This window comes from Chenopodium album, chromosome 8, assembly GCF_948465745.1.
Source record: "Chenopodium album chromosome 8, dcCheAlbu1.1, whole genome shotgun sequence".
Taxonomy (NCBI): domain Eukaryota; kingdom Viridiplantae; phylum Streptophyta; class Magnoliopsida; order Caryophyllales; family Amaranthaceae; genus Chenopodium; species Chenopodium album.
In genome coordinates this window covers 16,499,740-16,571,828 of record NC_137841.1, presented here as the reverse complement: position 1 = coordinate 16,571,828, position 72,089 = coordinate 16,499,740, and the positions used below count along the sequence as shown (strand labels likewise).

Genomic DNA, 72,089 nt, shown 5'->3' with positions numbered 1-72,089 from the left:
TCTTGAAATTCTTCGGTTGTTTCTCCCTATAGACCATCTTTTCTTTACCCTTCCCTTTCACATAATTCTTCTTTCTCGGCATTATAGGAGTCTTAAACTCAATCCCTTGTGTTCTCGGACCTAGACGATCTTTAGGAGGGGCTTTCTTATTTCCAAGACGACTCTTCACATCAGTCTTGTGTGATCCGAATCGTTCCCTCCTACTTCTAGGGTTCAACCATGCCTTATATGCACTAGATAAAGGAGGAGGAGCTTGGTCACTTGCAGAAACGGTCCACAAAGGTCTTCCAATCCAATAAGTCTCGTACTTGTGAACGTTACTTTCATGCAACGATACTTCACGAGGACTATCGTTATAGCGTGGAACTACTTGTTCAAGTCCATACTGCCGCATCAGTCGAGAAGGGCAATAAAAGGTCAGTTTTGAGATACTAGGAACACGGCAATATGGAGTATCATTCGTGCCAACCATCCTAGTAAGCCTCCACCAAGGCACCACCCAACGAATGGAAAATTCCCTCTTTTCAAAGAAATATTTGCAATCTTCATACGACATGTTCGCAGAGTAATTCTTTTTCCTGCGGACTAGGTCGTTAGGGCCATATTTTTCATTATCGTTGGGGGCTTCAAATAATTCTAAACGCTCCATCAACCAAATCTGCAAAAAAGAAAAAAATCAGTCGTAAAAAAAAAATAAATAAATAAAAGGTACAGATTCCCGTGACGCGGCAGATCTCACCGTGTCACGGCAAACACCCACCGTGACACTGTGCCTGTTTTGTGTCACGGGGGCTACTCGGAGCGTATTTTTACCTGCAGAAGTACCAGGGAGCCCTTCCTGATGGCTTTCCGGTCAGCTTTTGCTTCTTTAAGGCCACGAAATGTTTCTCCAAGGCACGTCGGCATAGGAGATCTTCCAGATTCGACATGTTCAAGCACAGACGCTAGACAAGCATGTCCTACCATACCGTTTGCAAATAAAAGCTTGCTACACATGCAAAAAATATATGCCCTTCTACGATATAAATGATAAGACTCAGAGATAGGGCGATTAAAATATAAATTTGCAAGTTTTTCTAAGTCTACCTCATTAGCACACACAATTCTATTTAAATCTGGATCTGTTAGATTCAGATGGCGTTCAAAATCTTGGTAATAATATTCACGTAGGGTAGGCATGGCAATAAGATTTCTAGCAGGAAATCCAAAGATTGCACCGAATTCCTCCAGCAGGGGAAAAATTTCATCATAATCAAATTTAAAACAGTGTGTTTCTGGACTCCAATAATCTAATGCTGCCCTAAGATATCATGTTCAATAGCTACATGTCGCAGGGCTAGCAAACCCCTGACATGAAATAATTCTAACTCTCTTTTGTTAGCATTGGTCAAAGAATAAGACCAGTCGCGCAATGTATTATAAAAATTCTGAGACATGATTATTGAAATATGAAATTCTAAATTATTTTGTGTTTCGTAATTATGCATATCATGAATATACTGGTCCTATTTTATAGGAAAAGCGCTCGAAACTGCTCAGAAATTATCTTTTCATACGCGTAAAACACACCGTTGCGGAATACGCGTACCGTGACACGGGAAATACCACCATGTTACGGGAACTTTTGCCGCGACACGGACACGGTGTACAGTGCCGTGTCACGGCACCTCACGCGTTTTCTTTTTTCATCTTTTCCCGTATCTATCCGGATTTTTTTAGTATTTTATCTTCACCGTTTATTTTTCAATTTTCTGAGAGTTTTATTTCTAATAAAATTCTCAACTTTTTATTATTATTATTATTATTATTTTATTATTATCTTTATTTTATTCATCACTTTAATATTTTATTATTATTATCTTTTTTTTATTATTATTTTTTTATTATTATTTATTTATTCATCCCTTTAATATTTTTTTTCTCTTTATTATTTTACTTATTCATTTTATTTTCACTTGTCTTTTTATTTCTTTTTCTTTTGGGGAAGGTCGGTACCCTCCATTACTCCACTTACGTATTTGTTGCGTCATTAATAAATACACGATCACACACAATGAGTCTCAAGCACACACTAACATACAATAATAAAAGTAATGTACAAAAGAGTCATAATAAATAAACATGTCAAGTGTCATCATAGTATGTACAAATAAAAACCCTCGGTCAGAAGTCTCTAGAGCCAGAATCAGTATCATCTCCACCCTGTGAATATGGGAACGGTGAGCCAAAGAGTCCCTCCATCATCCGAGTACGGGGAGTAGTTTCCCTACTAGTCCCTGTGACCCCAGCAGTAGTCAAACTCAAGGCAGGACCCGTCCAGCCGAAAAATGGTGTAGACTGGCTCAAAGACGCGGGAATCGTCGATGGAGGCATCGTCTCATACATCGACACTGAGAACAAGCCCGACGCCGGTGGAGGAATCCCGGACAATGGAGCTGAAAATGAACCAGGATCCAAGGGAGTCAAAACAGACCCAAGCTCAGGCTGTGGAGGCTGTGAAAACGACTGCCGCTGCCCCTGACTCTGGCTCGGAAAGCGCTGGGAAGACTGAGGCTGCTGCCGCTGAGCCTCCTGAAACGGCTGAGTAATCTGAGGCTCTCGCTGAGAATGAGAACGTCGGTGAATCTCCGGAGATCGTCTACCACGACCAAGATCCTCCTCGTCCGAGCCTCTATGCCTCGAGCGCGAGCGAGACCTCCGTTGCTCCTGAAAGATACAAAATCAAAAGGTGTCAACAATGCAAAATAAAACAAATGGTAGAAGTAAAAAAAAATGAATAATACCTCAAGAACGTCACTAGAGCTCCGACAACTCGCACCACGCCGAAGCTTGATGATGCAATACTTCAGGGCGTCAACCATCTTCATGAGTCCCATCATCTCCGGGCGGTTAGGCTGAGGATAAAACAAAGAAAAGTCAGTAACAAGCAGTGTTAAAAGGATAAATAATGCATCAAAAAAACTTACCGGCTCAAAGATCTCGGGCAGAGACTCCTACGCCTGTCTGTAACCCTCTGGCGCGTTAGCAATGTGGTCCTCGGTGATACCAATCGACCCTAGATAGCGGACAGACTGAGGCGGAATCTCGATCCTCCCTACAGGGCGAATAGTCGTCTGAAAATATGATCGAATAATCAAGTTATTCGACTATTTAAAACAGAGACTAGTAACAAAGTTCCTCAAAAGAAATCATACCTCAGGAAGACGGGGTGGAAGAGCCAGAGAGGGAAGCAAGTCCTGCGCATAATCACCCTCCATGTGCACAAGCTCCTGCCGTGGAAAAGTATAGCGCTCTCCCCTGTTTATCAACTCCCTAATCAAGCGTGAGTCCAGCATCGACTCTGGTGGAGATGAGGGCACCACAAAGCGATCGCCGCTATGCTGACAAACGACACGCTCCCCCAAATACCAGACAAAGCGTCCAGTACCAACCAAAATGGTGCGGTGCGCTGGAAAGACGCAAGGCCTCAGGAAGATCAGTCGTCCCGGCCCAAGGACGATACTGGACATCAATGGCAACCTGAAAACCATAAAAAGTTGGCGTGAAACAACGGAGACAACGTCAGAGGGAAAATAACAGGCAACAAAACTAATTCTTACGCCAACAGAAGAGGTGCCTCGGTGTAGAAGCCCACGCAACGCAGGGATAGACTCCACCCGTGACTCTCCTCGATCACGCCAGCTGGCCCCGACAGGGAAATCATGGACCGCTCCACGACGCCGGCGAGGAGCCAGGCCTGGGAAGTACTCGTAGAACCATAGTTGCAATGAAAAGTAATCTTTAGCACATGAGTCGAACAAATTAAAGAGAAACCAAAAGAGGAAAAGATCATCACCTCTACGACTCTCCACAGACCATAGACAGTGATGGGAGACTCGTCGTTCAGCTGCCGACACCCATGACGTAGCGATAAGAGAAGGTTGGCGCATCCGAGGCTGGCCCAGCTATAGGATCCTATCTCATGGATCCTGACCAAAGAGGGGAGGTAACAAAGGAGTACGCGTGAACTCCTATCAGGAGAAAGGGTCATGGAGATCAGAATCAGGATGAAGATCCGCACTAGCTGCTCAGCCGATGTATCCTCCATGTCGAAGCCACGAGCTAAAACTAAAGCCAGCTTCGATCGCCCGCTCCTAGGACCACCTCGAGACACTGGTCGGGTCCTGATATGCTGAACGATCGGACCTAACAAATCAGCTGCCTCAGCCGATCCCCAAGACAGATCAGACATCTGAGCTACGGCCCGGTCGGTGAAGCGCAGCCCGCTAATCATACTGAAGTCCAGAGGGGTCACTGTCATCTCCCCCCAAGCAAAATGAAAAGTGTTGGTAATATCCCAGAAATACTCCAACAATGCGCGAACGACCGTCGCACCGCAACCCCGGGGGCTGCGAAACCCTACAACCGCCGTATAGAAATCTACTAAACCAGCCGATTCCCACAGGGCGTTCGTAGAAAAATCCCTCGTAATGATCTGGTGAAGTCGAGGAATCAAATCGCCGGCTCCAGAACCGTGGTGGCGAAGCGTGCCGTCGACTATGCCGGAGAGTGGGCGATGAGAAACATGGTTTTCACGGTAGAAAACCAACTGGTCTGGAGTCCACAGAGGTGGAACCCACCTACCTCTACTCGTAGAAGCCCGAGGCTCGGACTCTAAGGCATCGTCGTCCATACCCTCAGGAATAGTGGGAGTGTCCTCCCGAAAAGCCTGACGCCGGCCGTGGGTAGAAAGATCGCGATCCCGTCGCCTAGGCATGCTATTATAAAGATCTAAATGCTTAGCATTATTTCCTAAGACATTTAATTCAAGTTGCATTTTTATAAAAATAAAGATTTAAATACTTAGCATCATTTCCTAAGTTATTTAGTTATTTATCGAATTATACGCTAAATTTTTACCTCCGGGTTAAAAATTGGCAAAATTATGGTATTTAGTTTCTCCATGACAAACTAATACTACAGTTCTCCTAGCCGCATGATACTATGTTCTCCATGAAAATATAGTACATACGCAAAATATGTTCCGAAGTTGCACAAAAACAATGAGACAACACATCATGAAATATTTTACAAGGTCCACCACCATATTTTCACCATTTCAAGTGCAAAGAAGTAACATGAACATCATTTCACAAAAGTAGTACCCAAAAATGGTGATTTGCTCAATTCTCCATCAAATCATGCAATTTTTGTCTCAAATTTCTCACAAACACACATACATACATATACAAGTAAAATCATGGCAAGAATTTCAACATAAAACCTCAAAATAAAAAATCCCCAAATTGATTTTTAAGGGTTTTTCATGAAATTACTTATTTGAAGCAAATTGGAGACAAAAATCAAAGGAAACTTACATGGATCCTTGTAGAGAGTCGAAAATGAGGAAAGTAGCAAGAAATTAGAGCAAAATTGGTGAAAATTTGAGCTCCAAAAGCTCGAAAAACCTCGAAGATCAGTGCAGCCGCCGTGACACGGTCGAGATACGCCGCGGCTCGGTTCAAGGATGACGTGTCACTGGGATTAAGTCCCGTGTCACGACAATTATAAAGGTCGTCGGAGCTCCGGCAGCAGCAACGGAGTGCAGGCGATGGAAGCAGTCAGCAACAACAGTACGCAAAAGCAGGCAGGCGAAGAAAACCGCCGTGTCACGATTGCCGGTCCCGTGTCACTGTGACGCCGGACGAGCGTCGGTTGTTTTAACCGTGGCGCGGTGATTTGTGTGAGCAAGAAAATGAAAATGGAGAAGATAGAGAGAGGAGATGAATAAGGAAATGGCGAAATGGTGAAAAAAGGTGAAGCAGAATTGTGAATTTAAAGCCAAAAAGTAACCGTTACGCACCCCATTCACCGTGCCACAGTTACCGTTACCGTGTAACGGTACTTTGATTACGTGGCGTGCTGGGATTTGTTGGTAAAAAGCATAATAATCCACGCGTTGACCAATTCAAACAGCAAAAATAACAATATATATATATATATATATATATATATATATATATATATATATATATATATATATATATATATATATATATATATATATATATATATATACATATATATATATATAATACCCCCGTGACACGGGGTTTCATCCAGTCTAACGGGGGATGTTACCGTGTCACGGCAAAAAGCCACGTGGCACGGTAGCTCTGCGCATTGTCAGCGAATATTCCTGGCGTTTTTGACCAGTTTGAATGATTTTTCGAGGTTTTTTTGGGCGGTTATTTTTTCGCTGGAATTACGCGAAAAATTCTAACTGATACTTAAAGGGGACTAAAATTACCATTTTACCCCTAGCAAGCATCAAAGTCTATTTTTCGGCATTTTAAGCACCTAATATGGTTGGATAGTCGACTAAAAGGTGTGAATCATCTGCGGCCCATGTTCGGGGATAATCGAACCATCATACACCTAGTTCAGCAATCGTCGGCTTTCCTCAGGCATGGAAAGCGTTATCGGTGGATTTTTTCTTCAAGTATAGAAAACCGCCAAGTCGGCTTTCCTCAGGCATGGAAAGCGTTATCGGTGGATTTTTTCTTCAAGTATAGAAAACCGCCAAGTCGGCTTTCCTTAAGTATGGAAAGCGTTATTGGTGGATTTTTCTTCAAGTATAGAAAACCGCCAAATTCCTTTGTTGGCTTTCCTCAAGCATGGAAAGCATTATCGGTGGATTTCTTCAAGCATAGAATGACACCAAATTCATTCGTCGACTTTCCTCAGGCATGGAAAGTATTATCCGGTAGGTTTCTTCGGGCTTAGAAAGCTACCAATCTCTTCAGACGGCTTTCCTCAAGCATGGAAAGCATTTCAACAAACGTCATCCGGTGGATTCCTTTAAGCATAGGAAAATACCAAACTCATTTGTCACCGATACACTGGTGTCAGATAAGCGTTCTATCCCTTTACTCTTTTATCTGTGGAATTAACATTTTTTTGCAGGTATCGGCGTATACAGAATGATTTAGGATCGCAGAACGTCTTAAATCATTCTCTGTCCATATCGGCTACTTTGACTATCGTTTTTCAAAAATGACGTTTCTACAAACTCAGTCAAAGTGGGGGCTTCTGTAGACACCTAAAAATGTCTCCCCAAAACCGAACCCGATGATGAACAACCTTTCACCGCCACTATTGGTCAGGTTCAGTATTTAATCCCGAGAGCGCTTAAAAAATCGTATTTGATTAAATTCATATTTCTGAACGGTCCGTGGATTGGTCTTGATGTTTGGTAAAAGCATAGTTTTTATTTCAGCCCAAACTTATTATTTAATTTTTAGTCCAAACCCTTTTTTATTTTATTTTTGGCCCAAACCTTTTGTTTATTTTTTATTTAATTATTTTCTTATTTTAGCCCAAATAATAATAAGTCAGAAAAGGCCCGAAATTATCAATCGGCACTTAAAATGCCGAACGAAATTAGGGTTAAAAATGTATTTAGACGAAAAAGTGGGCTGGAAATTCCCGCGCCACGGCAGACAGCCACCGTGTCACGGGAATCCTTCCCGTCTGACGGTGTGATTTCCCATGACACGGGAAGTCCGCCGTGACACGGGACATTCCGTGTCTTTTCCGCGTAAACCCTTAACGCGTTTTCTTTCCCGTTTTCTGAAAATTTCCCGCGTCACACTAAAAATGTACCGTGTCACGGGAAAGTTTGCCGTCTGACGGTGGGACTTCCCGTGTCACGGTACAATTTGTCGTGTCACGGGATACTTTTTTAGGGTTTTTATCATTTTAGGGTTCCGTGTGCTCCCTCAGCACATTTTCCCTATAAATACCCCCTCATTTCTGATGTACGGGGCAGGAATTAACTCTCGGATTTATTTTTCTCTCTTCTATGCTTTAGCCTAAACACTAGCCTACCCTTCTCATTTCAAAATTCCTTCTTCAAGTGCTCAAAGGAGTCCATACTTTACTCGTGGTTCTATCCTTAAGCCAAGGCGTGAAAGGTAGAACTGTTTGAGGCTTTGGCCTCAAATCAACTCTACTTTATTTAATTTAATTTAATCATTGTTTTATTATTTCCTTGAAGTTACTAACTTGTTTATTATTTTGTAGTTGCAAACAAACAGAATCAAAGTAAGAATCATGTTCCTTTTATTTCTATTATTTTTCTAACGACTTTATGTTGTTAGAATTGTGATTAAATTGCTTCCAATATTAATGTTTATTCTATTATTATTATGATCACCATATTGCATGTTTAAAGGGAATATGTAATTGAAAATCACGCCTAATAAGATAATTTGGACAACCGATTTAGGATCCTTTTTAATCTTGTTATTAAATCAAGTGATCACAAATATTTTAGAATAATATGTGCATTAATATTCAACCAATTTAGTTAAATAATAGTTTGGAGCAAATTGAATATTTGTTTGTATGCCTTTGAGATCACATGAGTGCTTTTCAATATAAGAATCGAGTAGAGGCCAATACGGGCGAATGTGACTCCATGACTCACTTCGTACCATCATCCCCGATCCTCCTTTCGTGGTTCCGAACCATATGGAGTTAGTAATCTCATGGATTATGAATGGGGTGTAACCTTCACGGGTTAATCGTTGTTGCCTTCGTTGTCCCTTATTCGTGGTTGCCTTAAATGATCCGTGAACGGTTTACAAGTTCCTTAAAAACTTGTTGGCGGCTCCCTACTTTTCTTGTCCCTAATCGTATTATGTCAATTCCCACTTCCTATGAGTGCCAAGCATATTCACAACATGCTTTTAACGTAGGCGCACTTCGAGCGACGCCTACACCTATTATTAGGGCAGGTTCAATCTCGTTTAGGTTGGATTTGTACCTTCATCCCCAAACTACCAGTCATGGTTCCAGACCTATTGGAGTTGACGATCTCCTGGATCGTTAAGGGGTGTAACCTTCATCTTGTGAACGGTTTACAAGTTCCTAAAACTTGTTGGCGACTCTTTTGCTCTATCTTCTTTCCCTTTGGATGCCACCATGCTTTAGTGTATGATCACAATGGGGTTCAAGTTTGGGGTAATGCTTGAAATATTCCCTACAGCAGCAGTTACCGCTATTCGTTTAGAAAACTTGGGAAAGTCTTGAAGGTTGACCGAAAACTCAAAAACTATGACCGGAAACCTTAAACGTATGGCGGAGCTCTTGAAGATTTAGGGAAGAAACACTATCTCTCTCTAAAAAGCTCTGACTTCTCTCTGAAATTCCCAAAGTTCCAGAGTAACAAAATGAAGTCAAACATCATATATTTACAGGAAAAATTATGGGGCAAAACGGTAAATCTGTCTTTCCCACCTAAGAATTCGAACAGTTACTTTTTGAAAAAGTTAACCTAGAATTCAAATGGTTACAATTCCGCCACTTTAAATAGAAGGGAATGCAAATGGGCTGATGGCACGTTAAAATAGACAGTCGGTATACTGCGCCCGACTAACCTCAAGACTCAGAAGTGTCCAACAGAGGAATTACAGGCGAACCGGACAAAGCGTCCAGCCTAAGGGAGATATCCCTAGATAAGATGGACGGTACTGTCCGTATACCAAAGAAGCCCTCGAAACTTATGTGAATACTCGGGCATATCTAGATTAGTGGAAAATTAGAGGAGGCGACCCATAGAGTACGAGCCAACCCCCTCTGAAGGGCAAATATTTGGGGTAAAAATTATTCCAAAACGTGGACCAATGCCATAGTGACATGTGGCCTAATCAAAGGTCGTCACGTGTCACTATAGGAAGATGACACGTATGCAAGCCCTATAAAGAGCCCCTGAAAAAAGGGAAAAGGGCCTCCTTACATCAGGAGGCCAAAATCCCGAGAAAGCCGTAAAACGGCGCCCCCCTAAGGACACGTGTCCATGCCTGATTGCGCCACCAAACAGAAAATGTCATTATAGGGTAATAACCCTAAAAAGCATAGATCCCCACCCCTATAAATACCCCAATCATTTATGATGGGAGGGGGGATTGTGACATAATATTCAATAGAGCATTAATAGCTCCAACTTCTCTCTACTTTCTCTCTCTTTAGCTTTTCCGATTTCCTGTTACTAACTTAACCGTCGGAGGCGAATATTCTGGCAACGAAATATTCGTGTTTTGCAGACGTCTGGGCCGTCTATCCAAAGAACGCGACCAGTTTCCCAGAGGAGATCACAAAAATACCCGAAATAAAACATAACTTGACATGTATATATAGAATCAATGAAGATTTGTATATAATATAATGCCTAAAAATAAAGTGATGAAGTATTGGCTTGATACAAAATGAAACCTACTAACCACTAAAAGGTTACAAGGCATTTAAAATTATAATCGAAATCGTTTAACAGCTTGAAACCGACCAGCCTAAAATAGAACTGAATCGATTAACAAATGATTTTTTAATTTTGAAACCGAAAATTGATTCGGACCGTGTTTTACTAAACCAAACTAGTCCAATTTGAATAATGTTAAAATGTATAAGAACCGAACCGATTATAATCCGAACTGAAAAAGAACCGAATCGAAAAAAACTGTACCATTGTTAACCCAAACCGTTTCTAACCCAAAATCGTTTGAATCAAATTTATAGCTATTTACATAGAACCGTTTATAAACCGCAGCTTGTTTACACCGAACCGTTTACTACTCGAGTCGTTTACAAGCCGAATTGACATAAAGCTGCAAAAAAATAAACATAAAGTGTACTGAACCAATAATAATATGAAATGTTCCATGCTAAACTAAAACTGAACTGAGTGACTATTTTGATAGTGTTATGTAAAACTCACACATTTACATGTTTTGTTTGTTTTTTTTTTAAAAAAAATATGTCTAATATTTTGAAATGGAGAGTGTTAAAAAAAAAAAAAAAATAATAATAATAATAATAATATAATTGTATTTCTTTTAGCAAAAATTGTGTACCCATAGTCAACCCAAAAGCACTCACCAAATACAACCTTATTTTGGGATCCAAGGAATATACTATAAAAATTAGTACACTCACACACACTCTTTCCTTACTTTTTCATGTCAAACTCCCCCAATCTCTCTCTTACTCTTACTTTTCCCCCTCTTCCACGGTACTTTCTTGTCGGCATTCCCCAACTAAAATCTCCACTTTTTTTGCAGTTAAACTCTGTCCTCACTTTCTTTACAAAACAGAGATTCATTCTTCCTTCCTAAATATTATTGCTTCTTCTACTTCATAAATCAGAAAGATTTTGCATAAATTAGATTCTCTTAAATTCCTACCCCTTCTTTTTCTCTTTTATCCAAGATTTTATTTTCCCCTTTTATCTACCTCTTTTGAAGATCTTGAGACAGAGGTACAGTACTTTTGTCTATTTCCTTGATTTTATTGGCTAAATATCTTTGGTAGCTTTTATTGTACAGTCGGTGTACCATACAACCAAGATTCATTTTATTTTTGCTTATTTGTTCATTTGGGTAGTCCAGATGAACAAATGAGAAAAAAAAAAAAAAAAAAAAAAAAATTATGTCGTGTGTTTGATAATGAACCTATTTTAAAAAAAATCCAAATTTATTTAATTTTGTACTAATTTTTATTTTTGATTACAGGGTTTGTTAAAGGAAAAAAAAAAATCAAAGAAAGGGTAGGTTGTATACTTGGCATGTGATGATTAATGTGATGAATCCCAGCAAAGAATCCATGAAAGAGGTAGAAAGTTGTTTAGATCGTCAGTTATGGCATTCTTGTGCAGGAGGTATGGTCCAAATGCCAGAAATAAATTCCAGAGTAATTTATTTCCCACAAGGTCACATAGAACATGCTCAAGTTAATAGTATTGATCTCAAAAATTACCCAAAAATACCCCCATTAATTCCATGTAGAATTTCTGGGATCAAGTACTTAGCTAATCAAGAAAATGATGAAGTTTATGCAAAGATTAGATTAGCACCTTTAAGAGGAAATGATTTTGATGATGAAGATGGGTTTATTGGGAGTAATTATGATATGGAAGGGTCAGAAAAACCTGCATCTTTTGCAAAAACATTGACACAATCTGATGCTAATAATGGAGGGGGATTTTCGGTACCACGATACTGTGCTGAAACTATATTTCCTAGGCTGGATTATTCAGCAGAACCCCCAGTTCAGACTATCCTTGCTAAGGATGTTCATGGGGTGACCTGGAAATTTCGGCATATTTACAGGGGGACGCCTAGAAGGCATCTTTTAACAACTGGTTGGAGTAATTTTGTTAATCAGAAGAAGCTTGTTGCTGGGGATTCGATTGTATTCCTTAGGGCGGATAATGGCGATTTGTTTGTAGGGATTCGGAGGCCTAAGAGGGAGATCTTACATTGTGGTGGATCTTCCTATGGAGGAGGATTTGGTGCTTTTCTTAGGAGTGATGAGAATAGATTGGCTCGAAACTTTGAGGGTATTGGGTCTAACAGTGGTAACAATGAGAAATTGAGAGCGGAATCTGTGGTTGAAGCTGCGAATCTTGCTGCTAGTGGTAAGGCATTTGAAGTAGTTTACTATCCTAGAGCAAGTACACCTGAATTCTTTGTCAAGACTGGAGCTGTAAGGGCGGCGATGCAAGTGCAGTGGTGTGCAGGAATGAGATTTAAGATGGCATTCGAGACTGAGGATTCTTCTCGAATCAGCTGGTTTATGGGGACTATTTCTTCTGTTCAAGTTGTTGATCCTATCCATTGGCCTAATTCACCTTGGCGCCTTCTTCAGGTACTTGTTTATTTCATAATTCTCTGCACTCCCAAGTTTTTTTCATAAATTTGTCAATTATAGTATGTCTACTACTAAAATATGATACTCAAGTAAAAAATTTAGGATTTGAACAATAAGATTAAGCTGCTGAGCTGAGTTAGTTGATTGAAATGAAGATTCAATGTGATGGGGTTTACAGAAGATAAACTGAACTTGTTCATTATTGTAGAAATTAAATCAAATCACTTATTTTGGAATCTAGTTTGGTTACGCCTTTAATAATAGATGTCTGAAATCTCGAACAAGAAATTGAAACTCTGCAGTGTCAGCATAGTCTTGTTCTTTGGATGAGTCGTTGTAATGTTGAGATATTATATTTCTTGCTCATACATCTAACGTCTTGGTAAATTATGGCTTTTCAGGTTGCTTGGGACGAACCTGATCTACTCCAAAATGTCAAGCGAGTGAACCCATGGTCGGTTGAATCAGTGACAAACATGCCACAGATCCATATGTCTCCATTTTCGCCTCCTAGAAAGAAGCTAAGGCTTCATCAAGTCCCTGAAATCCCTTTCGCTGACCAACTTCACATGCCAGCATTTCCTAGCAGAGCCTATGGACCTAACGGCTCGTTATTTGATTTAGCAGAGGTCCCTGCAGGTGTACAGGGAGCCAGGCATGCCCATTTCAGACAATTTTTGTCAGATCATATAAACAAAGTAAATTACTCTAGTCTTCTTTCCAATGGACCAGAGCTGAAATATCACCACGGTGGCTTCTCAGCAAAAAAACCGATAGTCAGGGAAAACTTATCATCATTCCTTACAATGGCAACTCTCCAAGAGAGTCCTAAGGAGAACGATATGCCAACACCGAAGTTTATGCTGTTTGGAAAGCCCATTCTAACTAAGCAGCAAATCTCCGAAAGCTCTTCCAGTGATTCAGCAAGAACTGCATCAGACAGCAATGCAGACAGGATGGGAAACTCATCTGATGATTGTAACGATACATCATTGAACAAGTCCTCTGGTGAAGGATTTCCCTGCAAAGTTTTCATGGATTCTGAGGATGTTGGCAGAACTCTCAGCCTTTCGGCCCTCGGTTCTTGTGATGGCTTGTATAAGAAGATCGCGCAACATGTTTGGCAAGGAAAGGTCCTAGAAGCCTAACAATGTGCTCTCTAGACATCATAGCCTAGCTTATTGTCGCGGCTAAATCACCACTTAGCTTACTGTCAACATTTTGGAAACAAGCTCTATGATGTTCAGACAGAAGCATTTGTGGACTTGTGGTTATGAATTAATCTCGCGTTTTTTTAAATTGTCTTTGGGGATACTTATAAATTATCAGTTATGTATTTTACTTCAAGGCGTGCAAGATATCGAATCTGCAAGTCGTTTTGTAAAGGAAACGGCTCCTATCCATTTCTGGGTTAGTGACCCTGAAATGGCAAGGAGCCCATTCCGCACCTTAATTGTAAGAATTTCATTAGTGAACTCTCTTATTGAAGTTTAAATCTTTGCTAAATTAGTTCATTTTCTTTTAAATACATGAATTTATGATACCACCGGTAATTTAATTATTAGTGTTGCTAAATACATGTAATTGATTCCTTCAAAAAAAAAAAAAAAAAAACATGTAATTGATTAGCTTTTACATTATTTACACACTTTTACGCCCTGTTCCGAATTACTAAAAACAATTGAATTGAATTGATTGGGGCCGAATCAAACTGAAATGAATAGTTTATGAGATATAAAATTAGGTTCTGAACTGAACTGAAATTAACTATACAGAATAGGCCCTAATTATCTTGCTATGGTTAGCCTCGTAGTGAGATTTGATCCCACAAGATGCATATATATCCATTTGATCAAGTCTCACTGTTTAAGAAAGAGAGTAGTGTACGTAGCTTTGTCACTCTCTTCGTTTTTTTTTTTTTTTTTTCATTCATTTGAAGTCTTGAGAGATTGATTCTACGGAGTAATTGGCAATAGAATCTTGTAATTTAACATAATCTAGTAGATGCATATACTAGTATTTGCATTTGAAGTCTCACTGTTTAGTCTCTTACTATCTCATACTGTTTTTTTATTCATTTGAGTTTTTTTTCATTGTTATATTTTAAAATAAGCAAAAAAAAAATATTAAATGAGTAGATATAACGTTATGCACACCTTTTACCCTAGTGTATATAAAATTGTGTTAAACAAGATGACTAAACAAGGAAATATGGAACGAGTAGAAAATAACATTATGTGCACCAATCACCCAGGTGTATAAAATTGTCTAATGTTAAAAAGATGACTAAACAAAGAAATACGAATTAAGATTGAGATGATGGAGTAGTGACATTGCTTCCACCTCGTATCCCTGAGATATAAAGATTAAGCATCATGGGAGATGGGACACATTTGAGGGATTTCCATTATCTCCACCCCTAAATGAGCCCCCTTATCAACGAGTTAATTTGAAGCTTTTTTATTTATTCGAAATAATATATTGTATATATAAGCCTTTAAAAATACTTTCTCCGTCCCTTAATATAATTTCTCTTTCTCTTTATTATGTGAGAAAAAAATGCTCAAAAAAGGCATTATATTAGGAGACGGAGGGAGTATTTAATAGTAGCAATTAAGGTAGTATTAAAAAGAATGGAAAGATAGAGATTTAGTTAGCGCATTTCAGTGAGCGATAGTGAGATATGTTGGAAATTGACCAAAAGCGGATGATAAGGCATGAGATGCGGTAAGGTTGTGCTGTTGGTTTGCTCGAAGGTCAAATTCGCCAACCATAAAAATAATTATTAAAAGTCAGCAGCGCACCTGCAACTTCAATTACCAGACGCAAACATTTGTCAATTCTATTCAATTGTCTACTTCTCTACGGACTACGGAGTATTACAAACAACACAACAATCTACATCTTATTCCAACAATCTTCACACGTGGGGTACTTCATCCTCTTGGTCTAATACGTTACCATCACTCTCTCAACTCTCCATTTTTTAAAATTAAAATTATAAAATAAAATAAAATAAAAACATTAATTTAATGCTAAGCCTATTACTAATACTGACCTGAACTGTAATAGATCTAAATAATGCTTTGTTTGATTGCTTGAACGCCTTAATCTAATAACTGGGGTTGTCTATCTGAATCAAGATACAGATTTTTTAGAAGGTCACTCATCTGAATACTACTCTCAATCATTGTCGCTCATGTTAAGCGATGTGACAAAGGTTTATACTAGCTATCACTCGCCTACCGTAACCCTTATCTTTTTATCCAGTTTTTGGATTGAAAGCAGAAAGCCCTACTACATTTGAAGTATGAAAAATTAAAATTGTTTCGAGATAGAAGGAGTGTCATTTATAGAATACATTAGTGGTAAATTTATGTGTGGTTGAGAGGTTTTTTATTATTATTATTATTATTATTATTATTTACTAGATTAGCTCCGTGCGATGCACGAATATTATAAAAAAAAAAAAAAAAAAAAGAGAGCTATTTAAATAATACTCCCTACAAAAATCATAGGATATTAGGTAAACAGTTGTCAAAAGGGTAATTAAAAAATTGTGAAGAGTAATGTACAGTATTATGTATTAAAATATTTTGTAGTCAATATTTAATTTTTTTATCAAAAAAAAAAATGTGAAAGAGAAAAAAAAGTTAAGGCAGGAAAATTTTGAAGGAGAAGTTGACATGTGTACAATTTGGATAAATGAATGATGTAAGCGGTTGTTCTTTTAGTATTAGTTATAGAATATTATTATTATTATTTTACTATTATTATGTTTTATTATAATAAAATTCGTAAACTGATACATTTTATTTTGACACACATATTTTGCTATTTATAATAAAATGAGTATGATATTGTTCTTTTCAATTATATTTATTTTTTTATTATTTATTTATATATATTTTATATTACTCCATTGTCAATACATTTGATTTTGACACAAATATTAAAAAGGTGTGATAAAGGCCTAGAGAACTATTCACATTTACAAAAATGAACTGAACTAAACTGGTTGAACATGAACTAAACTGAATAGAGCTAAAATGAATATTTTAAAAGAGTAGGAAATTAGGAGCTGAAATGAACTGAACTGAACTGAATTAAATTTATTGAAGGTGAACTGAACTGAATTGAAATGATTGGAGCTAAACTAAACTGAACTGAAATTAAGCTGAAGTGAACAAGCTCCTAAAGGGAAGGGAAGGGAAATAATCATAGCACAATTACCTTCAATCTTTTGCTAAATGGATAACTTTACCTTAAAAGTACATTGTCAATTTAAAAAAAAAAATTAAAAAAAAATCTCAAATAGAAACACACTTCGTCAAAAAAATAGGGAACCTATAAAATTATGAGTAGTAAAATTATCATATTAAACTAGGTTAGTTCCCGTGCCTTGCACGTAAATTTTCAATAATCATTTTTAAACTATCGTTATAATTTATAATCAAACAAAATAAAATCTAAAAATATAGTTGACAAATTTTGATCAAAATAAGGGATTACAGGTATAAAATGTGTAAAAAGTTATCAAACTTATGTTAAGAATGTCTTTTTTTATAGCTATAAAAATATTTTGTGTTAAAGATATGTCAATTTTTTTTTTTTTTTATTTTAAGTAATTCAATCAATCAATCAATCAATCAAAGCCTTAATCCCAAAAGTGGGGTCGGCTAACATGAACCAAATTTGATTATTCCGTGTAGTCATCAACATAAATCTTTCTCCTCCATCCCTTACGATCCAAAACTTCATCCTCACGTAAATCCATGCACTTCATATCCTTCCTCACTCCTTCCAACCAAGTCATCTTTGGTCTCCCTCTTCCTCGTTTAATCCCTCCATGGTCCCACTCTTCCACTCTTCGCACCGGTGCACCCTCGGGTCTCCGTCTTACATGTCCAAACCAACGCAGACGATTTTCCCTTAATTTATCTACAATGCCCGCCACACCTACTTTCTTGCGAATAACCTCATTTCTGATTCTATCTCTTAAAGTGTTTCCACACATCCACCTTAACATGCGCATTTCCGTAACCTCCATCTTTTTAATATGCTCTTTCTTAGAAGCCCAACATTCTGTACCATAGAGCAACACTGGTCTTATGGCAGTCCTGTAGAATTTTCCCTTCAACTTTAAGGGAATGCTGCGGTCGCATAGCACTCCCGTGGCCGCTCTCCATTTAAGCCACCCTGACTTAATCCTGTGGGTCACGTCTTGATCAATGTCACCATTCTTCTGGATGATCGACCCTAGGTACTTAAAACATTCACTCATGGTCAAATCCTTTCCATCCAAACTCACCACTTCATTGCTTGTCCCCCTCTGAGTGCCAAAACGACATACCAAATATTCAGTCTTACTCCGACTTAGCTTAAACCCTCTAGATTCCAACCTTTGCCTCCATTGCTCCAACTTGACATTAACCCCATCCTTAGTCTCATCCACCAAAACGATATCATCTGCGAACAGCATACACCATGGAACCTCATCTTGAATTGGTCTAGTTAATTCGTCTAGAACCGTTGCAAAAAGAAAAGGGCTTAATGCAGACCCTTGATGCAATCCGATTGTAATAGGGAAATCTTTTGTCAACCCTCCGCATGTCCTCACATTTGTTGACACATCCCGATACATATCCTTAACTAGGTCTACATACCTTCGTGGGATACCTTTCTTCAACATTGCCCACCAAAGTATCTCTCTTGGCACCTTGTCATATGCCTTCTCTAAATCAATAAAGACCATATGAAGATCTTTCTTCTTTACCCTATAAAACTCCATCATTTGTCTTATCAAATGGATTGCCTCCATAGTAGATCTCCCAGGCATAAAACCAAATTGGTTATCTGAAATGCTTGTGCATGCCCTCAACCTTTGTTCAATCACCCTTTCCCACAACTTCATAGTATGGCTCATAAGCTTAATTCCTCGATAGTTAGAACAATCTTGAGCGTCTCCTTTGTTTTTATAAACCGGGACCAAGGTGCTCTTCCTCCAATCTTGTGGGATCCTTGTAGCCGTCCATATCTTGTTGAAAAGGTTTGTTAACCAATCAATACCAATCTTACCCAAACACCTCCACACCTCTATCGGTACCCCATCAGGGCCAACCGCCTTCTTAGGTTTCATCTTCCTCAGTGCAATCTCCACCTCTACTCTCCCAATCCTTCGCACATACTCCATGTTGATTTCTTCATCACTCATAGAGGTATCTCCTATCACAACTCCATTACTTCCATTAAATAATTCATCGAAGTACCCCTTCCACCTGTCCTTGATGCCCTCCTCTTGCACTAGGACCATTTGGTTCTTATCTTTGACACACTTCACCATGCCAATATCCTTCCTTGCCTCTTGTCTTCTCTTTGCCATCTTATAAATGATCCTTTCTCCCTCCTTGGAATCAAGCTTTTCATAAACCTCCTGATATGCCTTTTCTTTTGCTTGGCGAACAGCTGCCTTTGCCTTACTCTTAGCCTCCTTATACGCTGCAAAGGTTTCATCACTCCTACATTTTCCTAAGGCTTGATAGCATTCCCTTTTTTGCTTAATTACTGCTTTCACCTCTTCATTCCACCACGAAGTATCTCTCTGTACCGAAGTTCTTCCCCTTACTTCCCCTAAGACCTCTTTGGCCACTCTTAGGAAACAGTTCTTCATTCGTAACCAGGTCATGTCCGGATCCACCTCTCCATCCCAATCCGCTTCTTCAATTACCTTTTCTGTAAAAACCTTAGCTTTTGCATCCCTTAGGGTCCACCATCTTATCCTTGGTTCTTCTTGTCTAACTTTTTTCTTCGCCTTCTCTTTCAGACGAATAGTCATTACCAATAGCCGGTGTTGGGTGACCACACTCTCCCCTGGGATAACCTTACAGTTTATGCAACTTTGTCTATCTATGCTCCTTGTGAGCAGGAAGTCTATTTGAGTTGCATTTGCTCCATTCCGAAAAGTTATCAAGTGTGAATCCCTCTTCTTAAACCAAGTATTAGCCAAAATTAAATCATATGATTGGGCAAAATCCATAATAGCTTCACCACCGGCGTCCCTCTGCCCATACCCAAAGCCTCCATGGACACTCTCATAGCCATCTCGGCTCGCCCCAACGTGCCCATTTAGATCCCCTCCAATATATAACTTCTCTGAGTGGTGGACACCCTGCACCACCTCGTCTAGGTCCTCCCAAAATTGTCGTTTCTCTTCTGCATCTAAACCCACTTGGGGAGCATAAGCACTGATAACATTCACAATCTCCTTGCCACATAGCAACTTCAGCCTTATCAACCTATCGTTCTTCCGATAGACCTCGATCACCTCTTTTGCCAACCTCTCATCGAGAACCACACCAACTCCGTTCCTAGCTCCACCATTCCTTGTTCTGTGGCTCGTTTCTTGCCCAACATACCATACCTTATACCCCAAAACCAAGCCTCGAGCTCCTTCTCCTGTCCATCTTGTCTCTTGGAGGCACATGATGTTCACGCGTCGTCTTTTCATTACTTCTACCAATTCTGCTGATTTTCCCGTAAGAGACCCCACATTCCAAGAACCAATCCGCAAACTAAATTCTTTTCTCCCACGCTCCCTCCTGATCCCAACTCCAAGTCCTTGATTATTTGACACCACAATTGGGCAATATGGCGCGTCGCTTCTGGGCGACGACCTAGCAACCCTTACATACTTATCACTGCACCCGGGTCTGGGAAGTGCAGCGCGTCGCTCAGTAGGGAACGCCCCAATGGCACGCCCTTGCTCATTTGACACCACACTCGGGCAATGTGGCGCGTCGCTTCTGGGCGACGACCTAGCAACCCTTGCATACTTATCACTACACCCGGGTCTAGGAAGTGCAGCGCGTCGCTGAGTAGGGAACGCCCCCACGAAAATATCTGTTTGGCTCATGTCATGGGATGTGACGAAGTTTTATACTGGCTGTCACTGGCCTACCGTAACCCTCCTCCTTTATCCAGGCTTGGGACTGGCAGCGGGAAACCCACTGGCGGAGTTTTATTTTAAGTAATTATATTGTATAAATTTAGAGAGCTATATTTGTATAAGATTTGTTTCTTAAAAAATAAAAAATAAATAAAAAACTAAGGACACAACAGGAGATGACACGTGTCATTGCTGGTGTGTCTTTTAGTATATAGTTATTGAATATAGTTATTGACACTTTTGGAACCAAAAAAGTGTTTTTTATCTCAAAATTTTAGGGGTCGTTTGGTTAATATAGGAAGTGAAAATTCCCATGAACTTCTAATATATGGGAAATAAATTCCATAATCAAATTCATGGGAATTTCTCAAAGTTGTTTGGTTAGTAATGAGGGAAGTTAATTCCCATAGGAATTTCAACTTACATAGGGGGGACTAGGTAAGTAAATTCCTACATTTTGATGGAATTGGAAATTCCTAGGAAGTTTTACTTCTCCCATTTCACCAAATTTTATTCAACCAAACAACTTACTCATTTTGCAATTTTTAGGAATTTTCAATTCCCATAATTTTATATGTAAACCAAGTTATGAAAATAATCTTTGAAAAACATAAAGAGTACGGAGTATTCTAAAAATCAAAATTATGTCAACAAAAGGATAAAGAAGAAGTTTGACTTTGAAGTTTAAACTCAAGAGGCAAGCATGGAAATTAGGAATAGCTGATCCTATGCCGCAATAGCTGGCGACAATGAATCACTGCCTAAAATTGTTTCAAATAAAAAAAATAGTTAGAAAATAGAAAACGGAGAAAAGAAATTAACGCGACATTAACACAACATTGGGATTAGCGTACAGCTTTGTATGGTGATTACCACAGGAATAATGATGAATTAAGTGTAGTCTTTAAGAGTTTGTCGGTCTTTGCCTCACTCCTCTTGTTTTTAAAGTGAAAAATAAGGGGATTCTGTATAAAATGATAAAATCAACGAAAATAATTCATATGGAACTTAGTGCTGTCAAATTTCAAACCGAAACCGTTTAACTGTCCGAAACCGACCGACCCAAATGAGAACCGAACCGATTAAAAACCGAATGTTTTGGAACCGAAAACCGACCCGAACCGTATTTTAGTAAACCCGAAACCGAATCGACCCGAGTAATGGTAAACTGTTTAAGAACCGAACCCGTTAACAAACCGATCCGAATATAAACCGAACTGAATGAAAACCGAACCGAAAGAGAACCGAACCGTATCTAAACCGAAACCGTTTCCAACCCGAAACCGTTTAAACTGGCATAAAAACCGTTTACACCGAACCGTTAGCAAACTGCTACCCGTTTGCACCGAACCATTTAAAAACCGAACTGATTGTAAACCGAACTGGTTATAAACCGAACCGTCTATGAACCAAACCGCTTATAAATCGAACCGTTTACAAACTTATTTATTTTTTTTATTTTGAATAGTACAAACTTTTTTATAAAATTAAATGGATTGAATATTAGAAATCTTAAAATATATTTAGCATATATTCCAAATTTATCAATTTTTCTAAAGAGCCACACACAATATTTAGCATATATTCTAAATTCATCAAGTTTTCATCTACATGAAACACAGTAACAATGTACTCAAATTTACCCCAAGCAAATAATACAATCACAAAGTGCATTGACCAACAATGCCACTCATCACCATCATCATCATCACTATCAACAGAAATAACCAAAAGCAGCCAAACTGCCAGTTTACATAATAAAGTTTTTGAATGCATTTAGAAAAAAAGTTTCTTGAAATTACTCAACAAAAGCCACAGCATTTACCTACACCCTTAAAGGCTTAAAACCCGCGGATGTCAAGTAACAAAAACAGTCAGCAGAGACAGCAGCAACAGCAGAACAGCAGCAGCAGAACAGCAGAGGCAGCAGGAACAGCAGAGGCAGCAGGAACAGCAGAACAGCAGCAGAACAGCAGCAGCAGCAGAACAGCAGCAGCAGAACAGCAGAGACAAGCAGCAACAGCAGAACAGCAGCAGCAGAACATCAGAACAGCAGCAGCAGATTAGCAGAACAGCAGAACAGCAGACAAGCAGAACAGCAGCAGCATAACAGAATAACAGCAGACATGGCAGAATTCACCGCAAAGCATCTCCTAGGCTTGAGGAAAAAGAAAAGCTATATGTCAGCAGAATTCAGGAGGGAGGCAGGAGGAAAATAAGCTACTTAAAAAAAAAAAAAAAGATTAAAGAACGTCAATACCTTCCGAATTAGATGCAAAACTTTCATCTATCACTTCTTTACCAATTTCAAGGACGTCTTCTTCAATATCACAATCATAACCACGTAACCAATTTTGTGTGGTAACCAACGCCTCAACATTCTTAGGCAAAAGCGCACTCCTATACTTGTTTAAAATACGACCACCCATGCTAAAAGAAGACTCAGAGGCTACCGATGTTATAGGAATGGCCAAAACATCCCTAGCCATAGCAGCTAATATAGGGTACACCCTAACTTGAGATTCCCAATACTTGAGAACATCATAATTCTCCCCTTCAATATATGGGACACGAGTAGTAGTCAAATAATTATCAATCTCCATCGATGGTCGGTTTAATGGGCCATCATCATAATCATCATCAATATTCTAGAAAAGTTCAAACAAAATGCTTTTATTAAATAATAAAATTAAAACATACAATTATTATTATGTAATTTTTTTAAAAAAGAAATTAATTACCTTGAATATGTCATCATCGTCACCATTTGATTTATTGGTCACAATTGGGATGGAGGGGGGAACAAATGTACTTGAGTTAAAACCGGAAGCCATAGATGAATAAAAGTTATACAACTCCAAAAGAGCATCTTTAATCACCTTTGCCTTTTCATCACATGCCTCCTCAACATAAAGCACTTTCAACATCTTTCTCACTCTAATAAGCTTACAGCGAGGATCAAGAACGACAGCAATTGAAAGGATCAAACTATAATCATCCCAATAGCTCTCAAACTTTTCAAGCATCAGTTTTGCCATGGGTGCAAGTTTAGGATCTATATGAGCTTTAGTTATCGTGTGCTCAATTTTCAAGACACTAGCAAAATACAAATTTGCAGTAGGATATTCTGAACCAGAAAATAACACAGTGATTTCATAAAATGGCTTTAGGAAATTACATATTTTTGCAATTGTATCCCATTCATCATCCGAAAGTTTGAATTCATAACCCATAAACTTATCGATAACCACTTTCAAGGCTTCCTTTGCTTCTAAAGCTTTTCGGAGCATCGTATAGGTGGCATTCCAACGAGTCACAACATCAAGACGTAACTTACCATTAAACACACAATTAACCTCAGAAAGAGCATGCTCAAATTGAGTAAGCCTAGAGTCCGAAGAATCAATATATTTACAAACTTCACGCAATTTTTGAACACTACTATCGACTTCTTTCAAACCTCTTTGAACAATAATGTTCAACACATGAGCTGAACATCGAATATGAAAAAATTTACCATTACAAGGAAGAGGAGAAGTCAACATTAAATCTTTCTTCAAAAGATCAACCATAAGATCCATGGATCGAGCATTATCAACAGTAATTGCAAAAGCTTTACCCTGAAGCTTCCACTCCCCAATAAGTTTAAACACAAATTTTTCTATCTCAACACCAGTATGAGGAGGACCACAATACCTAAAATTCAGAATTTTAGACCTTAGACACCAATTTTTGTCAACATAATGTGCAGTTAAAGTGAGATAACCTCGATTAGTGCATGCTGTCCACAAGTCACAAGTGAAGCTAACTCTACCTTCAATTCCAGAAAAATTTTGCAACAACAAGGACTTAAACTTATCATGCTCAACAATACAATATTTCAAAATAGTGTTTCTACACACATGCTTCACATTAGGGTTCAAATTCGTAAAAACTTCCCTAAGGCCATGATGCTCCACAATACTTAAAGGATAGGAATGCAAAATTATAGCTTTAGCAAGCAATTGTAAATGACGAGTTTGATTAAACAAAGGCTGAACACCACTTTCTTTATGTCCAGGATGATGTGGGTGTTTTTTCATGCATGAGGTAGTATGAGCTTTACAAGTGGAGGTACCAGCCGTACCTGGTGCTTTATATTCATTACCGCAAACATTGCATCGGGCATATCTTATCAGAGCAACACCAACCAACTTATCAAAAAAGGTGTAATGCCTCCACACATCTGATGTTCGTTGACGCTTACTACCACTAGTGTTAGTGACTTGTTGTTGAGAAGAATCTTGATTCTGAACAGTGTCTTGAGAATCTATAGTGAACTCATCATAATTTCCAAACTCTTGCTCCATTACTAAAAAAATAGAAACAAAACCATATTTGAAACAAAATCAATACTAGGCCACATATTCAGTAATCTTAACAAGAATTACAAATGTACAACATATTTAGCAATCTATCTTGATGAAAATGAAGCACATGTTAGAGTTAAAATGCAGCACTAACATATTAAAAAAAACACAACCAATTCTAAACACAACCATCATCTTAAAACCTTGAACACAGACTGTGCTATGCCCTCTATAAACAGCATGAGCCTTTGGGTTAGGATTTAGACTGGAAGTCGTGGACCGGGATGGAAAATAAGTCTAGGCTATGCTAAAACTTGCTGTAATAGTGTTTCGGAACCAGGACACATGCACCCTACAGTATGGCCTCGAATCTTTGTACCATCCGCTGCTGGTCCAAATTACTCTACTTAAACCAGCCCAAATCAGAACAAGTAGCAGTGTAGCACATATCCGATTTCTTGCAGTGCATTTAACAAATGTATCAAATCTACAACTAATCAACAGTTCTTGAAGTAAATTCAACAAAAAAAAAAAATATCATTTATACAACTAATTAGAGGTGAGATATGGTAAAATGCATTAAAAATTTAAAATTGCATCCAATTCAGTTTCTTATTTGGAATATTCCCATTAACAATTTCATTTCTAGCAGTGTTGCAATCTGAAAGTAATTCATTAAACGATGTTACATAACTAAAATCGACCAGCTAAATACATCTAAATCAATGAAATAACACAACCATCAACAACAAATATCATTAAAATATCATTATAACCCTAAAAACTAATTCTTTAAACTACATACAGTAACAATTAAAAAAAAACAACACCACCGTGAATTTGGAGCAATTAGGGCAGCAAACACCACCGTGAATTTGGAGCAATTAGGGCAGCAAACACCACCGTGAGAGAGAGAGGCGCCGTGAGTGAGAGTGAGAGTGAGAGTGAGAGTGAGTGGTAAGGTGAGGATGAGTGGCGCTTAGCCGTGAGAAGAAGAGGCGCCGTGAGCATGAGTGGTAAGGTGAGAGTGGTAAGGTGAGAGTGAGAGTGAAAGGGTTTCAAAAGGGTGAAAGTGGTTTCATGGAAATCTAACCGTTGATTTTTTTAATCTATGGTTCAGATTGGTGATCCATGTGTGTTGTGGGAGAAAGAATCTAACCATTGATTTTTTTTAATCTATGGTTGAGAATGGTGATCCATGTGTGTTATAGGAGAAAGAATCTAACCATTGATTTTTTTAATCTATGGTTGAGAGTGGCGATCCGTGTGTGTTTGTGTGTTGTACATTCATCTACTAGTATATCTGTATTTTCATACACGCATTTGATCGGGATCAGTGCCCAAGACACGTATTAAAACATCTACTAGTATATCTTTATTTTCATACACGTAAAAATTATAAAAACGTTATATTAATAAAATGTATAAATAGATTAATTTAAAAAGATCACTAATGAGCTACTTCGTATAACTTTGTAGTTTGTACTAATACATACGAATAACGATGATACGAATATTTATCTATGAGATATTGACATGGTTAGATACCACGTGTTAATAATGTGTAGTACATATGATCGATTGAACTGATCAATATGACCTTGTTAATTAGTCATTACTCATTAGTGTTTTCTTTCATTATACAAATAAAAGCACTTTGTAATATCTTCATAATTTCATGAAAATATATAATGATAAACGATTCATAATTATCAGTCTTGTTGACTAATCAAGTATCGAATTACCAAATTACAAATTTCCATTTCACAAGAAGTCAAGAACTCATCAAGTCATGATTATGATTGTATGCGTAATATATAAATGATTAAATAAGAAGCATATAATAACCTAATTGTATAACAATAATACATTAATACACTAATTCTTATAATCTACTTCGTAATAAACTAGTAAGATCAGTATGACTAAACTTGAAACAGAACATAATATGTATTTATAAAATAAATGAGAATTTGTTTATAATATGTTGCCTAAATATGAAATGATTCGCGACTTGCCGACTTTATTTAAAACTTGTGAACGCAAAAGGTTAGCAAGTACTATCAAATTTCAAACCAAAGCCATTTAAGTGCCCGAATCCAAACAACTCGATAAACAATTTATTTTTTCAAACCGAAAACCGACCCGAACCGTAATTTAGTAAACTTGAAATGGAACCGATATGAATTACGTTAAAGTGGTTTAACCATCGAAGAACCGAACCAATTATAAATTGAACCGAAAAAGAACCGAACCAGTAAAAAACCGAACCGAAAAAGATCCGAACCAGTTACAAACCGAACCAAAAAAGAACCGAACTGTTTCTAACCCGAAACCGTTTCCAACACGAAACTGTTTGAACCGGGATAAAAACCGCTTACACCGCACCGTTAACAAACCGCAACCCGCCTGCACCGAACCGTTTACTACCCGAACTGTTTACAACCCGAACCGAATTAAAACCGCTTAAGAATAAACCGAAACCGAATCGAACCGATAACTATTTAAACCGAACCAAAACCGACCCGCGAGACAATTAAACCGATTCCAAACCGACCCGATTAACTACCGAACCGATTTCAAACCGAACCGAAACCGAACTGTCAAACCGTTTTGACAGTGCTAGGAACTCCGTATTTGTTTTACTGCTAGTAACGTTCTCCTTCGTAACGACTATTGAGCTTTTGTGAGGCCGTTCAATGGACTACCGGAGAGTAAGGGCCTGTTCCGATTGACTGAACTCAGCTGAACTGAACTCAGCTGAACTGAGCTGAACTGAACTGAACTTACTAATTAGTGATTTTTAACTACGGATTAGTGATCTTTGATTATTTATTACTATACATATGTGTATATACAAATGTACATATTAATAATAATAATAATAATAATAATAATAATATTACTCCCTCCGTTTCATAATGTTAGTCCCATATACTATTTTGGGCGTTTCAAAAAGTTCTACCCATATTGAATATATTTCATTTATGACTTGATTTTTTTTTTAATTAATTGATTGTGGATTGATGACATGAGTCTAAGTAAGGAAATTTTTACCTTAAATTATGCAATTATGACTTGTGCTTTCCTAATGAAAAATAAAAAAAATTTAAATAAGGTAAACTAATTATGAAATCTGTTGTACTTTAATGTTAGATTCCAAATATATTTGTTTTCTTATTTTATGTGATTGATTCCATATGGGACTAATATTATGAAACGGAGGGAGTATTATTATTATTATTATTATTATTATTATTATTATTATTATTATTATTATTATTATTATTATTATTATTATTATTATTATTATTGATTATTATTATTATTATTATTATTTATTGATTATTATTAGTATTATTATTATTATTATTATTATTGTTATTATTATTATTATTATTATTATTATTTATTAATTATTATTATTATTTATTGATGATTATTATTATTATTTATTGATTATTATTATTAGTATTATTATTTCAATTATTATTGTTATTATTATTATTATTATTATTATTATTATTATTATTATTATTATTATTATTATTATTATTATTATTATTTATTGATGATTATTATTATTATTATTATTATTATTATTATTTATTACTTATTGATTATTATTATTAATATTATTATTATTGTTAATATTATTATTATTATTATTATTGTTGTTGTTGTTGTTGTTGTTGTTGTTGTTGTTGTTGTTGTTGTTGTTGTTGTTGTTGTTGTTGTTGTTGTTGTTGTTGTTGTTGTTGTTGTTGTTGTTGTTGTTGTTGTTGTTGTCGTCGTCGTCGTCGTCGTCGTTGTCGTTGTAATAAGAGCTTAAAAGAATGAAATTTGGCTTTATATCATTAGCAATATCATTAGACGTAAATTAAGAGTTGAACTGAACTGAACTGAACTGAACTGAGCTGAACTGAACTGAACTAAACTGAACTGAATTTCAACGGAAGAGAACAGGCCCTAATTAGCAAATTTCTACCGTCACATTTTTGAAAATTTTGGAAAATGTAGGTCTTAATCTTTTGAGCTACTCTATTTGTTAAGCCCTATTCTGCTCTGTTGAAATTTGCTTTCGCTCAACTTAAATTTATTATGCTTTGCTCTCTTATAAATAATAATAATTAATATTTCAATTAGGCTTATTTTTTTTGTTTGTTCGTGTGCTAAACATTGAATATTTAAGGTTTCATCGTTTTCGAAATTATCTAGAAGGCCATATGAGTTTTTTTAAACAACTATTCATCAGTGGATCTCAAGCCGAATTAGTGCTAACTAACATATTGTATTGCTTCGATGAAGTTTTTTTATTAACGCGATCGTTGTTCGAATCTGCGATGTAACTAGTTATAGGGTGATTTGTACTTTTGTTGGAATTTTTGATTTCCTAGGAATTGTTTGTAAGTGTCATTTGACTATATTTCATTAATGAGATTCTTTTGTTCTCGTAAAAAAAAATATTTATATTTAATAATAATGATAATTAATATTTAATAATAATAACTAATATTTACAATAATATTAAATAATAATTAATATTTGATAATATTAAACAATAATAATAATAGAAAAAATAATAATAACTTTATTTGTTTTTGAGATATAATAATAATAATAATAATAATAATAATAATAATAATAATAATAGTAATAGCAATAATAATAATAATAATAATAATAATAATAATAATAATAATAATCATCATAATAATAATAATAATAATAATAATAATAATAATAATAATAAGGCAAATTTGTCAAAAAAAACCTTTTAGATACACCATTTTGCGAAAAAAAACCTTTTAAAAGCTTTTTAGCTAAAGAAAACCCGAATTTTAACATTTTGGCAAAAGAAAACCCGAATGTGAATTTTTTTTGTTGATGACAACCAAGTGTCTCTAATCCACGTAATTAATTTCTATTTTATTCGAATTATCCTTTTAGTACCCACTTAACAATTTTATAACTAAATTAATTTATAAAAATAAAAAAAGAACAAAAACCACCACCCTCCTCCCTTTCCTCCTCCCACTGCAGCAGCCCTCCTCCCCCACGCCACCTACAACCTCTCATCCCCGGCGACCCATCTCAACCTTCGGTCGACCCCCCTTACCACCGGCCTGCTACAACCCTCCACCTCCCCGACCCCTCCCTTCGAACATGTACCTTTCATTTCTCCCTCAAACACACAACCCAAATTTGCTAGGATCTTTTTGGAAGCTTCAAATCAAGTTTTCGCACATAATCAATTCATTTTTGCTTCGATTTTATCTTATAATGTGCTTAAACTTTGCAATTTTTAATTTGTCCATAAACCCTAGAAAAATCGATTTGGGGGTTTTTAAATTTGTGCATCTTGCTTACAATTGATGTTTATTTTGGCTTTGATTATATATGTATATGATGGTAGGATAATTTGGAAGCAAATTTCAATTGATTTGGACTTGATTTGAGCAATTTAGAGCCAAAAATTGAAAATTGCTTACTTGTGGTGGTCGCCGCCAGGGATAAGGAAGAAAGGGATGGTCGGCCGGTGGTGGAGGTAGATCGCTGGTGGTGGGGGATCTGGGTGGCGGGTCCAATAGGGGTGGGGATGGTTGGCTAGTGGTTGGGAGGTGGTGGTTGGCTAGTGGTTGGGAGGTGGTAGGTTTTTTTTTAATTTAATTTAATTATTACTCAAAAATAGGTGGGTTAGAGAGTGATTACAAGAAAGAAAACAAAATAAGAGACTAATTAAGTGAATTAGAGGACAATTAGTGAAACAGGTTTCTCCTTGCAAAAAAATTGAGGTTGTGGTTTTTTTTAACTAAAAAACTTGTAAAAGGTTTTTTTTGACAAAAGGGTGCTTTTAAAAGGTTTTTGTTGACAAATTTGCTAATAATAATAATAATAATAATAATAATAATAATTCGCTTTTTCTTTATCTCCTCGACAATTAGCATTGTGGAAATCGCAGCAAGGAGATCACACCCCTTCTTGGCTTCAGACGGTTCCTATTTCAAGGTTAGGTCAGACGATGAACACAAAGATTTACCGATGTGTGTTGTGCTACCGGTTGGGTGTTCCATTGTTTAATGTCTCGACGCCGTGGTCTGCTTGTTCAAGGGTTTTTATAGGGGATATTTTTGGTGATCACGCGGTGTCATGTACTGGTATTGTGGGTATCAAACATCGGCATAATGTTGTTCGGGATACGCTTGTTGATGTTTGTTATAGGTTTGGGATTTCAGCGAGAAAGGAGGTTGACATTAGGTTGTCTAGAGGGAATCACGGTGCCCTTAGACCGCAGATGTATTACTTTATTCCTGAGATTGTGGTCGTGATGTCTGTGTTGATTCGACAGGGTCTTCTCGTTTGACACAATCTGGGCTATCTGACTTTGTTCTTGGAGGAGATGTGGTTGATGTAGCTAATTCAAAGCGGGTCGAATATGATTCTAGTTATCGCACAATTGGATATGGATTCATTCCCTTCTCCTTTTCTTCACTTGGAGAATTAGACAAGGAGGATGTTGTGTTGTAGAAGCGGGTTCAGAAGTTCAAGACAACTCAGGACATTGGGGTTTGTTAAGCTCATATTTTTACTAGGATAAGCTATTCTATAGCTAAAGGAGAGGGGGCCTAGATTGTATCTCGGCTTCCCACTAATTTTCTATAGGTTGTATAACTTTATATATTTTTAAGATATAATAATAAATGGAAATCCTAGCAAGGGGATCACTCTTGTGCCTGGTTGCGGGCGGTTCCAATATGGGGGTTAGGTCAGACAATGAATAGTAAGGCTTACCGTTTTAATCTTTATACAGATTGGGGGTTCCATTTTTCTCGATTTCAACGCCGTGTTCCTCTTGCTCTAAGGTTTTTGATGGGGATATATTGGGAGATCATGCACTGTCCTATGCTAGGATGGTGGGCATTAAACATCGGCATAATGTTGTTCGCGACACCCTTGTTGATATTTGTTTTTGGTCAAGGATTTCTGCGAAAAAGGAGGTTAACGTTGGGTTGATTGGAGGCAACGATGAGGCTCTACGACCTGCAGATATGTTGCTTTAATCTTGGGATAGGGGCCTTGATGTGTGTGTTGACTTGACGGGATCTTCTCCTTTGACATAATCAGGGTTGTCTGAATTTTTTCCTAGTCGTGTTGTGTCATTTGTTACACAACGGAAATAGGACAAGTATAGGGTGCGTTGTAGGGCTATTGATTATTGTTTTCTTCCTTTCTCCTTTTCTTCTTTGGGGGAATTAGAAAAGGATGTTGTTTCGTTGCTGAAGCGGGTTCAGGTGTTTGCAAGGACTTAGGATATATGTGCTCGTGCAGCTGCTCACATCTTTAGTAGGATCGGGTTCACTATAGCTAGAGGAGTGGGAGCCCAGATTGTATCTCAGCTCCCCACTGATTTCTTGTAAATTTATTGGCTTTGTAGGATCGGGTTATTATTATTTTTATTATTGCTGTTGTTGTTATCATTGTTATTATTTATATTATTGTTGTTATTGTTATCATTATTATGAATTAGGAGTTCCGTACTTGTGTGCAACGATCAAGGTAATATTCATAAAAATAATAACAATAATAATAAGGAAAAATTGACGGGAATAATCCCAACTTTGGCCGATTCGCTTAAAATAATCCCAACTTTCGATTATTTTTTTATAATCTGAACTTTAATATCACTTTGCTTCTAATGGTCCCAACCGGTCACTTAACTTGTTATAACAAGTTTAATGACACGTGTCGGCACCTAATTGGTAAAAAAAATAAAAATTAAAAATAAATTTAATTTCTTTTAGAAAAAATTAAAAAAAAATGAGTATTAAATATGATAAAAAAATATATTAAATAATTTTAAAAAACCACCCAGCAGCCCCAACCACCATCTCCGCCAATCACAGCTAGCCCGACCCCCTGCCTCCAACTCCGGCGACGCCCAGAACCTCTCCTCCCACGACGACGCACCATCCCACCCTCTGAACCACCAACCCTCACATAATCCTTTAAAACCAACGACCCACTATCGAGTCAGCCGCCGCTGCCCTTCTCCACTCCCTCACTTCCCTCCAAGCGGCGCCCAACGTCAATTTCTTCCATGGCAGCTTGTTCTCTGCCTTCCGACCGCGCCGTTGATTATGCTTTAGCCACTGTTCTTGGATGCCTCTTGGGTTACGGTGGTTGTGGTAGGATTGGGTATTGGGTTGGGGAGGTAGGGTGGTGGTGGAGGAGGTGGACGGGTAGGTGTTGGTGACCGAGGGGAGGTAGGGTGGAGGTGGCTGGGTCGCTGACTAGTTGGTGTTGGTGGAATGGTGGCTGGCGTGGTTTCTGGTTTGTACTTTACAACATCAAACTTTTGTATTTTTTAATTATTTAATTTTAAATTAAGTGATTAAGTGTTAATTTTTTTAAAGAGAGTTAATTAAGTGTAGTACAAAATTTTTTTAAAAGATATAATTAAGTGTTAATTTTATTGAATAAATAATTAAGGGTTGATTAGTGAAAAATAATCATGTTTCTTTACAAACATTAAAATAATTATATAAAAAAATTTGACCAATCACGTGGTGACGTGTGTAAATTAAATCTATAAAAAAACAAAATTACCTACTCAACAGGTTACCGGTCATCTGGGACTATTAAAAGCAAATTCATATCAAAGTTCGGATTATTAAAAAATAATCGAAAGGTTGGATTATTTTAAGCGAATCGAACAAAGTTGGGATTATTTCCGTCAATTTTTCCTAATAAAAATAACAATAATTATTATGATTGTTATTGTTTTATTGTTATTGTTATTGTTATTGTTATTGTTATTATTGTTATTGTTATTATTATTATTTTTATTGTTATTGTTATTGTTGTTGTTGTTATTCTTCTTCTTCTTCTTCTTCTTCTTCTTCTTCTTCTTCTTCTTCTTCTTCTTCTTCTTCTTCTTCTTCTTATTATTATTATTATTATTATTATTATTATTATTATTATTATTATTATTATTATTATTATTATTATTATTATTATTATTATTATTGTTATTATTATTGTTATTATTGTTATTATTATTATTGTTATTATTATTATTATGATTTTTATAATGATGATGATTATTATTATTATGATTATTATTATGGATGTTTTGTGAAAAACTACCTTTTATACTTTGAATTTTGCGAAAAACTACCTGGCGCCGTTGCCGGGGACTAACGGTTTTATACTAGTTATTTGTGATTCGTTTTTACTAAGCTTTTATCTGTTGCTTCGGCTATTGTCTCTTGTGCTCTTGATTTCTTTGCTTTTAGTTCTTTGTTGCATGCAAACTCGACGTTTAGGGTCAGACGATTTAATTCCACTTGATTCTGAAATTGAAGCAACTGCAAGGAGACGAAGAGGTAGAAGAAGAAGGAGAAATCAAAACCTTAGAAACATGGTCGATCCAGGAACAAAGTCTCTTTTGGAATATGGCATTCTCGATACCACAACGGGACTCCTCTCCAGCATTGTCAGACCACCCGTTACTGCTCAGAACTTTGAATTGAAGCCACAGTTCATTCAATTCATCTCTAATGATTCATTTGCAGGCACACGTCACGAATGCCCTGTTAGTCACATTGATAGTTTCTTGGAGAAGTGCGATACTATGAAACTAAATGGTGTTACAGATGATGCTATTAGACTTCGCCTTTTCCCTTTCTCATTACGGGATAGAGCGAAGGAATGGTTGAAAGATGAATGTACTGACTCTTTTGACACATGGGACAAACTGGTGAAAGATTTTCTAGTCAAGTTCTTGGGACAGGAAAAGACTACAAGGTTGAGAAATGAGCTATCTACTTTCGGGCAGTCAGATGATGAGTCCTTATATGAAGCATGGAGGAGGTTCAAGCGATTACAGAGACAATGCCCTCACCATGGTATTCCTGAATGGATGTTGATCCAATCCTTTTACAATGGTTTGACTCATGAGTTCCGAATCTATATTGATGCTGCATCTGGGGGTTCTCTTCTGACTAAGAACCCAACTGAGGCAAATGAGCTAATTAAGAAGATGGCGGCAAATGATAATTACCATCCAGGAGGACGACGTAATGTTAAAAAGGGAGGTAGGCATGATGTTGATGCTCTAACCCTTTTAACTAGCTCTATGGAGGCATTGACAAGCAAGCTTGACAAGTTCCAAGAAACATCTTCTGGCTCATCTGTTGAAACTTTTCAAATGTGTAATGTACAAGGTCACATTGCCCCTGATTGTCCACAAAATTCACATGAGATGACGATTGAGGAAGCCAATGCATTCTACACTTTAAATCCCAAAAGGCCATATGATCCTCATTCAAACACATATAATGAAGGTTGGAAACATCATCCAAATTTCTCTTACAAGAATACCCAAGCTCAACAAAATCCACCTCCACCACCACCTCAAAACAACAATTATAATGCACCACCTGGCTTCCAAGCAAGACCACCTCTAGTCCAACAACCTATGCAACCACCTCCACAAAAATCCAACCTTGAGTTAATGCTTGAGAACTTCGTTACCACAACGAACAAAAACATCTAACAACTACAAGCTCAGAACAAGCTCATGGAAAACCAAATAAGTCAACTTGCTCATCAAGTTGGCCAATCTTTGAAGACTCTGGGCGCTTTTCTGGGTCAAACAGAGCAACCACCAAAGGGGCATATGAATGCTGTGATTTTGAGGAGTGGAAAGTAGTTGGAAGATCCTCCTACGAGGGAGCCATCAAGGGAGGTTGTTGATGAGGTAGTCCCAAAAGAGAAGGTGGTCGATGGTACTGCGATTGAGGATGAGCCAAAGGCATCAACTCCACCACCACTTATTCCATATGTGCCGCAAGTTCCTTTCCCGCAAAGGTAGGCTAGCTCAAGCTAAGTTAGAGAAGAAGTATGCAAAATTTCTTGATATTTTAAAGAAGCTTCACATCAACATTCCATTCTTAGATGCAATATCCGAGATGCCATCTTATGCAAAATTTTTGAAGGATATGCTCTCTAACAAGAAAAAGCTAGAGGAGAATGTTACTGTTGCGTTGAATGCAGAGTGTAGTGCTATTTTGCAAAATACACTTCCTAAGAAATTAGGTGATCCGGGTAGCTACTCAATTCCAGTGAAGCTTGGGGATATTGAGATCAACAAGGCATTATGTGATCTTGGTGCAAGTGTGAGTCTCATGCCGCTCTCTATTTTCAAGAAACTTCAAATGGGTGAATTAAAGCCTACGCGCATGTCTCTACAACTTGCGGATAGGTCGGTGAAGTTTCCCTTGGGTATACTTGAAAATGTTCCTCTTCGCGTAGGAAAATTCTTTATCCGATGCGATTTTGTTGTGATGGAAATGGAGGAGGATGCACATGTCCCTATTATATTTGGTAGACCATTCTTAGCCACTGCTGGTGCAATCATTGATATGAAGAATGGAAGAATCACTTTCGAGGTGGGAGACGAGAAAATGGAGTATTCACTCTTGAATGCTATGGGAACTCCTTCCATGGGAGAAACTATCTGCCAAGTGGATGTCCTTGATGACTTAGAACGTGAGCAACTTCCCTTGATCAAGATAGATGATGCACTGGAAACGGTGTTGGTGGGAAGCATCAATGAGGAAGATTGGGAAACAAGGGAGTACACGCGGCTACTTGAGGAAGGAAAAGCAAATCCAACCACCGCTCTACTGAAAGAAGTCCTTAGTGTATCAAGTGTCGGGGAGAGTACTACGCCTCCCGAGGCAGAGTTGAAACCCCTTCCCTCTACTCTTAAATATGCATATCTTGGTCCTAATAATACATATCCTGTTATTGTTAATGCTGAGCTTAATGACACAAATTTAGAGCAACTGCTCATTGTTTTGAGAAAATATAAAAGTGTTATTGGGTACACCATTGATGATATTTAGGGTATTAATCCTTCATTTTGTATGCATAAGATAATTCTTGAGGACGATCATACCTCCTCCATAGAATCTCAAAGACAACTTAACCCAAATATGATGGAGGTAGTTAAAAAAGAGGTTCTTAAATTGCTTACTGCAGGAATAATCTACCCTATGTCATATAGTAAATGGGTTAGCCCTGTACAAGTAGTTCCAAAAAAAGGGGGTATGACCGTTGTCAAGAATGACAAGGGTGAGCCAATCGCTACCAGAACTGTTACAGGTTGGCGAATGTGTATTGATTATAGGAGGTTGAATAAGGCTACCCGTAAGGAACATTTTCCCCTCCCCTTTATTGATCAGATGCTTGAACTTTTGGCTAAGCATTCCTTTTTCTACTACTTGGACGAATATTCTGGTTTCTTTCAAATTCCCATTCGTCCATGTGATCAGGAAAAGACCACTTTCACATGTCTCTATGGCACCATCGCCTATCGAAGAATGCCATTTGTCTTATGTAATGCTCCAGCCACGTTCCAACGTTATATGATGACAATTTTCTCAGGTCTTATTGAAAATTCAATGGAAGTATTTATGGATGACTTTTCTATCTATGGAACATCTTTTGATGTATGTCTTGAAAATTTGGAAAAGGTGCTCCATAGATGTAAGGAAGTCAATTTAATTTTAAAATGGGAAAAATGTCATTTTATGGTACAACAAGGAGTTGTTCTAGGCCATGTTGTATCACATAAGGGTATTGAGGTCGATAAAGCAAAGATAGAGGTCATTGAGCGCCTACCCCCTCCGAATTCTGTAAAAGGAGTTCGGAGTTTTCTTGGTCATGCAGGATTTTATAGGCGATTTATTAAAGATTTTTCGAAAATCGCTAGACCTCTAACTAAGCTTTTGGCCAAGGATGCCACATTTGTATTTACTGATGCTTGTCTTGAGACTTTTAACAGGTTGAAGGAAGCATTGATCTCCGCTCCCATTATGCAACCCTCGGATTGGACCCTACCATTTGAGATTATGTGTGATGCTAGTGACTATGCGATAGGGGCCGTCTTGGGGCAACGGAAGGATAGAAAACTTCACGCTATTTATTACTCTAGTAAAACTCTTGATTCTGCTCAAATGAATTATGCCACAATTGAAAAAGAGATGCTAGCAGTAATTTATGCAATAGAGAAGTTTCACTCATACCTTGTTGGTTCGAAGGTGATAATTCACACAAATCACGCTGCATTGAAATATTTGATGACTAAGAGTCATGCCAAGCCGCGGTTGATTCGATGGGTCCTTTTGTTGCAAGATTATGACATCGAGATAAGGGAAAAAAAAGGGACTGAGAATGTCGTAGCAGACCACCTTTCTCGCCTCCTTCTCGATAAGGGGGATGGAGATGACCTCCCCATTGATGATTCTTTCCCTGATGAACATTTATTAGCACTTTATCAAATTGAATCACCTTGGTATGCTGACTTAGCTAATTATTTGTCCGCAGGTACATTGCCCCATGGTTACTCATCTCAACAAAAGAAGAAATTCTTTTATAAGGCAAGGCGACATTTTTGGGACGATCCATTCCTCTATGAGCTATGTGCGGATGCAATGATAAGAAGATGTGTTCCGGAAGGTGAGGTAAACAAAATTATTTCTCATTGCCATGACTTACCTTGTGGTGGACATGCAGGTCCTACAAAAACGGCCGCGAAGATTTTACAATGTGGTTTCTACTGGCCCATTTTGTTCAAGGACGTGTACTCATATGTAAGGGTTTGTGATCGTTGTCAACGGACTGGTAATATTTCAAGGAAGCAAGAGATGCCACTCAATAACATACTCGAGGTCGAGCTGTTTGACGTGTGGGGGATGGAATTTGATAACACATTTATATACTCATTGTTATATGTTATATTTGAGTGTTTCTATCATATTTTCTCTATATATTTAATCTTGGGAAATTCTCTTTGGTAGACCTCTAATAATAAACATTCTCAGTGGTCAAATACAAAAAAAGTTATTATCCTTGGTGAACCATGTTTTAAAAAGTTTTATCAATGGTAACATTAAGCAAGGTAATTAGGCATTTTAAGCGTAACTATGGTTAACTAATGATGTAATGACTAATTTGACCCTATGGTTAACCCTTTCTTAGATTTTTTTTAAAGGAAAAAAAAACCCCAAACCCCTCACCTAGCCACCAGCACCACTGCCGGCGGCTAACCCCCAGTCGGCTTGCCTTCCGACCTCCGGTCGGCGACGCCTGACCTCTACCATCTCCGGCCGGCGACGCCCCACCTCGGCCCCGTTCCTCCTCCCTTTCCCATTTCCCCCATCAATCACCACCTGCCCCACCTCCTCTCTTTCCCAGTTCCCCCACCACCGTTCGTGGGCCCTTATCGCACCCAAAACCACCACGAAAACCAACACCTCTCCCCGACAAACCCCCTCCCCGACAAAACCACCACAAACCCTTGAAATCTACCTAAAACAACCAGAAAACCGAAACCCATTTCCTGGGTTTGGTTTCGAAACCCTAAACGGGTTTGGGTATTTTCTGGTGTTTTGGGGTTATTTAGGGTTTTTGGCCGGCGAACAAGGGAGGGGGGTCGTCGGGGAAGGGCGCTGGTTTTGTGGTGGTTAGAGTGATCGGCGGTGGGCATTGGGTGGGGAAAACAGGAAGGGTCGAAAAGGAGGGAGAGAGAGAGGAGGTGGGGGCGGGGGAGGCGGAGCGTCACCGGGGGAGGCGGGGCGTCACCAGGGGAGGCCGGCGCACCAGCGAAAGTAGAGCTGGGCGCCGGTGGGGGTGTAGGAGGGGGAGGGGGAGAGGGAATGGTGGCGAATGGTGGGGAAGGTGGTGGCAGGGTGGTGTTTTTATTTTTTATTTTTTTAATTAATTTTAAAATGGGGGTATTTTAGGCATCACAACTTTTTTTTACTTAGAATGATTAACCATGGTTAAGAAATGCCTAATTACCTTGCTTAATGCTACCATTGATTAAACTTTTTAAAACATGGTTCACCAAGGATAATAACTTTTTTTGTATTTGACCACTGAGAATGTTTATTATTAGAGGTCTACCAAAGAGAATTTCCCTTTAATCTTTTAGATCTATATTTCTTTATATTTCAACGTTGCTCTCCTCGTGCTCTCTTTCTTTATTTTGTAGGATTTATGCGTAAAAAAGCACCTTTGCAAGCTAAGTGAGCTAGGAGCGTGTAGGAGATTACGAGCCCAACATCATATGGTCACATTCCAAGCTTGAAGTTGCTTTTGAAGGAGTATTGTGTAGAAAGTGCCTAGCCTTGGCCTGGTCGTGGCTTGTTGCATTAAGCTTTGGCCTGGTCGTGGCTCCTCCTTTTATGCCCAAGAGAAGCCTACCAAGATCAGTAGACACCACGGGTTGGCCATGGCAAAGTCCCAGCAGCTTTGGGTAACCCGTGGCTATCACCTGATGAAGCATCAAAGCCAAGTTTGAGGCGTTTTGGAAGACCTATTTTAGGAAACTTCTTTACTTATTCCTAGGGATATAAATAGGCTTTGGCTAGGCATATTAGAGACTTTTTTTTGGATTCGTTAAATTGAGTTGAAGAATTCTACAATTCCCTTCAATTTTACATTTACTTTGTTCAAGATTTCATCTTCAATTCCATTAATTTTTCATCTTCAATTCCATTAATTCAAGTATTTCTTCTTTCCTATATTAGTATGTCTTTTGATTATTTTGTTAATTTAATCACGAGTGAGTAGATTTATATTCTAGGGTTAGGTTGAACCCTAGTTATGAGTAATGCATGATTTCCCCGAATTCCTTATTTAATTAGATTAATTGCTTTGCTTATTGAATTGTGCTAATTTATCACTGTTAGGTTAGACGTAATTTGATATTGATTGAACCAAGTATCTTATTTATCAATGGAAGTTGAGATTATATGGTTTGATTAAATTCAAAAAGGGCATGAAATTCTCCATGGAAATAGGTAGGATGGATTGCTAGGATTGTATGGATGTTGAGTTTAATGTCTCTAAATTGCATGATACCATGGAAATAGGTTTGATTGGATTTTAGAGAAGCCATAAATACTCAGAAGAGGTTTATTGGTATTTTCAAGGGCACGTCCTTCCTTTGAGTATTATTATTCTGATTAATTGGGGTAGGGATTTATCTTTGCATTATTCATACTAGTGATGATACTTAACTCTGGATGTTTTTTATTAATTGATTTATTTCATCTTGATTATTCTAGTTTATTTTGTTTAGAATTAGATTAGTTGAATATCACTATTGATTGGTTACTTGCTTAGTAGTTACTTGAGTTTAATTAATTAGTTGAACCATAGTCTCTTGGGATCCGACCCTTGCTTGCCCGTCTACATAGTAGTGGTATAGTTAGGTTTATTTTTGTTAGGTACGCGACATGCCTATCACTACCCTAAAAACAAAATGTTGTAATTAACTACCTTATAAAGTATAAAGTGTTGTAATTAACTACCTTATAAAGTATAAAATGTTGTAATCGACTACCTCTCACCAGAATAACACATTTGATTTTTATTTTCCGGTGTTGACCATGTCATGTGAGGGTCATATGACTCTTTAATGACTTAATTCCCCCCTTTCTCCCAAATTTTCCCGCTTTATACCAACTCTTTTCCTTAATAATACAATTACTTATATTTTCTATTGTTTATTTGCAACCCCTTTGATAATTATATGAGCTAAATTGGTGTAAAGTAGGAAAATTTGGGGAAAAGAGGGGAATTTAGTCATTAAAGGGTCACGTGACCCTCATATGACATGGTCAACTTTGGGAAATAAAAGTCAAATGTGTCATTCCGGTAGAAGGTAGTCAATTACAACGTTTTATATTTTATAAGGTAGTTAATTACAACATTTTGTTTTTAGGGTAGATTTTCGCAAAATCTGGAGTTTAAGTAGTTTTTTTTTTACAAAAAATCCTATTATTATTATTATTAATTATTATTATTATTATTATTATTATTATTATTATTATTATTATTATTATTATTATTATTATTATTATTATTATTATTATCTCAAAAACAAAAAGTCATACAACCTACAATAAATTAGTGGGAAGCCGAGATACAATCTGGACCCCCACTCCTCTAGCTATAACAAAGCTTACCCCAGTAAAAATATGAGCTGCAGCACGTGCTCCAATGTCTTGCGTCGTCGAGAACCTCTGAATTCGCTTAAGCAGCGCAACAACCTCCTTCTCTAATTCACCAAACGAAGAAAAGGAGAAGGGAATGAACCCATATCCAATATTATTATTATTATTATTATTATTGTTATTGTTATTATTATTGTAATTATTATTGTTGTTGTTGTTGTTGTTGTTGCTGTTATATTATCAATTAGGAGTGCCGTATTTGTGTGAAACGATCAAGGCACGGATTCGTGGCAAGATCTTTAACTATGTGATTTTATATGCAAATGAGTTTATGATTTCAATGATGAAATATGTTTGAATTATGTTTGAAGGTTAAACAATGAATGTTGTTTAACTATGTTTATAAAAATAAATTCTATAAGCATGTTTCAATAAAAATGATTGTTTGAGCTTAAATATTTAAACCCGCTTTATAAGCGTGTTTGTAAACTTACATTTTTATCAAACTGTTTAAAAAGGAAATGTTATCATTTTAATCGTCCCACACATGGGAATCGGAAGGTTGATTTATCAAAGATGTTTATCAGTTTTTTTTACTCCCACTATGCAGAGATGAATGCTAAGACTATGAACTTTATATGATCTAGTCTTTCTTCAAGTATAGACTATGTAAAGGAGTTACTAGCTTTGGGGGTGTGCACGCTTAGGTTAAAAATATCTTTTTAAATTAAAGTTGATTTCGGAAAGTTGATTCTTGAACATATTTTCGAAAGTGGGAATTTCTACTAATAAGTGATCGAATAAATTTTGGTTCATGGAAGTTGAATTATTTGAAAGCATGTTTGAATAACTCAATTGATTTTACATGTCTAACATTTGTGTGTACTTAGCATCTTGGCTAAAACGTATTTATTTTGTTTTAGCTTGGCCCTACTTATCATTAATTAATGATAAATAGTTAGGTGATGGTGATTGAACGATGTGAACTAAATACTGCATTGGGGACAATGGACAATAATCCCCTAGTTTAATTTAATAATTGGAACTTAGTATAAGTAGTTTGTTATTCAGAAAATGTTTTGAGATACTATTATTATTAATAATAATGATAAGTACTTTATTCTGCTGCAAATCTCTGTTAAGCGTTACGTAATCACGTGGCAGTATTACCCTCAAGTTACTCCCTAAAGTTTTATTATTATTGTTAATAGTAGAGAGTAATTTGGGGGTGTTACGGTTATCAAGGAGATTTTGTTTGATATTAAGCATGCGGAGAATTGATTTTGTCATGCGTGCTAAAACTAGTAAGCGAAATGTAGATTGGTTCAAGAAATTGATGTATGAATAGTACAAGTGTTGCATAGTTTGTTTTAGCTCAGTTTTTTGTTGCTACTTGTTTTGGAAGCTTGTTGATGTATGGTGTATTATTAATATATTTTTTTAATATTTTTTTTAAAAAAAACAATAACAAAGCCTTATGAATCGTCATAAAGAACTGTTCAATATAAAGAAAGAGACATAATAAGATAATCCTTTGAAAGAGTATGAAAAAGGTGAGTAAATGAGCAAATGAAAGAGCATCCAAAATAAATAAAGAGAGTTTTAAATTAGAAAAAAAAAATAAAATTAAAGAAAGTTTTAAAGGAGTGGTTAAACCTTTATTTTAAGTAAAAAAACATAAAGGTTTGAGAAAGCTTTAGTAAAAGAAAACATTAAGGGGATAAAAGAATAAAACGAAATGCGTTAGTCTCTTGTAGGCATATTATCTCAGTTCTCCTCCTCTCCATAACCTTTACAAATTTAACCAACTCCCAATCATAGATCCAACATTATATTCCAAGCCCCAAATCACATCTTACTATACCTTTACCATTTCCATGGACTAACTTCTGTACCCACATTCGTCCGTCATGTAGGAACCTTCGCATACTTGACACAATCCAGGGCGCCAGGATGGCGTGTCACTTCTAGGCAACGCCATAGCAACTCTTGAATATTTATTACTACACCCAGGCCTGTGACATGTAGCACGTCACTGAGTAGAGAACGCCCCCACGATATCCAAATTTTGATTCATGCCCATAAGACGTGACTAAGTTTTAAGATGGGCACCATAAACCTACCACAACTCTCGTCCTTTATCCAGGCTTGTGACTGATAGTGAATACCAAAAAGTAATACTCACTGGCAGTGAATACCATAAAGTGTCACTCACAAAGTTACTAAAAGGAACTAATTTTCTAAATATTAATAAAGTTAACAATTATATCATATTCTGTAACATAATACTAAAACACAGGTCGAAATAAAACGCATCACTTCTTGGTATAGTTTTCCACCAAAATTTAATTTTAAACAATATTTTTAGTAACAATAAAAGGATATTATTGAAGGAAATGAGTCTTTGGAAAGTGTAATTACTATGTATATAAGATTGAATTATGGAGATGATTAAGTTTGTTATTTTGGGTCGTCGTTATATCAAAAATAGAGGTACATATTAACGATCTTTGGGCTAGAAAAATAGTTCAAAACCCATGAGAATAGATTCTATAAGGTCACACTATAAGGTCGAAATTGATCATAAGGAGAAAGGCCCATGATGAACCCTCCCTTTAGCTCGCCGGCCGACAAAAAGGAGTGGTTTAGGGGCATTCGGGCTTGCTTCCTAATCTAATTATCACATGATTATAGATATATTAGGTGTCTAGGGTTTACATTGAGGTTAATCATTTAACAAACCCTAATTAGTAAACACAAAGTCTAGCCTTCTTTCTCTCTCTACTTCCCTCGACCTCCGTACATGCGTGTGTGGTGGTTGATGTGGTGGGTGGCGAGATGTGGAAGGTGGTGATCATGGTGATTTTTAATCTATTCTTGGCGGACATTCAATTGAAACTCATGTGCCGAGTAGAGGAGCAACTCTTGGGGCTCTAATTTCTTCATGATTCATAGCTAATCGCATCGTGGAATTCATGCTTCAAAGGTATTATTATGTGATTCTTTAATGTTATGCATCTTGATCTTGGTTAGGTGCGAACGAATATATTAGATTCGTGAAATTACTTAATATAGTACTTAATTCCCTGCAATTATTTTATTCATTATATATTAATTTTTGTTGACAACATATATATTTAAAGATGTCTAGGCAAATTAAGGGTTGGTTTCGAGTTCGACGATGTCTAGGTAGAGATATGGTGGTGGGATTGCAGTGGTGGAGCCTGGAGGAAAGGGGATACGTTCATGTCGAAGGACATGAAAGGGATGCGGGAAAGGCGTTGCTACTGAGGGGTAGACGACTAAGGGGTAAGGAGGGTGGCTAGCTGGCGGGGAGGTTGAGAGCCTAGAAATGGTGAATAATTTCTGATAAAATTATTTTAAAAATAAATTTAGTTATTTTTTATACAAAAAAACTTAAACATGGTTAAGATTTAATCAAATTATTTAAACAAATAATACAATATAACCAAAGATAATAACTTTTTTTTCATTTTACTAAAGAGAAATAGGAAAAGATAAATGTTACCAAATAGAATTTTCCTTAATTTTTTTCAAGAAAAAGTACAGATTATCTTTGTTACTTAAAAATTTGATAAGAGTGCGCATACATTTATCGTATTAAACATAGAATGTTTATTTTCCAAAAAAATAAAAATTAATTAACTATAAAAATTTAATAACTCTGTATTTAGTAAAAATTGATATAACAAATGTATACATTTTTTCTACATATATATATATATATATATATATATATATATATATATATACATATATATTTTACATTAATCATATATAAAGGTGCATTAATATGTGTAGGACTTTATAAGTATCTAATAACCAAAATATATATGCACAATACATAAAGAACATATAATTGCACCTTTAAAGCGTGATTCCACGTGTGATCGAAGAACAATAGGAGAACTAGAACCCCAAACGTGATTCCTCTACTTGGTTCACGGGCACAATTTGAATCTCCACTAATGCTAGCTAGTTGTGGTTGAGATCTACAATCAACCTTCTACGGAGAGTGAGGAATGAGTGAGCCACGAACCATAAAATCACCACCGGCCACCGGCCTCCGTATTGTACGAACAGGGAGGAGGAGACAATAGAGGGCGAGCGTGAAAGAGAGAGAGATTAGGGTTAGGGAGTTTGGTTGCCTTGCTTCACAATTCAGTGTATGATTAGTTGTGACTTTTCCTTGATACTCGGGCAAGGACTTTGTTTATATCTACCATACATAATTAGAGTCCATGTTAAACTCAAACTCCTAATCCAATCAATCTATTCTAGCCTTCCTACTCTCATGGATTGTCATTACCTCATCATGGGGCCCATTAATAGGCTTCATACTTGTTCAATCCAATACTCTTGTGTGTGACCTCTTAGGATCCATTCTATTGAGCTTTGGACTGTTTGACTAACCCAAAGATCATTTATCATATCTAGCAATAGACAATGACAAACCAAAAAAATGAACTAATTATCTCCATAATAATGATCCTTAATATATTTAGTATTTGCACTTGACAAAGACATAAATCCTTCAATCTCCCACTTCTCTGAGACAAGTGTGCAATATTTAAATTCCTTAATTCAATGGGTGTCAATTTTGATAATATGATTGCATCTCATTTCATGATTATAATAGTCTACCATTCTTTTCTTGAAAACCGAGTTAGAATTACAAAACAAAATATTACTATGTAATCCATTTGAGCATGGCCATGCATTTTCTAATTCTCCCTCTTCAAAGGGCCAAGACACATCCCTAATTAAATAGGTAGGCTCAATCTAATCTTGTGGCAACCAAAGCTCCCATTCAACTTTTAAAGTAACTAGGAAACACCTTTTATAGTCCTCTTTTACGGAATGACGTTTGGGTGTACCACTTTTAATCAATCATAGAATGAAATCAATGTTCCACTCATGTCAAAAGAATCCACTAATATATACATAAGCTCTATACTTGAACTTCAAAGTAGGTCAATAGTTCGATCATACATCACTCATGCATAACCATGTGATTGACCGAGCATCTCTATGCCCCTATAGCCCATGAAACAATGCTAACCAATAAATCTTACATGCTACTCCATTTATTAAAAAAATTTATGTCCAATTTAACGATTTCGAACTAGGAACTAAATAATGTATGAATTTAGTTCACCTGTGGGGTTTCATTCACCTAGTCATCAACTTGATGATGACATCAATTAATAATTAGTTTGGACATTTTATTTAACATGAAAAAACATAAATAAATAGGAGAAATAAATTTCTGATTAAACATAATTTTGCAAGCAAATGTATTATATATGTAATAATTTTTCTCAAAACAAATACAACTTAAATTACATCACTTGCTTCAATCTAGTTCCCCTAGTATGAGATCCATGCTTGGGATGTGGAAGGGGTTTAGCAAGCGGATCAACGGTATTCTCATCTGTATGAACTTTTCACATCTTGACATCTCGCCTACCAAAGACCTCTCGAATGAGGTGATACTTCCTCTCAACATATTTGATTTGAAATATGACCTTAGCTCCTTTAATTGAGAAATGGTGCCATTATTGTCACAAAACAACTCAATTCCTTCTTAAGCACTAGGTATAATGTCCAACTCAGTAAGGAACTTCTTAATCCAAACTGCTTCCTTAGCTGCTTCTATCGCTGCCAAATGTATACTCAGATTCTATCATTTCTTTGCTTTGAACTCTTCCAATTCATTGCTCTTCTATTCAGACAAAAAATTTAACCTGAATGGGATCGAAAATTATTTCTGTCTTTTTGGAAGCTTGCATCCGTATATCCCTTTACAACCAACTCATTTTTGCCACCATAAACTAGAATATTCCTTTAGCTCTTCTCAAGTACTTAAGGATGTTCTTGGCAACTATCCAAGGTGCTTCCCTTGGATTTTCCTGAAACCTTGTATTCATTCTTAGAGTATATGCAGCGTCTAGCCTTGTACATATCATGTTATACATAATAGACCTTATTACAGATGCATAAGGACATACGCCTCAACTCATCTAGCTTTTGAGGGAACTGAGTTTTACTGAGCGTAATATCATGACACATGGGAAGAAATCCTCTTTGGATTCTTTCATTTCAAACATATCAAGATCCTTATCAATATAAGTCTCTTGATTTAGTCCAATCATCCTTCGAGACCTGTCTCGATGGATCTTGATTCCCATAATGTACACGACATCACCCAAGTCTTTCATGGATAAACTACCCTTCAACCATTCCTTGATTGACTCTAGCATTGGTATGTCTTCCCCTTGAGCAGTATGTCATCTACATATAAGACTAAGAAAACTGGGATGCTCCCACTAGACTTCTTGTATACAAAAGGTTCTTCTTCGCTCTTGAGGAAACCAAACTGTTTAATAGCCTCATTAAAATGAATGTTCCAACTCCTTGATGCTTGCTTCATCCATAAATGGATTTCTCAAGTTTTCATACCTTTCCAGGATTATCTGGATCTTCAAAACCCTCAGGTTGTGACATATACACATCCTCCGTCAAGAACCCAATCAAGAAGGCGGTTTTTGACATCCATCTGCCAAATTTCGTAATAAAAAATGTAGTAATCACTAGAATAATCCAAACGGACTAAAGCATTGTTATTGGGGAAAAGGTTTCATCATAGTCAATACCATGAATTTTTCTAAACCATGTTGCAAGTTTGCAACCAGCCTTGCTTTATAGATGTAGGCATTTTGTAGAGCCTATAAATGTCTCCCCAAAACCAAACCCGATGATGAACAATCTTTCACCGCCATTATTGGCCGGGTTGAGTATTTAATCACGGGAGCGCTTAAAATCCATATTCGATCAAACTCAGTTTACAAAATAGTCAAAAAATCATTCCTAATGTTTAGTCAAAGCATAATCCAATTTATATTTTGGCCCGAACCTTTTTTAATCCAATTTTATTAATTTAGCCCAATTAATGAATAATAATCATAAATAGCTCGAAATTACGAAACGACACTTAAAAATGTTTAGCGTAATTAGGGTTAAAATGAATCTGATTAAAATGAAAAAAAAGTCCACCGTGTCACGGCATCATGTTCCGCGCCATGGTAGAATTTGCCGCGTCGCAACATAGTTTGCCGTGTCACGGTGCACATGCCGTGACACGGGGATCTTCCATGCTTTCTCTATGTAAAACATGAACAAGTTTTAACCTTTTAGGGCAGATATTTCCCGCGACGCGGTATAATGTCCCGTGTGACAACATATTTTGCCGTGTCGCGGCAACCGAATTTAGGGTTTTATCTTTTTAAGGTTAGTTCCTTGTGTTCCCTCTACTCATTTTCCCTATAAATACCCCCACATTTTTGAAGTTCGGGGCATCAATAAATTCTCTCTTCACTCTTCTATGCTCTAGCCTAAACACTTGCTTATCCTATTCTTCAAATATACTTCCTTTAAGCACTCTAAGGAGTCAGTATTTTACACGAGGTTCCATCCTTAAACAATGGCGTGAAAGGTAGAACTGTTTGAGGGTTTGGCCCCAAATCAAATCTATTTAATTTAATTTTAATTATTGTTTTATTTATTTCCTTGAAGTTACTAACTTGTTTATTGTTTTATAGTTGCAAGCAAGCAAAGTCAAAGTAAGGAATCATGTTCCTTTTAATTCTATTATTTTTCTAACGATTTTATATTGTTGGATTATTGTTAAATTGCTTCCAATATTAATGTTAATTCTATTGTTATTATGATCACCATATTGCATGTTAAAGGGAATATGTAATTGAAAATCATGCCTTATAAGATAATTTGGACAACCGGTTTAGGTTCCTTTTTAATCTTGTTATTAAATCAAGTGATCACAATATTTTAATAATATATGTTGCATTAATATTCAACCAATTTATCATAATAATAGTTTGGAGCGAATTGAATATTTTGTTTGTATGCCTTTGAGGAATTACTTTTCACTATAAGAATCGAGTATAGGCCAATACGGGCAAATGTGACTCCATGACTCACTTTGTACCATCATCCTTGATCCTCCTTTCGTTGTTCTTAACCATATGGAGTTAGAAATCTCATGGATTATGAATGGGGTGTAACCTTCACAGGTCAATCGTTGTTGCCTATCATTGTCTCTTTATTTGTGGTTGCCTTTTATGATCCGTGAACGGTTTACAAGTTCCTAACAAACTTGTTGGTGCCTCCCTAATTTATTTGTCCCTAATCGTATTATGTCAATTCCTACTTCCTATGAGTGCCAAGCATATTCACACATGCTTAATGTAGGCGCACTTCAAAAAATGACTACATATTTCCATCTTTGTCTATCTTGATCTTGTAGTCCCATTTGCAACAAACAAGTTTAACCCCATTAGGTAAATCTAGTAAGGCCTAAACATCATTTTCAAGCGTGGATTCCATTTTGAATTTCATAGCCTCAAGCCATTTTTTTGAGTCGGGGCTTGCCAAGGCTTGCTTGTAGGTTATGGATTCCATTTTGAATTTCATAGCCTCAAGCCATTTTTTTGAGTCGGGGCTTGCCAAGGCTTGCTTGTAGGTTGTGGATTCCTCATTCTCCAATAAGAAGATTTCAGAATCCTCAGTTAGCAAACATCAACAAATTGTTTGTTTCTGATTCTCCTAGACTTACTTGGGGTAGAAACAACAATAGAAATATTCTCTTCAACTCTTTGAAGATTTTTGCAAAGATTCAAGTAACTAGTTGAATTAGCTTGCTCTGACGCATGATTTGTCAATTTAGCTGACTCATGCTCCCTCGCCTTTGATGTGGTGTTATCCACATACATTTGTTGCTCGTCTCAAATCCCTTCGAGAACCACTTTACTCCCACTTGGCTTTGTAGAAAGAAATTCCCTTACTAAAAAGACACCATCGCGAGCAACAAACATTTTGTTATCTACGCGATTGTAGATGTAATATCCTTTTGTCTCCTTGGGATAAGCCAGGAAGCAACATTTGTCTGACTTAGGGCCTAGTTTAAGGCCTTGTAAACTTTTTACATAGGCTTCACATCCCCAAATATTGAGATAAGACAATTTTAAAACCTTTCCAGCCATTACTCATATGGTGTCTTCTTAACTGCTTTAGACGGGCTTCTATTTGGTATGTTCGCAGCTGTTTTTAATGCATATCCCTAGAACGTTATTTGCATATCAGTAAAGCTCGTCATAGATTGAACCATGTCAAGCAAAGTTCGATTCCTCCGTTCTGACACACCATTTAACTGTGGTGTTCCTGGAGGAGTTAATTGTGAAAGTATTCCACAATCCCTCAAATGATCATCAAACTCTTAAGTCAAATATTCACCACCACGATAAGATCATAGTGATTTAATTGTCTTCCCAAGCTTGTTTTGTACTTCATTATGGAATTCCTTGAACTTTTCAAAGGATTCTGACTTGTGCTTCATTAAGTAGATATAGCCATACTTAAATCATTAGTAAAAGTAATGAAGTAATTAAATCCACCTCTAGCTTTTGAACTCATTGGCCCACATACATCTGTATGTATGAGGCCTTAAAGGTCACTAGTTTTTTCACCCTATCTTGTAAAAAGTGATTTGGTTATCTTACCTAACAAGCATGACTCACAATTTTCAAATGATTCATAATTAAATGAGGTTAGGAGTCCATCCTTTTGTAATTTCTGGATGTGCGATTGGTTTATATGACCTAACCTACAATGCCATAAGTAGGTTTGGTTTGATGAATCTGTTTTCACTTTTTCTAATCGATGTTTTAAACATTGGTTGTATAGTCTATAACATACAAACCATTAATCAATTTTTCATTAACATATAACATATTATCTTTAGAAATAAAACTACTCTTGTCTCTTATTTCTAAAGAAAAATTTCCAGTATCTAACATTGGAAATTAAATAATGTACTTGGTAATTGTTGGGATATAATAACAACAATTAAGCACCAAAATAAGACCATATGGGAGCTTCAAGTGATAGCTTCCAAAAGCAAGTGCAGCAACTTTTGCTCCATTTTCTACTCAAAACGTTATCTCCCCTTTTGCTAACTTCCTACTCTCTCTTAAACCCTGCATATTATTAACAATGTGAGCACCACAATCAGTATTGAATACCCAAGTGGAAGGAGTAAGGTTGATTTCAACAACAAATATACTAGGTAACTCCCTAACTTTTGTTTTCAAGAGGCATGTTGTGAGGACATTTTGGTTAGTAGTAAGACCACCTACCACAATAGAAACATTGGCTACCTTATTTCTTTAAGTATTCCTCTGTGTGGTTGATCAATAAATTAACAAGCGTGACTACAGAGCCTTCATCATCATTAATTATATTGACGAGATCAAATCTAACATGGAGTGAAAACAGAATTGTGTCATGAGCAGAGTCATCATCAATCGGTCTTCCTTAGATATCCATCCAATTAAGTAACTCAATCAGTTCCTTGACATGGGTCTTAATTGACTGATTAGGTATGAGTTTCTTAGCCATTATCTTACAAAGAATACTGTAAGTCTCATACCTTACAATGTCAATCCAGTAGTAATATACTTCGGGAATTGATTCAACGATTTCCTTGACATTCTTGTCAGTGACTCCTTCACTTCCTAATGCACCAATGCCACTTCTATGGATAGCATGTAGACATTCGCGCAATATGGTTGGTTCATAATTGTAGACATCCATATGTGTCTCCCCAAAACCAAACCAAGTGATGAATACCTTTCATGTCATTTGATTATCGAACAAAGCGAAAGTGTGAAAAGTCTAGTGATGAGGATGTTTTTATTAAAATATCTCTTCTTTCTGTTTTTGAAAATATTTCTTTTCTTACCTTATTTATGAAAACGTGCACTCCAGTTTATTTTGGTCCATGATAAGGGTCCAATAATAGTTTAGTTGGATGGGGTTTGAAAAGACCTTTCCAACGATATATTATAAGCCCAATTCCGATGAATAATGAGGAAGTTATGGCCAAAATACTAAACTGGGCCCAGTTTGGTTTTTACCTACGGCCCAATGATCTAGAGGAGGGCCTATTATTAATTATCATTCCTAAAACTATTAGGATTAATTATAGTCTTCTAGAATATTCTAGAAGGTTCTTTTAAATCCTAATGGAGTTAGGATTGATAATTATGTTTCAAAGAGTTTGAAATTGAATAAAACTACTCCTTTTTAGAATCCTTGTTTTGTACGAAGTGGAATATATTCACATTTTATTTTTGTGCCTTATAATCTTTATCCAAATTTTAAATGGTTGGATAGATCTTGAAATTATCTTTCCAATGATATACTATAATATTAAATCCGAGCTATAACGAAAAAGATATGAATGAGATAGGAAACTCTATCCAAAACTGACACCCTTCCACTATTTAGGCCATATCTTTTTTATCTATAAAAGATTTTAATCTGATTCTAATTGGGTTGGAAATTAGACGTCAAGAGCTTTCCAAGTACATATCATATGACTTATTTGGACTTTCGGATCAAAAGATATGATAAAAAAAACGCGTGAAACTGATTATTAGCGCCTAACGACAAGCATTAGCGCCTAGCGCTAAGGGTTGGCGCCTGGCGCTAACCTTCAGCGCGCCTGGCGCTAATGTCCAGCGTCTGGCGCTAATCATGTTTTATTCTCATTGAAACTCTTATTCATTTTTTTATCCATCCGACTGATTTTCTCTATAAATAGCCTCTTAAAATTCTGTTTTCAATCATCAACTCTCTAGTTTTCTAATTCTCTCCTCTCTCTAAGCTAAGGCTTATTCTCTCTCTTTTCTAAACCAACCCTTTTGCATACAAAATTCCGCATTCACAAGATCTAGAAACACCTTGCCAAGTTCGAAGTTGCCTTCGCCCTGGACGTGAAAGGTTTTAATTTCTGAGGGTTTGGTCCTAAATCTCTCTTTCGTTTATTTCGATTATTTAATTTAATTGATTTGTTTATTATTTACCTTGAATTTAATAACGCGTGTATTTTGTTATTAGAAAGAGGTACGAGGCATCCAAGTAAGTGCTTTAATTGATTTATTGATACTATGATATAGAAATCATGTCTAGGTTGTTATTATAATTCCTAATGTCATGTTAGGGCGTTTAGATCTTCCTAATATCATGTTTAGGGTAATAACTATAATTTCTAATATCAAATATGACAATTATAATTCTTGCGATGCTTCCTATATTCTTTCCTAATATGCATGTTAGTATCATGTAAGGGCTATATATTTGATCTTTGATGTTTAGTGATATGATAGGGTTTGTTATTAAACTTGTTAGTATTATGCATAGGATCTTGCTATTATTATGCTTTAACATGATTACTTTTATTATAATTATTGGTGTGTTGAATTATATAATTTAACGTAATTTGTTAATTAGCGAATTGTTTCACGTAATTAGTTAATTAGCGAATTGTTTCACGTAATTAGTTAATTAGCGAATTGTTTCACGTAATTTGTTAATTTACGAATTGTTTTATGTTAATTGTTAATTTACGAATTATTTCATGTTATTTGTTAATTGACGCATAACTTATATAATTTGTTAATATTATGCTGCTTGATATTTATTGTTATTGCTTGATCACACCTTTTATGCGTGTTTAAACGGAATTGGTACTTGTAATCACGCTTAATAAGATAATTAATAATCTTGTTTAAGGTTAATTTGATTATAATTCAAGTGATCGCCAATAATAGATTTATTTGTTCATTAAATTCAACCAACATAGATAAACAGGTTTAGGGTAAACCTAATGATTGCATGTTAGTCAGAAAGAGCACATGAATATGATTAGAATAAAGTATAGGCATATTATTAGGGTAGGTTCAATCTCTTTTAGTTTGGATTTGTACCTTCACCCCCGAACTACCAGTCATGGTTCCAGATCTATTAAAGTTGACGATCTTCTAGATCGTTAAGGGGTGTAACCTTCACCTCGTGAACGGTTTACAAGTTCCTAAAACTTGTTGGCGACTCTTTTGCTCTATCTTCTTTCCCTTTGGACGCCACCATGCTTAAGTGTATGATCACAGTGGGGTTCGAGCTAGGGATAATGCTTGAAATATTCCCAACAATAATCCTTAAGCCTTCTCTTCCAACAATTTGGAATAAAGTCTAACATGAGGAACCTAAATTTCTCTGCATTTGAAACAACTTTTGCATACCTTTCAGGAGTTAAACCCACTATGAATCTGCTTTCAATAGGAATGTACAATCAAGCTTCAATCTTGTGGCTCTTCAGAACATTTCTTAGCTCATTTTCCAATCCTTGATATATTTCTGAGATTTAGCCTTATTTTTAATTTGGTTAGCAAGTTAGTGTTGTCGTTAAAATTATTCATCTACAACAAAAAAAAAAAAAAGGCAAAGTTTAATAATTATTTTAATAAAAATAAATCACCATAAGTGAATTAATTAGGTAACTTTAAAACACTTTATTCAATCTTAAATGATCCTAATTTGAATTTAGTGATTCCAAAACCCTTTATTTTAATAACAATTGACCAGACATTGGCCCTACCATCAACCATTTTATTTTCAAGGTGAGTAAACTCTTTATTGATTACAACCCTTGTAACTCTTGATTGAATAATTAACCATCGCATGTTTAATTATTATCCTTTTGCTTTAAGATTATAAACTCTTTAGGTAACCTTGTTGAGTATCACCAATTAAAATTGTAAAACTTGATTTACCGCAAGTAACCTAAGATATAAAAATGACACCCAGCTTTGGCATGACCTATCATTGATTATCGAAGGATTGTTGCGTTTTTAATTGGAAAAGCAACCTCAATATTACCGGGTCCTAGATTCATTATGTTTTGATTAATTTAGTGAACTTTAGCGCATCATCACAAGCATAAATAAAATATAACATGCATAATCTACTAATGCATAAATAAAACATGATATAGTATGGCCCCTTAATCCTGAGAAAACTAATAAAGCAAAATGCTCCCACTTGAACCTTCATGGATCTCATCCATCTTTCTCCTTGGCCTTTACTCAATTAACTTATTGGATTAACTACAACTTGTAATACTATTCTATTCTATTCTATTTACTACTTGAATAAAATAAAATAAAATTACAAAAATACTTAACGGTACGCAGGCCGTATTTAGATTACAAAAATACATCACAATGTGCAGATCGTATTTAGAATCTCTTAGTCATACTAGACTATATATATAGAAAAAAAATAATATTATACATTATGAAATTGCCATATAATACATCACTTAACATGTTTTTTTTTTCACAAGAAAAAAGGATTTCATTAATGAAAGATAGCCAAACGGTACTTACGAACAATTCCTAGGAAAACTAAAATTCCAACACAATTACAATTCACCTTAGAACTAGTTACATCGCAGATTCGATCAACGATCGCCTTTATAAAAATCTTCATCCGAAGCAATAAAACAGTGAGTTAGCACTAATTCGGCTTGAAATAAAAGAATGAATAGTGTTTGGGTGAAAAACTCATATGACCTTCTAGATACTTTTAGAGATTGTGAAACTCTAAATCTTCAATCTTTTGCAGACGAAGAAACAAATAAATTAAAGCTAATAGAATAAACACCACCATATAGATATGATCCTTTATTCAAAGCAATTAACAAGTTTTTTGAGGCTTACCACCGGTAAAAACACCGGTGGAAGCCCCTACAAATTTCCAATTGAGACCAGAAAAAAAGAGATGGAAGAGAAAGAGAGAGAAGGAGAAGATTAAAGGAAAACCTTCAAAAAAAGTAGAGAAAATCTAGCAATAGAGGCTAGAAAAACCCTTCCAAGGGAGAAACTCTATAGGAAATAAACCCCCCCCCCCCCAAGGAGAAAACCTAGAGGGAACTCCACTTAACATGATTTCCTAAACTAAACATCGAATGTTCAAAATTAAGGAAACATTGTACCTAAATAACTCATATTTTAAAAACTGTAATTAGATAATATCATATATTATTTATAACCAATTTTAAAATATCATATATTTTAATTTAGGTATGAGATAGAATCAAATCTTATTTTAATCTTGGAAGATAAATCATATTTATTCTCCATGATTATCCTAAGTAATTTATGAGCTTCTAACCTAATTACTTAGCCAATTATATAATTTTAATCAATTATATCCTAAAATAATTATGGGATAATATGATTATTTAATCGATTATTATCCATGTAGAATCTTTTGATCAAATATTCTCAAATCTTATCAAAATTAACAACTTTAATTTTGACAATTATCTTTCAAAAATAAAATCTATTTTAAAAAAAAATCTTAATTTTAGATAAAATAATTTTTTTTTTGAAAAAATGCGCTAGCCATCGTGGTGTGGCTAGCCGAAGCATGGTGGTCGTACATTGTGAGGTGTACGCTATTGTGCAACGACGCACAACAACAGCAGTAGTGCTGCGCAATTGTTGCACGGTGCTGCTATATATTGCTGCCTTTGCTGATCGAACTTGCTACCCTCCCCACCCCCCCCCCCCCTCTTCGACCACCACCGGCGGAAGCCACCCAAAACAACCCTAAAAACATTTTTTTAACTTTTAATTTAATCAAACAACACTTGTTATAATTAAATTAAATTGGTCCAATTAATTTTAAAATTAAATCAATTCAATCTCAAAATCAGGGTTCTTCATGAAATTAATTCCCTATATAATTTAACATTTAAATTAAAGAATTGATCATGCAAAATTCATAATTTATACATGAAATCAATAAAATTTAATTCATGAAACATAAAACAATCAAAATAATTCAAAAACCAGAACACAAAATCAAAATATTAGGGTTAGGGTTTCAAAACTTTTGAAATTATGGTTTAGGGGGTTAAAATTTTTGACCCTAAAGGGGAAAATTTGGTCCTTGTTAGGCTAAATTTAAGCAAAATTAAGCACTTTTAAGGATTACATATGTTAAATCACCATTTAAAATAATAATTGACCCATAATTAAATTATTCTCCCTTTTAATTGAATTAAAATTTATGGATAGCAAAGAATTAAGATCAATATGTGTACATGCATTTGGCTAACTAATAAAATTGTAGGAATTTATATACTCTAAGTGTAATTACATGAATCACATTCATAAGCATCTAATAACCAAGATCTATGCACAACACATAAAGAACATTTAATTGTACCTTTGAAGCATGATTCCACGTGTGATTAAACAAGATCAATAGGAGAACTAGAACCCCAAACGTAATTCCTCTACTTGGTTTACAGGGACAAATTTATCAAACGTCCACTAATGCTAGTTAGTTGTGATTGAGATCTACATTCTACCTTTTACGAAGAGTGAGGGATGAGTGAGCCACAAACCACCACATCACCACCGGCACCACCTTGCCGGCGTCCGTATCGTACGAATATGGAGGACGAAAGAGAGGAGAGAGAGAAATTAGGGTTAGGGAGTTTGGTTGTCTTACTTCACAATCCACAATATGATTATTTGTGACTTCTTCTTGAAACCTAGCTAGACAAGGACTCTATTTATATAGGAAAACTTGCCCTGAATAATCCCACCTTTGGATTATTGTTTAATAATCTCACCTTTACCTCCAATCTACTCCCATTGGATCCAAGTGCCTAGTTACCTGTTCCAAAGGTAATTTTTTTTGGGTTTAAAGTACACGTGTTACCCTAAAATTTGTCTAAACTATTAAATTTATAAAATAAAATGTTTTTTTTTTCAAAAAAAAAGTCCAGCCACCCCTTACCCTCTCCCACCAGCCCGACCTCCCAAGCCCCCGGGGGCGGCGCCGGCACGCCTACAACCTCCCTCTACGGGCCTAGAGAAACCAAGTCCTAGCCCATAATTGAACACAATAGAGCCATAACAAAAAATTGAATATCCCCATCTTAGATTCTATGTACATCTCTCCAATTTCCAAGCAATCAGTTTAGAGCTCACACACTTAGCTTCAATGACGACTGTTTTTCTATCTCCAATCTTTACTCATTGAAATGGGTATCCTCTCAAATGGCCTTTCTTAATCCTCTTTTCTTCTGGGTACTAAAACCTTTTCTTCTTCAACCCTTTTCTCCTCTCTAATTCAATTAAAACCCAGTCTTAATCGGAGTTTTTATTATTCGGGGAAAAGGGGTTGTGTGATTCAGGGGGAAGGAGGAACAATAGGGGATGTTCGGCACGGCGCCGGTGCCGGCTTTGGGGATGGAGTTCTTGGCGCGCCGATGATGGGGAGGGAGGCAGGCAGGGCAGGAGGGGTGTGGAGGGGCAGGGCAGGAGGGGATTGGAGGAGCAGGGGAGATGGGGAGGGGTTCGAGGGTGGTTTAGGGGAAGGGGTAGGGAGGCAGGTGGTTCAGGGGAAGGAGTAGGGTGAGAGGTGGTTCAAGGGAGGGGATTCGAGCGCGCCTCCAACGCCGGCACTGGTATTGGGGTCTGGGCGACCAGAGCCACGGTATAGGGGTGTCAGGGGCGGCAGGGAAGGCTTGGGTTGGTGGTGGTTTTTATATAATTATTGATTTTATTTATTTTTCTTTTATAAAAAATTAACTTATTTTAAAATTTATTTTATTTTATTTTTATTTTTTGACAAATCACAGGCCGACACGTGTCAAGCAACTTATTCTAACAAGTAATTTGACCGGTTGGGACAACTTTTAGCGGATTAATATCAAAGGTGGGATTATTTTTAACAGACGCGCCAAAGGTGGGATTATTCCAAGCAATTTTTCCATTTATATATCCCATACATAACTAGAGTCCATGTGAAGCCCAGACTACTAATTTAATCCAATCTACTATATCCTTTCTGTTCACACGACTTCTTAGTACCTCATGAGGCCCATTAATGGACTTCATACTTGTTCAATCTAATACCCTTGTATGTGACCTCATAGGATCTATTCTATTGGATTTTGGGATGTTTGACCAACCCAATGATCATTTATCATATCTAGTAACAAACAATGGTGACCCAAAAGAATGAACTAATTATCTCTATAATATTGATTTATTATATGTCTAGTAATTGCTCAAACATAATTCCTTTAATATGTAACTATGTTTTATTTATTTATATTTTAAATGGTAATATGATTAGATCAAAACTACACTTTCATGAGTAAGCACATATTTAGTTCAACTAAGCCCCCATTCACTTCACCTTATTCTTACTGAAATGAAATTATTGTTACTAAACTAAAAGTAATTTTGCTGAATTGAAATTATTTTTACTAAACTGAAATTATTTTTACTATACTTAAATAATTTTTGCTAAACTGAAAATATTTTTACTAATATTTTATTATTTTTCTTTTTGTAGTTACTGAATGTTACTGAACTATTTTTGCTAAGTTGAAATTATTTTTACTAAACTGAAATTATTTTTCTTTAATATTATTTTTATAAGGTGAAGTGAATAGGCTGATAATCTAATAAGAATCTTAACAGTGTACTATAAATATGTCATATAATTTTTTTTGAGGATATGAGTCATAATTTAGTGAATTTTAGTGAAAATTTTCATAAGCCTTTTGGAATATAACTAATCATTATTCAAAAGCCTTATAAATTTTATTTATTTTCTGTAAAACCTATATGTGTAAAATTTATTTTAATAAGGCATTTTTTACATTAAGGTGTTTAATCCGACGATTCTCCTTCTAAATTAACTACACCTACATAATATATATCAACCGAAAATCATGCATTTGTTAATGTAATGGAGTCCACTAATACTTATTAACTGTATTTATATTAAATTATTCACAAAAAAATATTATGTCCGCTTTATATTATTTACAATGATTAGATAATTTAGTTATATGGTTCTACCCCTAATGTTCTAATGTGTATTTTAGTTTACAATTAATTTAGGATTTTGCTATTGTCGAAAAAAAATGATTAGATAATTTGTACTGTACTCACATTATATGTCAATTTGTTGCAAATAATCTGAAACAAATGTAGTATTCTTTTTCTAACTCTACTCACCTTTTTATCAAACTCATTCAACTAATTATCTTTTCATGTCTTTTTTTTTAATCAAACGTTTCCTTATTATGATTCATGTTAATCAACCCAAATGAATTTGGGAGCAAGGTTTTGTTATTGTTGTTGTTTCACTGGGATCTTGTTGAGTAACACTGGTAATTTTTCAAGTACTATTGCAACTTTCTAGTGTAATTGGTACTGTATATTTTTCATTAATATATCCAGTGATATTATTTTACTATTAAATAATACTACTAAGGTCTTATTCTTTTGAGATTCTAGGCAGAGCAGAGTATAGTTATTATTATTATTATTATTATTATTATTATTATTATTATTATTATTATTATTATTATTATTATAGCTACTATTAATAATAATAATAATAATAATAATATTAATAATAACTAATTAATAGTAGTATAATATTAATTTTACTACTAAGGTCTTGTTCTTTTGAGATTCAGATTTCAGTAGAGTAGATTTCAACAAAGCAGAGCAGATTTCATCATCATCATTATTATTATTATTATTATTATTATTATTATTATTATTATTATTATTATTATTATTATTATTATTATTATTATTATTATTATTATTATTATTATTATTATTATTATTATTATCATCATCATTATTATTATAATAATAATAATAATAATAATAATATTATTATTATTATTATTATTATTATTATTATTATTATTATTATTATTATTATTATTATTATTATTATTATTATTATTATTATTATTATTATATCTCAATATCAAAAGTCAATCAACCTACATTAAATTAGTGGGAAGCCGAGATACAATATGGGCTCCCACTCCTCAAGCTATAGCAAAGCCTACCGTAGTGAAGATATGAGCAGCCGCATGAGCCCCAATGTCTTGCGTCATCGATAACATCCGAACTCGCTTCAACAACGTAATAGTCTTCTTTTCTAATTCCCCAAGAAGAAGAAAAGGAGAAGGTGAAACCATATCCATTCGCCCGACAACGAGTTTCGTACTTAACCCACTTTCGATGAGCCGCATGCATCAACCACAACTCGTCCAGGAACAAAGTCAACTAGCCCTATTTGTGTCAAAAGAAAAGACCCTGTGAAGTCAACACAAACATCACGAGATAAAATTTAGGCCCCCAATAATAATAATAATAATAATAATAATAATAATAATAATAATAATAATAATAATAATAATAATAATAATAATAATAATAATAATAATAATAATAATAATAATAATAATAATAATAATAATAATAATAATAATAATATTATTATTATTATTATTATTATTATTATTATTATTATTATTATTATTATTATTATTATTATTATTATTATTATTATTATTATTAAAGGAGAAGGGAAGGAATCCATATCCAATTACTCGACAACTAAATTCATACTTGACTTGCTTCAGATGAGCTGCATCAACCACAGCCCGCCTAGGCTCAAAGCCAGGCAGCCTCGACTATTTTAAAGGAGAAGACCTTGTCAAATCAAAACATACATTACGACCACGATCCCAGGAATAATGTAACGCATCTGCAGGTTTAAGGGTCCCGTCGTTCCCTCCAAACAACCCTATGTCAACTTTCTTTCTAGCTGAAATCCCTGATCAATAACAAACATCAACAAAAGTATCCTGAACAACATTATATCGATGTTTAATACCAACCATACCAGCACACGACACTGTGTGATCACCAAAAATATCCCTAGTGAAAACCCTTGAACATGTAATGCACGACATCAAAACAGCGAATAAAGGAACACCCAAGCGGTAAAACAACACACATCGGAAAGTCTTTGCATTCATCGTCTGAACCAACCCTGAAATAGGAACTTTTCGAAGCCAAGCAGAGGTGTGATCTCCTGGCTGCGATTTCCACAATGCTCAGACGTGATAACCTTTGTGAAATATATATCTGCCAATTTCTTCATGAGTTTAGGGGCATCGACCTCTCTAGGATTACTCAAAATGTCAGACTTAACCGTTCCATTAAACAGAAGCAACGCATCCACGAAGGCTCGACCAAGGATATCAACGACAGCATGCCGTAAAAGCTTTGTCTACAACCCAGCAGACTATGGGGACTTAGATACTCTAAGCGGAATTTCATGAATCATATTCATAAGCATCTAATAACCAAGATCAATGCATAACACATAAAGAATAAGTATTAATACCTTTGAAACGTTATTACACGTGAGATCGAGCAAGAACAAGGGAGACAAAGAACCTCAAGTGTGATTCCTCTACTTGGTCCATGAGCACGAATTAAACCTCCACTAATGCTAGTTAGTTGCAATTGAACCCTTCAATTGACCTTCTACGGAGAACAGAGAGCAACAAACCAACCACAAACCACAACAAGGGGGCGGTCGTACGGACAGGGGAGGAGAGAGAGAGAGGGCCGTGAGTAAGAGAGAGAGGATTAGGGTTTTTAGGACTTGGTTGCTTGAATTACAATTAACTTACTGCTAATTGTTATGTCAATCTAAGTCATGGATCTTATTTATAGATCACATCTCTAAATAAGAGTCCATGTCAAGCCTAAACTCCTAATCCTAATCAAACTACTCTTGCCCAACACTCTAAATGGTTTGTCATAATCTCATAAGGCCCATTAATGGGCCTGTAACTTGTTTAACCCAATACTCTTGCTGTGTGACTTTATAGGATCCATTTTAAAGGGATTTAGACTATTTGAATAGCCCAAAGATCACTTATCATAATCTAGAAATAGACAATGACGACCCAAAAGAACGAACTTATTATCTCCATAATTAGTGATCCTTGATATATCTAGTAATTGCACTTATTGAGGACATAATTCCTTCAATATCCCACTTGTCCGAGACAACTGCGCAATATTCAAATTCCTTAAGTCAATGTGTGTTGATTTGATAATATGATTGCATCTCATGTCATGATCATATTAATCTACAAATCTTTTCTTGAAATCTGAGTTAGAATTACAAAACAAATGATTACTATGTAATCCATTTTAGCACGGCCATGCATTTTCTGAATTCTCCCTCTTTAAGGGGCCAAGATACGTTCCTAATTAAATAGGTAGACTCAATCTAATCTTGTGGCAACCAAATCTCCCACTCAACTTTTGAATTAACTAGGAAACATCCTTTATTATCTCCAATTACGGGAAGACGTTTGAATGTACCACAGTCAAATCAATTATTGAATAGAATTAGTGTTCCACTCATGTCAAAGGAATCCACTAATATATTCTAAAGCTCTATACTTGAACTTCAAAGTAGGTTTATAGTTCGATCATGCATCATTCAGGCATATCCATGTGATTGACCGAGCTTTACTACGCTCCTATTGCCCATGAAACTACGGTATCCAATCAATCTTACATGCTAGTCCTTGTATTTAAATCATTTATGTCCATTTTAGTGATTTTGAACTAGGAACTTGAATAATATATGGATTTTGTTCACCTGTGGGGTTTCATTCACGGGGTCATCAACCTGATGAGCCCATCAATTCATAATTATTTTGGACATTTTATTTAATATCAAAACCATAATTAAATAAGAGAAATAATGAATTTCTAATTAAACATAATTCTGCAAATAACTCTATTACATATGTAGTAAGTTTTTCTCAAAAACTAATACAACTTAAATTACATCATTAGCCTCAATCAAGTTGCACTAGCATGTATCTCATGCTTAGGCAATGGAAGGGGTTTAGTAAGAGGATCAGCAATATTCTCATCCGCATGAACTTTTCACATCTTGACATCTCCTTTGCCAATGATCTCTCAAATGAGGTGACATTTCCTCTTAACATGTTTGGATTTGAAGTGTCACCTTGGCTTATATGATTGAGCAATGATGCCATTGTTGTCACAATACAACTCAATTCATTTCTGAGCACTTGGTACAATGTCCATCTCAGTTTGGAATTTCTTTATCCAAACTGCCTCCTTTATTGCTTCAACTGCAGCCAAATACTCTGATTCTATTGTAGAGTCTGCGACATTGCTTTGCTTCGAACTCTTACAGTTAACTGCTCCTCTATTCAGACAGAAATGTAACCAGATTGGGATCGTAACTCATCTCTGTCTGTTTGTAAACTCGCGTCCGTATAGCCTTTGAAAACCAATTCATATTCGCCACCATATACTAGAAACATTCCTTTAGTCCTTCTCAAGTACTTAAGGATGTTCTTGGCAGCTGTCCAGTGTGCTTCACCTGAATTTTCCTGAAATCTGCTACACATGCTTAAAGCATATGCAACATCCGGCCTTGTACAAATCATGACATACATTATCGACCCTACTGCCGAAGCATAAGGTACGATAGCCATATGTCTCATCTCGTCTGGCATAACAGGACACTAAGATTTACCTAGCGTAATGCCATGGGACATGGGGAGAAATCCTCTCTTTGTGTTTGTCATCTCAAACCTGTCAAGAAACTTATCAATATAAGTCTCTTGACTCAGTCCCATCATCCTTCGAGACCTGTCTTGATGGATTTTGATTCCCAAAATGTACTCGGCGTCACCCAAGTCCTTCATAAAGAAACAACTCTTCTACCATTCCTTGACTGATTCAAGCATTGGTATGTCATTCCCCATGAGTAGTATGTCATCTACATACAAGACTAAGAAAACCACGCTGCTCCCATTAGACTTCTTGTATACACAAGGTTCCTCTTCACTTTTGAGAAAACCAAATTAACAGTTTGATCGCCTCATCAAAACGAAGATTCCAACTCCTTGATGCTTGCTTCAATCCATAAATGGATTTCTGAAGTTTGCATACCTTTCTAGGATTTTCTGGATCTTCAAAACCATCAGGTTGTGTCATATACACTTCCTTCGTCAACAACCCATTCAAGAAGGCATTTTTCACATCCATCTACCAGATTTCATAGTTGAAAATTGCAGCACTCGCTAGAAGAATATGAATGGACTTAGCATAGCTACTGGGGAAAAGGTTTCAGCATAGTCAATACCATGAATTTGTCTGTATCCTTTTGCAAACAGTCTTGCTTTGTGGATGTAGGCATTTCCATCCTTTTATGTTTTAATCTTGTAGACCCACTTGAATCCAATGGGTTTTACCCCATCAAGAAAGTCTACAAGGGTCGGCACAGCATTTTTTGACATTGATTCCATTTCGGACTTCATGGCCTCAAGCCATTTATCTGAGTTGGGGATATCCAAAGCTTGCTTGTAGATTGTGGGTTCTTCATTCTCCAATAAGAAGATTTCAGAATCCCCAGTTATCAGAACCTCAACAAACTGTTTGTTCCTGATTCCGACAGATCTACATGGGGTAGGAGTAAAAATAGAAATATTTTCTTCAACTCTTTGAAGATTTTTGCAAGAATTAGATTCAAGTGGGACGATATGAGTCTCGCTAGTTGAATTAGCTTGCTTTGACACATGATTTGTCGTATTAGTTGACTCATGCGCCCTCGCCTCTGATGTGGTGTTATCCACATCCATTTGTTGCTCGTCTCGAATTTCTTTGAGAACCACTTTACTCCCACTTGACTTTGTACAAAGAAATTATCTTTCTAGAAAGACACCATCGCGAGTAAAAAACACTTTGTCATCTTCGCGATTGTAGAAGTAATACCCTTTTGTTTCTTTGGGATAACCCACAAAGGAACATTTGTCTGATTTAGGACCTAGTTTATCGCCTTGTAAACATTTTACATAGGCTCCACATCCCCAAATCTTTAGATAAGATAACTTTGGAACATTTCCAGTGCATAACTCATATGGAGTCTTCTCAACTACTTTGGAAGGGCTTCTGTTCAGTATGTTCGCAGCTGTTTCTAATGCATACCCCCAGAACAATATGTGTAAATCAGTAAAGCTCATAATGGATTGAACCATATCAAGTAAAGTTCGATTCCTTCTTTTGGAAACACAATTCAACTGTGGCGTTCCTGAAGAAGTTAACTGTGAAATTATACAACAATTAATCAGGTATTCAACAAATTCTTGGATCAAATATTCACCACCATGATTGGATCGCAATGCTTTAATTGTCTTCCCAAGTTAGTTTTGTACCTCATTATGGAATTTCTTGAACTTTTCAAAGGATTCCGAGTTATGCTTCATTAAATAGATATATCCATACCTACTTAAATCATCAGTAAAAGTAATGAAGCAGTTAAAACCACCTCTATCTTTAAAACTCATTGGTCCATATACATCCGTATGTATGAGGCCCAAAAGGTCATAGCTCTTTCACCCTTTCCAGTAAAAGGTAACTTGGTCATTTTACCTAACAAGCATGACTCACAGTTCTCAAATGATTTTAGCAGTCCATCCTTTTGTAATTTCTGGATGCGCGATTGGTTTATATGACGTAACCTACAATGCCATAAATAAGTTTGGTTTGATTCATCTGTTTTGCACTTTTTATGATCTATGTTGTAAACATGAGTTGTATAATCTAAGACATACAAACCATTAATCAATTTTGCGTTAGCATATAACATATTTTCTTTGGAAATAAAACAACTCTTGTCTCTTATTTCAAAAGAAAAACCTTTAGTATCTAAAACAAGAACTAAAATAATGTTCTAGCTAATAGTAGGGACATAATAACAGTTATTAAGCCCCAAAATAAGACCAGATGGAAGTCTCAAATGATAGTTTCCAATATCAAGTGCAACAACATTTTATCTATTTCCTACTCGAAGTGTGACTTCCCCTTTAGCTAACTTCCTACACTCTGTCAAGCCCTGCATGTCATTAAGAATGTGAGCACCACAACCGGTATCGAATACTCAATTGTTAGAATAGGTAAGATTGATTTCAACAACAAAAACAATAGGTAACTCCTTACCTTCCGTTTTCACTGGTGTGTAGTGGGGACACCCTAGTGTGTGGCAAGACCACTTACCTGTAGGGAATATTTCAAGAATCCCACACTTGAGCCCCATTGTGATCATACACTTAAGTGTGGTGGCGTCTAAAGGGAAGGAAGCTAGAGCAAAATAGTCGCCAACAAGTTTTAGGAACTTGTAAACCGTTCACAGGGTGAAGGTTACACCCCTTCACGATCCATGAGATCGCAAACTCCATAGTGGTCTGGAACCATGACTGGATATTCAGGGATGAAGGTACAAATCCAACCTAAAAGATATTGAACCTACCCTAATAATAGGCCTTTACTTTATTCTTCTCGTATTCATATGCGCTTTCTGACTAACATGCAATCAATAGATTAACCCTAAACCTATTTAATCTATGTTGGTTGAACATTAATGCACAAACAAATATTAATGGCGATCACTTGAAGTATAATCATATTAGCCTAAAAAAGATTATTAATTATCATATTAAGTGTGATTACAAGTACAAATTCCCTTTAAACATGTATAAAAGGCGTGATCAAGCAATAACAATAATAAATATCAAGCAACATAATAACAATCATCATCATCATGATAATATTCTCAAAGAATTTAGCAAGATCCTAGGCATGATACTAACAAGATTAATAACAAATCCTAGCATGTAATTAAACATTAAAGATCAAAGCTTTATCCCTAACATGATACTAACATGATAGAAGAAAAGAATAAGAAGCATCATAGAAACATACATGATATTAGAAATTTTAATATTATCCTAAACATGATACTAAGAATCATAAAGAGATCCTAACATGATATTAGGAATTAATAAAATAATCTAAGCATGCTTTCTATATCAAAAGAATTAAATCAACTACTTAGTTGGATGCCTCGTATCTCATCCTAATAACAAAATACACACGTTAGTAACTCAAGGAAAATATTAAATCAAATAATTAAATTAAATAATTGAAATAGATATTTGGGACCAAACCCTCCGAAATTATCAACCTTTCACGTCTAGGGCGAAGGCAATTTCGAATTTGGCTAGGTGCGACTAGAACTTGTGAACGCGGTATGATGCATTTTGAAAAGGGCTAGACTTAGAAAAAGAATAGACATAGAAGATAGATGATTGGTGATTGTTGATGATTGAAAAAAGGGGAGATATAACCTCTATTTATAGGAAAAAAGAGAGTCAAAGAATAAGAAAATAATCCGAATTCGAATCGAAATAAAACTTGATGGACAACAGTTTTTGCAGATTTTGTTTTTATCATAACCATTAATCTAGAAGTCCAAATAAGTCATATAATATGTCTTTGGAAAGCTCATTAAGTCTACTTTCAAACCCAATAGAATCAGATTAAAATACTTTGTAGAATAAAAGATAAGGCCGAAATAGTAAGAAGGTGTCAGTTTTGGATAGAGTTTCGTATTCCTTTATATCTTTTTCGTTACAGCTCGGAATTAATATTATAATATATCATTGGAAAGATAATTTAAGATCTATCCAAAAATCTAAGATTTGGATATAAATTATGAGGCACAAAAATAATATATGACTATCTTTGAAAATCTTTAAATTCGAATAGTATTAGGACTTAAAAAACACTAGTAGAAAAAACATTATGGGAAGCGGTTCAAACCTCGAAATGGGAAGCGGTTCTGAACCGCATGGGTTTAGGGGGCTTGCCAATTGCCAAGCAAATGACAAGCGGTTCAGAACCGCTTCCCATTTGGGGAGAATGGCAAGCGGTTTGGCGCCAAAACCGCTTGCCATTTGCACTTCACATAACATTATGTGCAATGCAAATGGCAAGCGGTTTTGGCGCCAAACCGCTTCCCATTTGTAATTTTTTTTAATATATATAATAATTAATAATAATAATATTATTAGTGACCTGTTTTGATAAGCACATTAATCCAGTTTTTTAAAAATTATTATTATTATTAATATTATTATTAATTAATATTATTATATTAATTAATATTAATAATTAATAATTAATTAAAAATATTATAAATTTTGGAATAATAATAATTCAATAACAATAAAATGCATAATAATAATAACATATATAAAACTCATAAATAATGTATAGTACTAATTACAAATAAGTAATATAATGTACATATGGATTTACGTACTATATATAAAAATAAAAAAGATACGGTAACTAAATATTAATTGTTCATAAAAAAAAAAAAAAAAAAAAAACTCAATCCAAGTCATTATCTAACTAACACATATATATTATATATTCTACCTAGATGCCATCAAATGTCACAAAAAAAGCCCACATGTCGCGAATTTCATCAACCTCTTCCTTTGTCAAAGGGCCTTCCCTTTTACAAACCTTTGAAAACAAAAAAATACAAAACATTAAACATCATTCATATATTACATAAAATTCAAACTAATAATTAAAAAATAATAACGTATATATGTTAAATATTTCAAACATCATTCTAACTTGCCCGATTTAGCATTCAACTAAGTTTTAGGACGGCTTTTACCCAAAATCGCCTATTTCACTACTACTTTGCCCGGTTTCTACATTTCTTATCTAATGACCTATTTCTTTATCATAACATGTCAATTATAACTAGTCTTAGGTGTCTAATGTTTGAAATCATAGCAAGTTAGCATTCTACTAAGTTTTAGGACGGCTTTTACCCGAAATCGCCTATTTCACTACTACTTTGCCCGTTTTCTACATTTCTTATCTAATGAGCTATTTATATATCATAACATGTCAATTACAACTATTCTTAGGTGTCTAATGTTTGAAATCATAGCAAATTAGCAATCTTCTAAGTTTTAGGACGACTTCTACCAAAAATCGCCTATTTCACTACTACTTTGCACGTTTTCTACATTTCTTATCTAATGAGCTATTTATCTATCATAACATGTCAATTACAACTAGTCTTTGGTTTCTAATGTTTTAAATCATAGCAAATTAGCATTATTCTAAGTTTTGGGACGACTTTTTACCCAAAATCGCCTATTTCACTACTACTTTTTCCCGTTTTCTACATTTCTTATCTAATGAGCTATTTATCTATCGTAACATGTCAATTATAACTAGTCTTAGGTGTCTAATGTTTGAAATCATAGCAAATTAGCATTCTTCTAAGTTTTAGGACGGCTTTTACCAAAAATCGCCTATTTCACTACTACTTTGCCTTTTTTCTACATTTCTTATGTAATGAGCTATTTATCTATAATTACATGTCAATTACAACTATTCTTTGGTGTCTAATGTTTGAAATCATAGCAAATTAGCAATCTTCTAAGTTTTAGGACGGCTTTTACCAAAAATCGCCTATTTCACTACTACTTTGCCCGTTTTCTACATTTCTTATCTAATGAGCTATTTATCTATCATAACATGTCAATTACATCTAGTCTTAGGTGTATAATGTTTTAAATCATAGCAAAAGATCATTTTACTCAGTTTTAGGACGTCATTTACCCAAAATCGCCTATTCCACTTCTACTTGCCCATTTTTTACATTTTTTTCCGTTTGGAATTTTTTATCACAAACATTGTGCATAATACACTAACAATGCAAGTACGTAAAAATTACACAAAATTGCATGAACGGCTCGGTTTCTTGAACGGATGCTGCCTAGGCTGCTGCAGCATCTGCCTTGGCAGCTGCTTGGTGGCTGCTGCAGCTACATGTGCAGCTGCCTGGTGGCTGCTGCAGCTGCCTGTAAAGCTACTGCTGCTGGTGCCTGGGCAGCTGCTGCGGCTGCCTGGCAGCCGTTGTAGTTTGGTGGCTGGCTGCTTGCTGCTGCCTAGCATAACCCGAGGTTGTTGCCTCGAGTGCTGTAGTTGCCTCGGGTGCTCACTTTCCCAATTTCTTCATTTCTTACCTAATGAGCAATTTCTTTATCAGAACATGTCAATTATAACTAGTCTTAGGTGTCTAATGTTTGAAATCATTGCAAATTAGCATTCTACTAAGTTTTAGGACAATGGCTTTTACCCGAAATCGCCTATTTCACTACTACGTTGCCCGATTTCTACATTACTTATGTAATGAGAAATTTCTTTATCATAACATGTCAATTATAACTAGTCTTAGGTGTCTAATGTTTGAAATCATTGCAAATTAGCATTCTACTAAGTTTTAGGACGGCTTTTACCCGAAATCGCCTATTTCACTACTACGTTGCCCAATTTCTAC

At 35.9% G+C, this 72,089-nt stretch overlaps 3 protein-coding genes and 1 non-coding gene across 5 annotated transcripts; 3 read left to right on the top strand and 1 right to left on the bottom strand.

Moving 5' to 3' along the window:
• The first annotated feature begins 11,008 nt into the window (after window positions 1-11,008).
• On the top strand, window positions 11,009-14,193 carry LOC145555857 (auxin response factor 18-like). Of its 2 annotated transcripts, XM_081617576.1 has the most exons (3): window positions 11,009-11,296; window positions 11,550-12,684; window positions 13,089-14,193. In XM_081617576.1, the coding sequence occupies exons 2-3, from the start codon at window positions 11,608-11,610 to the stop codon at window positions 13,833-13,835; spliced, it is 1,824 nt and encodes a 607-aa protein (XP_081473702.1). In that variant the 5' UTR covers window positions 11,009-11,296; window positions 11,550-11,607; the 3' UTR covers window positions 13,836-14,193. The 2 variants fall into 2 exon arrangements, with proteins under 2 accessions (XP_081473702.1, XP_081473701.1); XM_081617575.1 differs by lacking the exon at window positions 11,009-11,296 and having other exon boundaries at window positions 11,311-12,684.
• Window positions 14,194-34,402: 20,209 nt separating this feature from the next.
• On the top strand, window positions 34,403-35,539 carry LOC145642765 (uncharacterized). The gene has a single exon (XM_081693939.1). The coding sequence runs from the start codon at window positions 34,403-34,405 to the stop codon at window positions 35,537-35,539; it is 1,137 nt and encodes a 378-aa protein (XP_081550065.1).
• LOC145557239 (small nucleolar RNA R71) lies at window positions 34,787-34,893 on the bottom strand. Its single transcript, XR_014092285.1, has one exon. It is a non-coding gene; the product is annotated as a small nucleolar RNA R71 (small nucleolar RNA).
• A 229-nt stretch (window positions 35,540-35,768) lies between the features above and the next one.
• Window positions 35,769-36,893, top strand: LOC145642764 (uncharacterized). Its single transcript, XM_081693937.1, has one exon. It carries the CDS (start codon window positions 35,769-35,771, stop codon window positions 36,891-36,893), a length of 1,125 nt encoding a protein of 374 aa, XP_081550063.1.
• Window positions 36,894-72,089: the final 35,196 nt, after the last annotated feature.

Coding starts and splice junctions, on each gene's coding strand:
- LOC145555857 (XM_081617576.1), top strand. CDS start 11,608: ATGATTAATGTGATGAATCCCAGCAAAGAATCCATGAAAGAGGTAGAA. Junction 12,685..13,088: donor CACCTTGGCGCCTTCTTCAG/GTACTTGTTTAT, acceptor ATGGCTTTTCAG/GTTGCTTGGGACGAACCTGA.
- LOC145642765 (XM_081693939.1), top strand. CDS start 34,403: ATGGTCGATCCAGGAACAAAGTCTCTTTTGGAATATGGCATTCTCGAT.
- LOC145642764 (XM_081693937.1), top strand. CDS start 35,769: ATGGTACTGCGATTGAGGATGAGCCAAAGGCATCAACTCCACCACCAC.